Below are 72,089 nucleotides of genomic sequence, written 5' to 3' on the forward strand. Positions count from 1 at the left end.
AAAAGGCACTATAGACTATGGATTGTCATATAGTGAGTATCCTATAGTGTTAGAAGGATACACAGATGCCAGCTGGTTAACTGAGCGTGTTGATCATTCATCAACGAGTGGATGAATATTCACTCTTGGTGAGGGAGCTATGTTCTGGGCTTCTAAGAAGCAGACTTGCATGACTACTTCCACCATGGAAGCAGAGTTTATTGCATCGGCCTCTTGTTGTAAAGAGGCGGAACGGCTAAAGAATTTGCTAATAGAAATTCCTATTTGGCATAAACCTATGCAATCGATATTTGTGCATTGTGATAGTCAGGCTACACTATCAAGGGCATATAACCATGTGTACAATGATAAGTCTAGGCATTTTGGACTTAGGCACAGTCTTATCAGGCAGTTACTTATTGATGGAGTAGTAACTATAAATTATCTGAGATCAAGCCAGAACTTAGCTGATCCATTAACAAAAGGTTTCGCAAGAGATTTGGTGTTAAAGACATCAATGGGGATGGGTCTAAAGCCAATAACCTATGATCACTAATGATGAAAACTCAACTCAACGCTTGAAGAGACATCAAGTCTTGAGTTCAATGAGCTCAAGTACATCATATGGAGTGATTGCAAGCACTGTACATTATATAAATACCATCCCAAGGAAAGTGCTTGGTACCTGTAATGTGTAACAGAGGAGAATGAGCATTTGGGCTCTTAATAGGCTTGTAACAGATTTCTTAGGCTGCTATAGTTACAAGAGCACTTAAGCCTACATATGTGAGTGTGGAAGTGGTGCCACTTCCTATGAGACATGGCTAGTCTCTAGAGCACTCATGAAACCAAGATATAAACACATGGCTAATACACGTGTCGGCTTACAAGAATCACCTAAAGAGATGAATTTCTTATGTGTAAAATGTATCCGGTTGGCCATATATAATAGCTAGTTCAAAGATACGTCTACTATGCAATTCTGGTCAACTTTGAAGTGTTCTCACTAAGTAAAGGTTCAAACTAAAATATATGTGTAAGAGTTCCAAGTATGATGAGACAAGTTTTGATTTTGAAAATGATGGGGGATTGTTAGATGTTGATTTTCAAAATCATAGTTTTGGGTAAAAAATGGTGTCTTGGAAAATGTTTTTCTAAAGGTGTTTTGGAAAAAGAAAAACCTTTCTTTGGAAAAAGTTGCTTTTTACATGATAGTGTAGTAGTGTGAAGAAAAGATAGTCCCGTATTGCTTTGGAAAAAAGTGGGAGAGTGATTTATATAGCTTTTCCCTTTTCTTTTCTTTGCTTTACTACACAATGAGTTATAGCTAATGGGTGGACCCACATGCCAATGGGTGGATCCACACACACGCACGCGTGGCGTGGACAATGGGCTATAGGACGGATATGGGGGCTTTGAAATACATGTGTGACAATCCAAGAGGGGGGATGAATTGGTTAATTAGAAATTTTAGGCTTAATTAAGGGAGATTAAAAATTAATCTTCTAATTAAGCACTAATTAGTCTAACCCTTGTTCAAATATGTTTATTAATAAAAGCTAGGATTTAAACTTTCTAATCATGCACATTTACTAATCCTTCTTCAAATGGATATCATAATGCAATTAGGGTTTATAACATTTAACACAAGTGCATTTACTAACCCTTGTTCAATTAAGTCATAAACACAAGTAAGGTTAGAGATTACCAATCACCACAATGAGGACATCAAGATTTTATAGTGGTTCGGTCACAACTTGACCTACTCCACTCTTCCAAGTTTGGCTCCCTGGGTACTCAACTATGGTGAGATTTCAAGCATAATCTCGAAGCTCTTACAATAAGCTTTTCTATTCTCAAGGGCCAAAGCGAAGCCCGTCGCACGAAGCCTTGGCAAGGGAATCAAACCCTCAAACATGATTCACCTTTCTTCACGGGCCGAATCGGAGACCCTTTTCTTCACCTTTCTTTACGGGCCGAAGAGGAGACTCTCACATGAAGAACAAATAAAAAATAAAAACTCTCAATGCCTCTTAATAGGATGATTACAACATTGAAAGGATGTAGCAATGGAAGATCAAAGAGGTTTGTAGCTTTTGAATGAAAAGTTGAAGCTTAAAGAGAAATGGGATTTGATCTTTCTCTGATGTTCAAAAGCTTGTACAGATAGGTTTTAATCATGTATATATAGTGTATTTGAAAATATGACCGTTTGAGGTAAAACTGTAAATAAATGGCTTGAAAAAGTTAAGCAGAAAATGCTCCAACGGCTAGTTTGCTCGACCGCGGCAGTCGACCGGGCTACAACGGTCGCCTGCCCCTATCGGGCGCCCTATTCTATTTTCAAATTTCTTACCGTCGCGATCGACCGGCCCAATGGCGGTCGCCAGGAGAGGGCTAACTGTTTCCTCAAAACTTTGGCTCATAAAACCTATCTCGGTCGACCGACCCACGACGGTCGCCCGCCCAAACCCATGAAGGATTGATCTGTTTGAAACAGACACATATCCGCAGTCGCCCGGATTGACCATGTTGACTGGCCCGATAAATTTCGAGATGGCCTAGATTTCCAGGTTCCATCCCGCGGTCGCCCTGCTTAGCCCGGTCGACCGGTCCTGAGTGAAATTTCATTTTAACTTTAAAATCCAGGGGCTTTTGGGCTATGGTCTTTGGGCTTAAGTCCAAGGTTTTCAAACATCTTTTTGGGTGTCTGTGTGTGTATGGTTTTCAAAGATATAAAAAGTTAAGTATGAAAACCATTTGAAAACCTGTTGAAAGTGCATTTAAACATAAAATCAAGAGGACTCCAAATATATTCTAACAATAAGAACATTGAGTCTTCTTGGAATGTCTTGGCTCGTTTGCACTTCTTCGGCTTGAGTAAACATCTTGAACTTTGTCTTGGCTCTTGTGACATGTCCTCCAATCTTCAATGTATGTTGAGGTACATGAGGTGTCACGATGGCATGTTCAACTTCAAGCTCCTTCTTAACACTTGCTTAGGAACTTGTGGAATCTTCATGTTGAGCTTCTTTACTTGAACATCTTCAAATGAGAATGACTCCAATGTAGGTACAAGCTCTTTGTTCCTTTGATCCTTGATCCACAAGTTATGTGTTGTGAAGAGTTGTGTAATGGCGATTATGACATGAAATTCCTGTATACAACACAACACCTCAAGGCAACACAGCAGTCCATAAATGCTAATCAATTTAGTTTGCTAGCATCAAAACAAGAAGATAAGGTGAATGATTAATCCTTGGGCTTACATTCTCCCCCTTTTTGATGATGGCGAACAAATTGATTAGGGAGGCAGGAGATATTAAACAAATATATGAATGAGCATTAAATACAATAAATAATTTAAGCAATGGTCCCCCTCACTATATGCACAAGTGTAATATATGAATATAAAGCATGTGGTGCATATACAATTGGACTACCTAATCAATTCCAAAAATTCTTCATGTTTTGGAAACAGCAAAAAGGTAGGGATATGAAGTGAAAGTACAAGTGGGGTGTTAAGATGAAGAACAACTCATAATAGTTATTCAAAGTGTATATGATATGACAATAAAGCTCATAGAATGCTTATCAAAATATAAAACAAAGTAAACTGCATGATATGCCGATTTTTTTTTCAAAAGATATTGCAATAAAAGCACAACAATGGGGGCAATAGACTATGTAAGCATGTCACAATAGTCTATATAAGCATTAAAAAGCAACCATTTGGCTCTCCCCCTATTTATTTGTCATTGGCCCTAGGTGAAACCTGTGTGAAAGGGCATGATAAGACAGAATGGTTTAAAAGGTGAGTAATTTAAACACTTGGGCTTCATTTGCAACTTGTAAGAAGATGAGTCTCTACCTGAGCAAGAATATGCTCAGATTGATGACATAACCATTTAGGTTCACAAGTTGCAGGAATGAGGGTTTTCTTGTCATAGGGCAGAGAAGTCTCTTCCTGAGCATGAACATGCTCAGAACTATAAAATAACTTTCGAATTTCAGTTGCTTGCCCTTAGAGAATTGTATATTTGCAAGTGAAAGCTCCCCCTGACTATGTGCATCTAATTTAAATGTAATAGATCAAGGCACATAGAACCCACGATTTAATTAATCACCTTTAACCATTCAGATTACTCCATTCATAAACCAATCACACTTTGAATATGAATGGATGATTATTAGACAGAGGATATGAGTTTAAGGCAGATGGTCTAATAAACACATGGATAAGAGAATGAAATCAATGAGGTACATATCCATGGCAACCAAAAGATAATGTATACATATATACGAACTATAAAGCTCAATATATATGATCAAAATGGAAGATTAATACCACATTTCTTTTATCACTTCAAGAAATGATAAAAGTGGTGTTTGGAAATCTCTCGAAGGAAGTAAAACTGAACTTCTTTTTCTTTTTTCCGACACTCTTCTACTGATGAATGTTTAGAAGAGCTTAGATCAATGCTTAACCATTTCTTCCATATAAGGGGGCATCTTTTGACAAATCATTCCGGATGAGAGATTGGATGCTTGTTTTAATTCTTCTCTTTCAACAAAGGTTCATCTTTGAGAGGATGATCATAAAGTGCACATGCCAGCCTTTAGACAGAGTCTCCAATTTTCTTAGTCTCTGTTCATCCTTAACTGTGGAAGAATGTAGAGTTGGACAAAGGAAAATTGAGTACATCTACCATCTTATTACATCTGGCACGATGGAAGGAGACAAGTACCATAGACAAGCTGCGAAGGACATATGATTTGAGTTGAGTCCTCCGAAGCTAAAATCTTGGAAGAGATTATGGGACCTGACAAACTCAAAAATATTTTTAAATCATCCCTCTTCTAAGAGATTGTCATTGACCTTTGATAATTCTTATAATGCAAGGCCTGACAATATACAATGGCTATAGATAAGAATGTAAAAGCACAGCCATTGGAACTTATCATGAAAAAAGATGTTCTTAGGATTAAGAGCACATGATAAGAGATTATTTCATAGACAATAAGATGATCATCTCAGGCATTGTCCAATGAATAAGGGTTCTAGAGATTTTTCAAACTCTAGAACAAGATACTTATCACTGGCAGAGATAGAAACATATAAGTCTATCCAAGATAAGTATAAGGTCAAAAAGGATATGACACTAAGGCTTTAGGCCAAGGGAACTTGTCAGAAGATGAGAGATGATCTCAAATGTAAAGAATAGGACAAGACCCAACTACAACACACATGGAGCAATGTGGTTCCACATGAGTGTACTTATCATATGTGATGCACATCACACATCATATGATAAGGTGGATGGACAGACATTGAGCATGTATAGCTCTCCCTTTGTAAGTGACTCATATAATGTATGAATCCAAAGAACTGTCCAACCACATAGACATTAAGGGATTTAAAGGTGAATGATTTTCAAACCACCCTTGGGCTACTAAAGCATGATTGCTATAGGTAGTCATATGATACCAAAAGAGGTGACAACCTAGCAAACCATGCTCCCCCTAAATATGTGTAATTAATATATATATATATATATATATATATATATATATATATCACACAAGGCACATAAGGCTTATTATGGTTAAGATGCTGGCTAAAAGCCAAAGTAATTAGATGTTTTAATTAAAGATGAGTGTACACTCTCCATCTTACAGGGTAAGAGGACTAAGAGTACAAATTAAGTGATTTTTAAGTTTAAGTTTACCATCTTTACCTTGAACCAGTAGTATACAAGGGGAAAACTATATAATATATATAATATCAATTAAGCACAGTTCTATAGAACATAGACATTATAAGAGGAATTAATAGAATTCCATGTCTAAGAGAGACATCCATGGCTCATTTTTTAAGTTTAAGTTTACCATCTTTACCTTGAACCAGTAGTATACAAGGGTAAAACTATATAATATATATATATATATATATAATATCAATTAAGCACAGTTCTATAGAACATAGACATTATAAGAGGGATTAATAGAATTCCATGTCTAAGAGAGACATCCATGGCTCATTCAATGAGAGCATTCATGGATAGTCTACTATGCTTGGACACATGAATCATGGTTCAAACATCTATGCCCATATTTACAAACTACCATATAAAAATAGGGCATTTAAGCACAAAGTACAAAAGGCCCATGCAAAACCAAGATGTGTGGAAAACAAGTGTTCCCAATACTATGTGCTACATGAGAACTACTACAATGAGTTGCTGCCCAATAATGATACTAGATTCCTATGATATTTTCAATTTTACTCAATTGAGTTTCATACATTGAATCTAGACTCATTTTCAATTCTCTACACAAACAAAGATATTCATGCACGACTGTAGAGAATAATCCAAGGACTTCTAAAGAATGTCAAGTGATGAACACGTTGGACACATGCATTCCAAAATGAACTACTATGACCAGATAGTTTTATCTTAGTCATGAGAAGATATTCATTTTAAGCATTTCTGGAATACATTAATTTAACCCATCACGATTTCTTATGCATTTAATGATCATCATTAAGTACTTAAGAATGGGTCAGAAGGACAACTAGGTGCATTGTAAGAAACATACTTACTCACCTAGTGCAAATGTGATGTCTAAGAAAGAATTTGAGTGAATTTCCTTAAACATGGCTTTTAACACTCAATTTTGCTAGAAATGATATTCTTCATAAGTTGAATATACAAAGATCTAGCAAATGCTAAAATTGTCCTAAAAAGAGTTCAACACTGAAGGAATGAACTTGAAAGATCAATTTAAACTCAAGGACAAAAAGGGGTGGTTGATTCTCATTAAAGCAAACATATGGTTTTCACATTGAATTTTCTATTATGGATTTGCTTTGTGGATGCTAAGTGCACAAGTGATGTGATTTGCACTTGATAGGCTTAATCAAGAAAGATATTCAATAAAGTACAAAAAAGAAAAAAGTGATAATTTAAGCTCAGAATTAAAAAGATATATCATTAAACTCAAGAAAACTAGATACAAAATGTATTCAATGAATTTAAAGTATCTAGCATAAATGTGCATGATGTAACAGTTAAACATAGCCTCTGAACTAACCCATTCACTAATTAGATTAGAGGGATTCTTTTGGAACCCAAATCCCTTTGGTTCCATCTAAATTCGTTTGTGGGAGTGTACATTTTCTTATCCAAACAAACTTGTTAGATTTCACAATTCCAAGCTTATACTCAGAATTATGATGCTCAAGTCTACCATAATAATTATGATTGGTAGATGAGGAGCAATTAGAATCATAAGACTTAGAAGTGTGTTTATCTTTTTTTTCTTGAAGTCTTTGATTCTTATTAGAGAGTTTTTCATTTAATTGTTCTTCATTTTCACAAACATGTTTATATTTTTCAACAAGTTCAATCTTTGTGATTTCAAGGCTTTTAATTTATTTCTCAAAGGCATTGCATCTTTGAAATAAGTCAACATTTTTATTTATAAAAAATATGCTCAAATTGACTTAATTTTTCATTTCTTTTCAAACATTCATTTATTTCCAATTTTAAATTTTTAATTTGAATTTCCAAATCAGAAATTAAATGTTTGAAAAAAACTTCATTTGCAAAAGATTTTTCTAAGATCTCCTTTTGTCTAGAAATTTTATCATTTGAAAAGAGACAAATATTTTTCTCAAACGTATTTTTTAATGAAGTCCAAATATCTTTTGCATTGATGCAATTTAAAATATTGTTAAAAATGTTTGGAGTTAAACCACAACATAATAAAATCATAGCCTTTGAGTTCAAGAAAAATAATTTCATATCACCTTCAGTACATTTCCTTGGAAAACAGATTCCCACTTTAATGACATCTACAATGTCATTATCTATGGATCTGAGATAGGCTTGCATTTGTGCTTTCCAAGCTCCATTATTCGTTCCATCAAAGAATGGAGGAATTAGGGTGGATCGGCCTTTCTCAAAATGCATAGGTATTGTCACAAATCTTTTTTTTTGTAGATTTTTAAAATTAAAAATCTCTTTAAGAGCCTAAGCTCTGATACCAAATGAAATACAGATGTGACAATCCAAGAGGGGGGGTGAATTGGTTAATTAGAAATTTTAGGCTTAATTAAGGGAGATTAAAAATTAATCTTTTAATTAAGCACTAATTAGTCTAACCCTTGTTCAAATATGTTTATCAATAAAAGCTAGGATTTAGACTTTCTAATCATGCACATTTACTAACCCTTGTTCAAATGGATATCATAATATAATTAGGGTTTATAACATTTAACACAAGTGCATTTACTAACCCTTGTTCAATTAAGTCATAAACACAAGTAAGGTTAGAAATTACCAATCACCACACGTTCAAGAGAAGGAAAGGAAGAGAGAGAGAGAGAGAGACAATGCACACGACAATGAGGACGCCAAGATTTTATAGTGGTTCGGTCACAACTTGACCTACTCCACTCTTCCAAGTTTGGCTCCTTGGGTACTCCACTATGGTGAGATTTCAAGCATAATCTCGAAGCTCTTACAATAAGCTTTTCCATTCTCAAGGGCCAAAGTGAAGCCTGTCGCACGAAGACTTGGCAAGGGAATTAAACCCTCACACATGATTCACTTTTCTTCAAGGGCCGAATCGGATACCCTTTTCTTCACCTTTCTTTACGGGGCCAAAGAGGAGACCCTCACATGAAGAACAAATACAAAATAAAAACTCTCAATGCCTCTTAATAGGCTGATTACAACATTGAAAACTCACATTCACTCCAAGAATATACAAATGTAAAGCCCTATGGAGTGCCTCTTGATAAGATGTAGCAATGGAAGATCAAAGAGGTTTTTAGCTTTTGAATGAAAAGTTGAAGCTCAAAGAGAAATGGGATTTGATCTTTCTCTAATGTTCAAAAGCTTGTAGAGATAGGGTTTAATCATGTATATATAGTGTATTTGAAAATATGACCGTTTGGGGTAAAACTGTAAATAAATGGCTTCAAAAAGTCAAGCAGAAAATGCCCCAACGGCTACTTTGCTCGACCGCGGCGGTCGACCGGGCTACGGCGGTCACCTGCCCCTATCGGGCGCCCTATTCTATTTTCAAATTTCTTACCGTCGCGGTCGACCAGCCCAATGGCGGTCGCCCGGAGAGGGCTAACTGTTTGCTCAAAAATTTGACTCATAAAACCTATCTCGGTCGACCGACCCATGGCGGTCGACCGACCCACAGCGGTCGCCTGCCCAAACCCATGAAGGATTGTTCTGTTTGAAACAGACACATATCTACGGTCACCCGGATTGACTCGGTCGACCGGCCCGATAAAATTTGAGATGACCTAGATTTTTAGGTTCCATCCCGCGGTCGCCCGTCCTAGCCCGGTCGACCAGGACTGAGTGAAATTCCATTTTAACTTTAAAATCTAGGGGCTTTTAGGCTATAGTCTTTGGGCTTAAGTCCAAGGGTTTCAAACACATTTTTGGGTGTGTGTATGGTTTTCAAAGATGTAAAAAGTTAAGTATGAAAACCATTTGAAAACCTGTTGAAAGTGCATTTAAACATAAAATCAAGAGGACTCCAAATACATTCTAAAAATAAGAACATTGAGTCTTCTTGGAATGTCTTGGCTCCTTTGCACTTTCTTAGACTTCTTCGGGAGTGAACATCTTGAACTTTATCTTGGCTCTTGTGACATGTCTTCCAATCTTAAATGCATGTTGAGGTACATGAGGTGTCACCATGGCATGTTCAACTCCAAGCTCCTTCTTGACACTTGCTTAGGAACTTGTGGCATCTTCATGTTGAGCTTCTTTACTTGAGCATCTTCAAATGAGGATGACTCCAATGTAGGTGCAAGCTCTTGGTTCCTTTGATCCTTGATCGACAATCATGTGTTGTGAAGAGTTGTGTAATGACGATTATGAAATGAAATTCCTGTATACAACACAACACCTTAAGGCAACACATCATCAGTCCATAAATGCTATTCAATTTAGTTTGCTAGCATCAAAACAATAAGGTAAGGTGAATGATTAAACCTTGGGCTTACACGCTTTATTAAGCGCACGCCGCATCGTAGCGATGAGCGATTGGAGCCTTAATTTTTTCAAATTTGATCCGAGCCATTAGATCCAGATCGAGTTGGATCGGTCAAGTGGATAGAGCGAATGGTTCGGTTGGGTTGGGCCTTGAGTTCGGGCCCAACGGTCATGGTGTAACGGCTAGTGGATGATGATCGTTGGATTGTGTCCCATCTACACAACGGTCAAAAGCCCAAAGGGTGTGATCTGCATTGTTGATGGGTGATCTAGCTGTTACGGAATTGAAGTGGTGTTTACACAAGTCAACAGTCACCCCAGGATTGATCTGGACAGTATAGTCGTGATGGGACACGATCTAACGGCCAAAATTGAACCCGCTACGTAAAAGTGCACTGTAGGGGTGTATTTCTTACAGCAGAGTCACGAGAACCTCTATAAAACTAGTAGAAAACACCCATATATTACAAAATTCGGAATTCCTTTATGGCATAACCAAACTGTCGATTCCATAAGCAATTTCACTCTCTCACACTCTCTTTTACCCCCTACAAAGTCTTGATTTTACTGTTTTAGAAATCCTTTCAAGTATTCTGTTTTTCTGCAGAAACAGAACACTTGGGTCTCAAATACTTGAAAAATTCAAGGGTGGTTCAGGTTTGGTTCTGTTCAGTGTAGAACGTCATCAAGCAATTGGTTTGGATTCGGACTTCATTGTATCTTGGAGGCGAGTTCTTGGTCCCCTTTGCACACTACTGGTGGGAGCGAATACAATCTTAAAGCAAAGCATTTACACGCCTTGAAGCATCTTCTTATCTTCTTCTGATTTCTGTTCAACCACTACATCAATTTTCTCCAAGAGAAGGAAATCAAAAGACAAAAATATCCCTAGATTCCCTAAAATTAGGGGTGCAACTCGCGTTGATTTTTCAGAATTCAGGTTGAGCTTTTGCCTTTAAATCGGGTCGGGTTAGGGTTGATTCCAATTCATTTTTTTAGCAAAACCTCAAACCGACCCAACTCAAGTTACACCCCTACCTAAAATCTCTCTAAAATTCATACAACTCCTAAAAGCTCTCTCTCCAACTCTATCTTAAATTCGTCCAATTAAATCTCTAAAATTTGGCAAAATTTAAAATACAAAAAATAACTAATAAAGAAAATAAAACTAATTTAGCACTCTTGAAGAGTAGTAATCAACGTCGGCCATTGATCTGGACGTCGTCTAATATATTCCGATTTCATGGTGATCGACCTCAAAAAATATAATCCGGCATTATTTCTGGCTTGATCGATGATTTGAGTCGGATTGGTGATCCGAGGGTTTCAGGTATCCTGATCAAGGGTCTAACGTTCTTGACCGTTGATTTTCATGATCTTGTGAGATGCACCTGCATCAGGTTCGAAAAAAGCGAGCAAGCTTTTCCATTTTAAAATATTTTTTTATTTTCATATTTCCCTGCCCCTTCCTATGCTCTCCTTACTCAACACAGCCTCAAATCTCACTTTCTCTAAGGCCTCTCTACCACGAGGGCCATGTTTGGCAACCGTATTTGTTTTTTCCATGAAATTTTAGTTTATCAAGTGGTGAGGGAGCGTGGGAGATGAAGTAACTTGAGATCTCCTGACTGAGTAGATGGTAAGATATGGCTAAACGCAGCAGTGGAAAACTAAATTGTCTTTTTTGGATAGAGTTTTTCTTTTCCTAGTTTTTCAGCCTTTTCTCACCCTCTCCTCACTCATGCCAACTCAAGACTGGCCAGATTCTACCTTCGCTGGTCCTCTCTCAACACGTGACAAACTAATCTTCTATGGAAAAAAATTTCATGCAAGCCAAACATGGCCTAGGTAAACAAATATTCAATGAATTTTTTTTTTCGAGGTTTAAGTGTTCTGTGCCGTCCAATCTATTGCTTAAATGCTCAAATTCCAAATTCTAAGACCAAACGGTTATAAAAGCTAAAGGGAGTTTTTGTTACAGTCCTGAGTGGGGCCCGCCTAGGTATGTGACTGGGTGGGACCCATCTTGGTATGGTACAGGCTTAAAGAGCTTTGCCTGATGCATTTCATCAGCTCAGGAGCTTTTGGCATATTTGTAAGGTACCACCACCTCTCATGATCGAGTAGTGGAAGGGGCAACCTGGAAAAAGGGCTACTTGGAAAAAAGACCAGCGTAAAAGCCGTTACAGAGTAGGCCGCCGCAGACGTTGGATGCAGAAGCGTGGTGGAATGTTATGGGCTCCATTTTGAGCCCGCCTAGGTATGGGACTGGGTGGGACCCAATCTGGTATGGGGCAGGTTTAAAGGGCCTTGCCCAACATGTTCCATCAGATCGGGAGCTTTTAGCGTATTGGTAAGCTACACAAAACTTTTCTTATTATGTCAACTAAAAGAATGCGTCCCGAAGGCCCTGTTTAAATTGCAAGAAAAACATTTCTGAAAGAAAATTTTTTCTCGAGCGAAATAATATGATTATGGTCAATTTAGAAAATATCATCACAAATTGAAGGTCTCTGTAGAAAAAAATTGAATAGGTTTGGTTCAAATTATCTTTTTTCATGGGTTAAAAAAGAAGATGTATTTAGAAATATTCTTCCTTGCAAACTTTTTCCAGAAAGATTCTGCAATCTAAACATGGCCTAAAGTGAAGGATCAAGTAGTCCTGAAATCTGATGGTCTGGCCCAAGTCATGCTTCTTTTGATCTGATTCATAGTGAGTGCATGATCAAAACATATCATCTTTGGGAATTTAAAGATCCAAGAAAAATGCTTGAATTAGAGGGGTGCATCTACCAAAAGAAATGTGGTAACCATCTTCTTAAACTTAAATAGCATAAAATCTGAGAAGTGATATTTACACATCATTTTCCACCACTCCACCCTCTTTTGCTTGTCTTTTCCTTAAAATGGATTTCTACTCCCCTTTGTTTGACCTTTTGACAAAAGGGGAGGGAATGTTGGAAGAGGTGGTGGAAATATCATTTCTCTTTCCCATTCATGTTTTAATTATTTTAAAATAGTAATCATCCCTTTATCAACACTTTGATGTAGCTGTTAAAGACCAAAACAATTCCCAAACAGCTATTAACAGACAATTGAAAAAGAAAAATTGAAAAAGAAAAATTGGTATTGGCAATGATGGCACTCTTCTCCTCATATTATACTTTTCTAATTGAAAGCTAAAGATCTTATAATGATTTTAAGCAGGGGAGAAAATGCTCATACGGGTCAGTTTGATTCCACCCCAACTTTTCTATTTGGTGGGTCCCCTCTCAGCTGAAAAACAAACATCCATGAACCCTTTCCCTTTCAAACTCTCTCTCTACCCCCCCTCTATTTATCTTGAACCTCACTCACATTCAACAAAGAAATAGAGAGGTTTTCCTTTTAGATAGATTCTCAAGAGAGAATTTTCTTCTCAGGAAGCATAGAGAGATTTCTGTTCATGGGTAATTACAGATTTAGATTATCTGACATGATGCCAAATGCCTGGTTCTACAAGCTCAGAGACATGAACAAGTCAAGAAACCAAACCTCCCACCCTATGAAGAAAAAGCACCCTCAAAATGCAACACACCCACAATCCCCACCCAAAAAAGACCCACATCTTTCCCTCCAAACAAACTCTTACTTCACCACAGACCTCAACAGAGATCAATTCTACAATTCCCCCATAAACTTCAAAGCCTCAGACACCCATTTCCCAGACCCACCAAAAAATCCCAAAAAAAAACCCAAAAGAAAAAGCCACAAATCCTCTTCAAAATTAGTCACCTCCTCTGTCTCAGCAGGCTGCAGCTGCCGTGCCACTTTCGACTCCGTCTGGAAGTCCGATTCCCCACCGGAGTTCCCAAACTCCGGCGAGCCCTCGCTGGCCATCAATTCCCTTCTCAAAAACATTCCCTCAGATCCCATTTCTGATCAGTTCGACGCCATTTCTTCTTGGTCTAGTTCTTGCAATTGTACAGTCAGATCTTCTGCCACCGATATAATTATCGATGTCGATAACACGAAGAATTATTCTCAAAAATTCGATAAATTTGAAGGCATAGAATCCATTTCGGACCTCGAGCTGCGTCCCATTTTGACAAAGCCCGCGAAATTGAAACAAACAGAAGCCACAAAATTCAGAAGTTCTGCTAAGTTAGAAGAGAAAAATACTCATGGGTCTCTGTCTGTCAAAGTTAACAAGGAGGGGGTAATCAAGAATTTTAAAGAAGAGAAGAGTCCTGCAAGAAAATCTACTTCAAATTGTTCTCAGGGATTGAGAATACGTGGGAATTCTCCACGACTAGCGAGCAGGAAGATTCAGGCTTACAACAGGAAGAGTATGTCTGTAACGGCTTCGAGAACGCAGAGGAAAAATGTAACAGAAAGTTTTGCTATTGTAAAGTCATCATTTGATCCACAGAGAGATTTCAGAGATTCTATGGTAGAAATGATTGTGGAGAACAATATTCGGGCGTCGAAGGACTTGGAAGAGCTATTGGCATGCTATCTGTCACTGAATTCGGACATCTATCATGATGTTATCATCAAGGTTTTCGAGCAAATTTGGTTTGATTTCACCGAATATTCGGCCACGAAAAAATAAAGTAATTGTACGATCCCTCCTATATAAATATGTTATATTATCAGGGCTCAAAATTTCCTCTAGTACTCTTATTTTTTCTTGATGACAGCGCTGAATTCTCGCCCAAGAAAACCAACTGTTTTCGTGGATTTCCCATTAGGAAAGCATGAAAATTCATCAAGTTCTCAATGGAGAGGAGAAACCATTTCTCGTCAATGTTTTGAGGTCTTTTAGCTTCAAAACTGCACAATCCTTTGATTTTCAATCACTGAAATGATGTAATTTTATCAAGTTCTTGAAATAAAATAGATAATATTTCTCTTTTTCCTTGAAGAGGGGCTGAAATTCTTGGCTTTTGTTTTGTTCATCCTGAACTTAAGAGTGGATAAGAAACAAAGTTTTTTATTTAATGAGCTTGGATTCAGAAAGCAGGAAGAATGTTTAAAGTTCAGTTTTAAATGTTCTTCAAAGGCCTCTGATGGAAAAACTGACAGGGATCTGGTCATGCTGTCCATATCAAAAGAAGCAATAAATATATATTATCTCAATTCAATATAAAGAAGCAGAGTTCATTTTATGGTAAAATTTGAAATTAAAGTACATCTTAAAATTTTATGAGACATACTTTTCACAGAAGAATTCATGTGGATGAAAAAAAAGTACAAAACATCAACTCAATTTTCAGTAAATCTTCAATTCCTTTAGCTTGAGATGATATAATGACAGTACTTGAAAGCGGAAATAACCAATTTAATTAATCTAAATCTTGGGTAAGAAAATTCAACTGATCTTAGAAACTAGAGATCAGGAACTTCATATCCTATAAGAAAATTTTGTTTCCCTACCTGTTTGGATTGTCAGAAAAAATATTTTTGATAGAAATTTTTTCTTTCCACGATTTAGTTAGAAATGATATGATTGCTGTTAGTATATAGGGAAAGTATCATAAATTGAAGGTCCCTCTAAGAAAAAAATTGAATGGGTTTGGTTCAAGTTATCTTTTTCCCTGTGTAAAAAGTAGAAAAATTTAGAAATATTTTTCCTTTCCAAACTTTCCGGAAAATTCCTGGAATTCAAACAGAGTAATTGCTCTGTTTCAGTCCACAGCCGACAGATACCAAACAGGATTGCACGATTTTTTTGGAAAAGTAGGAAAGGGTAAATATTTATTAATGTTCCTACTTTTTTAAAATTATAAATTGAATCAATTCTATGTAAGTTTTACTTATAAGTACTTTCAATTTATGATAATAACCCACCAAATCAAGTATAATCATATATTTCCCTCTAAATGATGGAAAGAATAAAAAAATTCCAAGAAAAGAAATTCAGTCAGAAATGTTTTTCTTGCAATCAAAACAGGGTTTTAGTGATTTGGTGATTTGATTTTTTTGAAAAAAAAAGAAAGAAAGAAGAAACAATCTACTGTTAATAGTCAAACTGTGTGGGTACCAAGAGAAATAGAAAATAATGGCCCTACAAAAATTGATATACAAATCCAAAGATCTTAGAATATTTTCATATATTTACATATCTCTGAACAGTAAAAGAAGCATTAAAAACTCCACCCACCACAAAAAACCAAAACCTACCAAAAGTTGAAAAACAAATCTCCAATGCAAAGATATTGTGCTCAAAATCAGAAAAATAAATAAATAAATAAACAAATAAAAGCTTTGGGAACGTCAAGATCAATTAAAAGAAAACGACAAAAAAGAACAATTTGCACAATTCAAGAACCATACCAATAGAAAAAGCTTCTTGAATCAGCTTTACAAAATTTCAAGTTTCTTTTTCGTATATAGATAAATAAAGTTCAGATATAATAAAAACAAAAGGCTACTTTTAATGAATTTAGAAAATCTTCCAAACAGTAAAAGCACTTCTAGGACTTCAAAGTTCAAACATAATGCAGAGTCTAACAGAAGAAAGCTGAAACACTTTTTCCAAGAATTACAAAATCATGGAACTGCAAAAGTTAAGGCAGACTTTAATTTGAATTTGGAAGCCGGTATAGACCCATTAAAATTAGCCAGATTAGTCCCTATAAGTTAACACGACAAACAGACTTAATGAACAATGCCCAAATTTTGTGGATGTCAATACCAATTTATGGATGAGCAATCAAAGGTGGGGCCTAGTAGGAGATGGTCTAGATCAATCGGAACCGTCAATTGGGAAATTCTGCAGAAATGGGCTCCATTAAAACATCTTGACTAACCATTTGGTGGCTCTCATATTAGACAATCCATTAGCTAAAACATGCTCAAGTTGGACGATCCAAGCCATCTCAAGAAGAGTCTACCATAGGATGGGAAAAAGTATATGGTCCATCTGTTTTGGATTTTGAGAACTGATTTTGAGTCCAAAATTGATTATTGGACTCAAACAGGGTTGAAGGAAACCCTGGATATTACCGAAATATTTTCTTTAAAAATATAAAATTGAGTCATTGTGAAATGGTATTCCCATTTGAAAGACACTTGTACTTTGAAAGGGTATCTTGTTTACTCGAAAGACACTTTTGTGAATGGGTTATCGGTACTTTCATGTTTTTAAGTTTAAAAAGAGGGTTGGGTTTCTAAATTAATTACTTAAATTTTTCTATGATTCCAAATTTGTCTCCTTGTTCCTTTCCGTTCCAGGTGTGGGCACACTGGTTAGCCATTGAACGTGGGGTGCAGCCCAAGAACGGCAGTTTGGGATTGTATCCTCCGGATTTTATTTCAATTTAGCCACCTACATATGTGGGGAAATAAAAGTCTTTTAAGATAAAACTTTAGTTGGCTTTGCTTGCCCAATTCCTTGTTTTTATTCTTCATTAGCTGTTCATGTGTGATTGCAACTTTGATTCTTTGCATCTCCATAATTTGATTCTAATGTTGGAAATAAGATGGTGGAGATGGGGAAGATGAACTAGTGAGAAAAAGGAAAGGAGATGCTTCTAGGAGCGTTACAGATGTCACTCTTTAATATGATTTTGCCGCCATCAATTGTAAAATTGATGTGCATAGGGCAACCACGAACTTGCTTCGAAGATGCATTGAAGCCCGGTGAAATCAACCTATGTTTGTTGACGTATTGCACAAACGACAACAAACCCAAACCCCCTTTGGGTTTATCATGTATGTGAGATGCTAGTGTCTCTTTTGGCAGAATAACAGTACACTAGAGAGAAAATGACAAAAAGGCGGCAAAACAATCATTGAAGGCTTCAAGATAATAAAGAAATGCTTTTGGAAATTCTAAATTTGGATGTCCCAGTTTATAAATTCATGTGATTCTTGAAATGGTGAGCTTATGGTCATTTTATAGACCTGTCTCATTTTCTATTTGAATTGCACCTTTACAGGACACCTAATTAGATCGGATTGAAATCTGACTGTTAGATCATCCCCGATCGTGACTCAACCATCAAGATCGACTCTGAACGCGAATGTTGGCTACTGTAAAACCCTAGTCACCCCGCAACAATCATTGGATTGTTGGATTGGGACCAATTGCCAACCTGTTGTCCAAATCACCCCCGATTGGGATTTGATCGTTCACACTCCACTCAACGATACATACGCACGAAGCTTAAAGTTCAAAGCAAACCAACAAATGGCACTAGTACCCTACTGCCCCACTGCCAATGTCGCATGCGCGTGCACAGACGGTGCGTTACACCATCCTCATGGCCCCAACATTTGCAAAACATTTGAATTTTAAAAAAAGAGGGAAAAGTTGGGGGGAACTTATTAACCCCTCTTCACTCTTCTCACTTTTCACTATGGGACTAAACTTTTAGTACTCACATGCACTTTTCACCTCTTATAAAAACTTTTTCCAAAAGTACTTTATTTTCAAATTCTATAACATTCTACCACCATTTTTCAAAACAAAGAAAAAAAGTTAATTAACACATCAGACTTGGAATTCTTATACATAAATGAATGTATCTCTCGATTTCAACCTTCACTTAGTGAGAATATATTAAAGCTAACCAGAATAGCATAACAAACATGTCTTTGAACTAGTGTATATGAGCAACCGGATATCTTTCACACATAAGATTTTATCTCCACTGGTGAATTCTAGAAGTTAACATGTGTATTTGCCTTGTGTCTTTGTCTTGGTTTCATGAGTGTCATAGAGACTAACAAGGTCTCAAAGGAAGTGGTACCACTTCCACACTCATAAAGGTAGGCCCATCACGACTAGCCATATAACTATAATACTCTAACACAAATATATTATAATCTAATCAAGAACTCATACGCCCAGCCTCCTCCTTAACACACTACATGTACCAAGCACTTTCCCTTGGGATGACATATTTTATAATAATGTAGTACTTGTAATCACTCCATATGACATTCTTGAACTCATTGAACCCAAGGCTTGATGTCTCCTCAAGCGTTGAGTTGAGGTTCAATCATTGGTGATTATTTGCTATTTGCTTTTGAAATTCCCAATTGGGCAACTAAGAGGGGAGTGAATTGGTTGTCTTAGAAAATTTTGCCCTTTAAAAACTTTTACAAATGTTTTCGAATGTTACGTAAACAAGCTAGATTTATTAACAACAATAAGCTCTTTATCACTAGTTAGTTAGTAGGCCAATAACAAGATGTGTTCAACATGCAAACCAATCAAGAGGGACATAATCCCAATAATAAGTGCACAAATAAAGAGAGTAAGGACAAAGAAGAGTGCACAAAAATAAAGAAGATTATTGAACACAAGATTTATAATGGTTCGGTCTTAAAATAAGGCCCACTCCACTCTCTTCAAGTTTGTCTCCTTGAGGCAATACTGAAATACAAGTGTGACAACCAAAGAGGGGGGTGAATTGATCAACTAGAAATTTTAGGCTTAATTAAGGGAAGATTAAGAGTTAATCCACTAATTAAGTATTAATTAGTCTAACCCTGTTTAACTAATCATATTAATAAAATCTAGGGTTTTGACATTCTAATCACGCACATTTACTAACCTTTGTTCAAAAAGATATTATAATGTAATTAGGGTTTAAACATTTCAATCAAGTGCATTCACTAACCCTTGTTCAATCAAAAGCACAAATATAAGTTAGGTTAGAGATTACCAATCACCACACGTGCAAGAGAAGGAAGGGAAGAGAGAAGGAGACAATGAACACATGTAAGCCCAATGGTTTTTACCTTGGCATTCCCATCTTGTTTTGATGATTCCAATACACAAGTGATCATTTATCACTAATGTGTTTGATTGTCTAAGTTGTAGATCATGATAAAGTAAGATCAAGGATGCTTGGATTGAAGGCCAAGAAGCCCACATTGGACCACTAATTGGAAGGCCAAAGTCATCAAGCAAGAAGTCATGAAGACTTGTAGACATGAAGAAATTCATATTGAAGACCATTTTTTGTCTTTTAGAATGTAATTGATCCAAACCTAGATTAGGTTTTTAGAGGCATAATTAAGGTAATCTCACACACCCTAAATAAACAAGTGATTGTATTTGTGGAGTTCCAACACCTTGGAACCCTCATAGCAATCCCATCTTGGTTGAGAACTGGAAGCCCAAAACAGAATTGAAAATCTGCTCTGCATAGGCTTCTCGGAACTCCGAGAGTTTTTCTTGGAACTCCGAGAATTCTCGGAACTCCGAGAATTATTCTCGGAACTCCGAGAAATGGTCCAGTAAACTTTTTCCAACTTCTGTGTGGCTTCTCGGAACTCCGAGAACACTCCAACGGTCTGAAAAAGAGCCGTTTGGAATTTTGCTGGAATTACCGTAATGCCACTGAACGGTCATATTTTGTTTTTCCTATAAATATGGGTGTTCTAAACATACAAAAAATTAATCCTAATACTCTAAAACTTCATTTGAGTATCCAAGAGTGAATCAAACGTCAATTGTGCCTCTCATCACCATCTTTAGGATTTGGATCATAGGCTCAAATTTGTACATCCATTTTGTAACCCTTGTAAGGGATTTTTAGTTTCTTTCTTTCAACCTTCGAGTGTTGTATTCGGGCGAGTATTCGGAGAAGCGTAGCCCATTCTCCGTGGTGAGGATAGCCACCGAGGTTAAAGCTATTGGGGTGAGGATAGCCACCAAAGTTAAAGCTATTGTAATTGGCATTCGATCTTCGCCAAGGTTAAGAAGATCAAATAGTGAAGCCATCAACGGGTTTGGTTGGTGGAGTGGAGTAGGCCTCGGATTTGAGGACCGGACCACTTTAAATCTCGGGTGCACTCTTTCTATCTCTTTGCTCTTTTATTTGCATTGCACCATTAGATTTAACTTGTATGCTTGAATATTGATTCTTGATCTCTTAAACTTAAAATCGGTTTAAAGGTTTTAAATTGGTAGATTCTATTTCTTAAAACAACCATATTCTCCCTCCTCATTGTGTTGCCAATCTAGTATAACTTGGGACCCCCCTACATCGGATTTTCACTTGGTATCAGAGCCTTGGCTCTTAAAAGATTTTAAAATTTTTGTAAAAGTTATTTCAAAATCTAACTAGGGAAGATTTTATTTGGCAACTTCTAATTGTGAAATGGCACACCAAATTGGAACCGGACTTCCGGAAGGCCATTCCACAACTAGACCTCCTTTCTTCAATGGGTCAAACTATGGACATTGGAAAACAAGGATGCGCATCTATCTTCTTTCGATAGATGTGGAACTTTGGTACATTGTTGAAAATGGATACAATGTACCTTCCAAACCATTTGAAGAATGGAATGTGGTAGAGAAAAGGCAAGCTAATTTGAACTACAAAGCAATAAATTCCTTGTTTTGTGCCTTAGCTACCGAGGAGTTTAATAGAGTTGCTCTTTTTGATTCCGCCAAGACTATTTGGGATACCCTTGCGACTACCCATGAGGGAACATCACAAGTCAAGGATTCCAAAATAAACTTGTTAAAGAGCAAGTATGAAATATTTAGAATGAGTCCAAACGAGAGTATTTCGGAAATGTATACTCGTTTTTCTATTATTTCTAACGAACTAGCTAATCTTGGTAAATCTTATCCTAACGATGAGCTTGTGAGTAAGTTACTTAGGTCTCTTCTTCCCCATTGGGATCCAAAGGTGACCGCGATTCAAGAGTCAAAAAATCTCAAGACGCTAACCATAGAGGAGCTTGTAGGATCTCTCATCACCCATGAGATGCTCCTTACTAGTCGACAAGAGGAAAAGAAGCCAAAGGAGAAGGAGAGGGAGTTTAGATCCCTAGCACTCAAGGCTTCCAAGGAAGACTCATCAAGTGAAGCGGATAGTGACGAAGAAGAAGCTTTACGAAGATTCAAGAGCTTGTGGAGAAAGAAGCATAAGAAAGATAAGAAAAAGAAAGAAGAAAGTGATGTTGATGGAGCCTTAAGATGCTTCAATTGCAAGAAGATTGGACACAAAAGACCGGATTGTCCACTTCTAAAATCAACTTCCTCTAAGTACAAGGGTAAGAAGGATTGGAAGAAGCATAAGGCTCTTGCCGCCGGTTGGGATGCGTTAAGCACATCGGGCAAAAGCTCAAGTGAAGGGGAAGAAAATAAAAAAGATGATCTTTGCTTCATGACATTCACCCATGAAGTTGAGGTAAACTCTAACCCCTCATATTCTTCATCTAGTAGTAAAAGTGATAGCATACCTTATGATGAATTATGTGAAACCTTGCATACCCAAATTTCCAAAAACAAGGTTCTTAAAAAATCCATTTCAAAATTAGAAAAAGAACTTGATTTTTTGAAAAAAGATTTATCTTCTTCCATATCTCAAGAACAAGTGAATCTTGCAAATCATAAACTTGAGATTGATACCCTTAAGGGTAGTTTGGATGAGAAAACTTGCCAACTTTTAAAACTTCAAAATATGGCAAGCTCCTCCAATTCTTATGAAGATGAAAGAAATGAACTTTTAGTTCAAACATCCCATCTTCATAATGAAAATGAGAGACTTAGATTATGTTTACATGGATTTTTAAATGGAAATAAAATTATTGACATAATCCTAAGTAAAACTAGTCTTAGACCTCAACATGCTTATCATGATAGGACTAGTGTATCTAACCCTCTTGTTAGATGCCATTTTTGTGGAATGAATGGTCATTACCAATTCCAATGTGCATCCAAGAGTAGGGCTAGATGTGGGACCAAGAAATCTTGGGTTCCCAAAACCCCCATATGATGTTATTCATATTGTGTAGATTAGGGGTTTTTGAACTTAAAATTGAATATATTTCATTTGTATGGTTTTTTGATAACCCCTCTTGTCTTATAAAATTATTTTAACTAGGGGGAGTTAAAATTAAATTTTTCTTTGAAAAAGGGGGAGCTTTAAAATTGTAAATTTTAAACCCTTTGTTTTTCTTACCCCTTCTTTTTGTTGATGACAAAGGGGGAGAAGAATCTAGAGAAAAGTCTCTAGAGTAAGAAAAATGTGAAAAGAGTATATGCTTTGATTTGTAAATCTCTTGTGCTTGTCATCATAAAAAAGGGGGAGATTGTAAGCCCAATGGTTTTTACCTTGGCATTCCCATCTTGTTTTGATGATTCCAATACACAAGTGATCATTTATCACTAATGTGTTTGATTATCTAAGTTGTAGATCATGATAAAGTAAGATCAAGGATGCTTGGATTGAAGGCCAAGAAGCCCACATTGGACCACTAATTGGAAGGCCAAAGTCATCAAGCAAGAAGTCATGAAGACTTGTAGACATGAAGAAATTCATATTGAAGACCATTTTTTGTCTTTTAGAATGTAATTGATCCAAACCTAGATTAGGTTTTTAGAGGCATAATTAAGGTAATCTCACACACCCTAAATAAACAAGTGATTGTATTTGTGGAGTTCCAACACCTTGGAACCCTCATAGCAATCCCATCTTGGTTGAGAACTGGAAGCCCAAAACAGAATTGAAAATCTGCTCTGCATAGGCTTCTCGGAACTCCGAGAGTTTTTCTCGGAACTCCGAGAATTCTCGGAACTCCGAGAATTATTCTCGGAACTCCGAGAAATGGTCCAGTAGACTTTTTCCAACTTCTGTGTGGCTTCTCGGAACTCCGAGATTTTTCCTCGGAACTCCGAGATTTTTCTCGGAACTCCGAGAACACTCCAACGGTCTGAAAAAGAGCCGTTTGGAATTTTGCTGGAATTACCGTAATGCCACTGAACGGTCATATTTTGTTTTTCCTATAAATATGGGTGTTCTAAACATACAAAAAATTAATCCTAACACTCTAAAACTTCATTTGAATATCCAAGAGTGAATCAAACGTCAATTGTGCCTCTCATCACCATCTTTAGGATTTGGATCATAGGCTCAAATTTGTACATCCATTTTGTAACCCTTGTAAGGGATTTTTAGTTTCTTTCTTTCAACCTTCGAGTGTTGTATTCGGGCGAGTATTCGGAGAAGCGTAGCCCATTTTCCATGGTGAGGATAGCCACCGAGGTTAAAGCTATTGGGGTGAGGATAGCCACCAAAGTTAAAGCTATTGTAATTGGCATTCGATCTTCGCCAAGGTTAAGAAGATCAAATAGTGAAGCCATCAACGGGTTTGGTTGGTGGAGTGGAGTAGGCCTCGGATTTGAGGACCGAACCACTTTAAATCTCGGGTGCACTCTTTTTATCTCTTTGCTCTTTTATTTGCATTGCACCATTAGATTTAACTTGTATGCTTGAATATTGATTCTTGATCTCTTAAACTTAAAATCGGTTTAAAGGTTTTAAATTGGTAGATTCTATTTCTTAAAACAACCATATTCTCCCTCCTCATTGTGTTGCCAATCTAGTATAACTTGGGACCCCCCTACATCGGATTTTCAACACAAGATTTGGGAAGAGAGAAGGAGACAATGAACACAAGATTTATAGTGGTTCGGTCTATTACAAGACCTACTCCACTCTTCACGTCCTTGCGTGAGTTCCACTATCTCGATCCTCCTTCAAGGCCGGATTAATGAGCCATTACATGACCAAGCTTTTCCATTCTCAAGGGCCAAAGTGAAGCCCATCTGCACGAAGCCTTCGGCGAGGGGACACACCCTCATATGCCGTCTTCACCTGTCTTAACGGGTCGAAGAGGAGACCCTCGTCTTCACCTTTCTTAACGGGCCGAAGAGAAGACCCTTTTCTTCACAATTCTTACCGGGCCGAAGAGAAGACCCTCAATGAAGAACAAAGAAAATAAAAACTCTCATGCCTCTTGATAGGCAGATTACATCTTTAAAAGCTCACAATCACTCCAAGAAAATACAAAATGTAAAACCCTATGGAGTGCTTCTGGATAAGATGTAGAAATGAAAGATCAAAGAGGTTTTTAGCTTTTGAAATAAAATGTTGAAGCTCATAGAGAAATGGGATTTGATCTTTCTCAAAATGTTCAAAAGCTTGTAGAGATAAGTTTTCATCATGTATATATAATGTATTTGAAAAGATGACCATTTGGGGTAAAACTGTAAATAACTGGCTTGAAAAAGTCAAGCAGACAACGCCCCAACGGCTAGTTTGCTCGACCGCGACGGTCGATTGAGCCATCGCGGTAGCCCGCCCCTATCAGGCGGCCATTTTTATTTTCAAATTTCTTACCATCGCGGTCGACTGACCCCATTGCAGTCGTCCGGCGAGGTCAACTTGTCCGCTCGAAAATTCGGCTCAAAAACCTATCTGCGGTCGACCGACCCACGGCAGTCGCCCGCCCAAACCCATGACAGAATGGTTCTGTTTGAACAGAACCCATTCCGCCGTCGCCCAGCTTGACCTGGTCGACCGGCCCGCTATTTTTTCGCAAGTGCTGGAATTCCAGCCAGCTTGCTGCGGTCGCCTGGGAGACCCTCAGTCGACCGACCCTAGTTAAAATTCTATTTTTTTACTTTAAAGCTTAGGGGCTTTTAGGCCATGGTCTTTGGGCTTAAGTCATAAGTTTTCAAACACATTTTTGGGTGTGTTGATGGTTTTCAAAGATGTAAAATGTTAAGTATAAAAACCATTTGAAAACCTTTTGAAAGTGCTTAAACATAAAATCAAGAGAACTCCAAATACATTCTAAAAATGAATACCATGAGTCTTCTTGGAGTATGTCGGCTCCTTTTGCACTTTCTTGGACTCCTTCTACTTGGGTGAACATCTTGACCTTGTCTTGACTCTTGTGACTTGTCCTTCAATCTTCAATGCATGTTGAGGTAGATGAGGTGTCACCATGGCATGTTCAACTCCAAGCTCTTTCTTAACACTTGCTAGGAGCATGTGGAATCTTCATGTAGAGCTTCTTTACTTGAACATCGTCAAATGAGGATGCCTTCACTGTAGGTGAAAGCTCTTGGTTCCTTTGATCCTTACTACACAGGTCATGTGTTGAGAAGAGTTTTGTAATGGCGATTATGATATGAAAATCTTGTATACAACACAACACCTCAAACCAACACATTAGTCCCTAAATGTCAATCAATTTGGTTTGCTAGCATCAAAACAAGAAGGTAAGGTGAATGATTAACCCATGGAAATCCTTGGGCTTACATTCTCCCCTCTTTTATGATGGCAAACAAATTGATTAGAGAGGCTGGAGATATTAAACAAATAGATGAATAAGCATTAAATACTATAAATAATGAAGTCATGCCCCCCCTCACTATATGCACAAGTGTAACATGATAATGTAAATCATATGGTGCATATACAATTGGACTTCCTAATCAATTCTAAAAAATCTCCCCCTTTTGCAATAACAAAAAGGTAGGGATATAAAAGTGAAAGTGCAAGTGCAAGTGGGGTGTCAAGATGAATGATAGCTTATATAAGCTATATATATGGTATATGACATGACATTCCAGCTCATATGATGCTTATCAAAATAGAAAATAAAATAAAATGCATGATAAGCCTTTTTTATATTTTGTTGTAAAAGATTTTCAAGTTTAGTACAACTATGGGGGCGGTAAATCATGTGAGCACATCACAATGATCTATATAAACATGAGCATATAACTATTTAGCTCTCCCCCTATGTCTTTGTCATTGGCCCTAGGTGAAACCTACGTGATAGAGCATGATAGGATACTGTGATGGAAAAGGTGAATGATTTGAACACTTGGGCTCCATTAGCTACTTTTGATCATGTAAGTATTTACCTAAGCAAGGATATGCTCAGATCTATGACACAACCATTTAGGTTCACAAGTTGCTTCAAGAAGGGGTTCTCTAGACAGTGAGCAGACAAGACTCTTCCAGAGCATGGATATGCTCTGAACTTTGATATAACTTTTGGAGTTCATTTGTTGCTTGCCCCTAGAGATTCTCATATGAAAGTGAAAGCTCCCCCGGACTATGTGCATCTAATATAAATGTTAGAGTTCAAGCACATAGGCCCTTGATTCAATTAATCACCTTTAACCATTTTGAGTTGCTCCATTCAAATGAAGATTTCATTTTGAATAAGAATGGATGGTTATTAGACTTTTAGGATACCAGATGAAATGAGTACAGTCTAATAAACACATGGTCAAGAGAATGTAACCAATGAAGTACTAGAACACATCCATGGCAACCAAAAGAACATGTATATATAGATATAAACCATAAAGCTCAATATACATGAACAAAATGGAAGATTGATACCACATTTCATTTAATATATTTTGAAATGATAAAAGTGGTATTTGAAAATCTCTCGAAAGAAGTAATGTTGAACTTTGAATTCTTCTATCCGGAGCTATTCTACTGATGAATGTTTAGACGAGCTTAGATCAATGCTTGACCCTTTCTTCCATGTAAGGGCAGCATCTTTGAAAGTTCTTCCCGGAATGAGAGATAGGGTACTTGTTTTAAATCTTCTCCTTTATCAAAGGGTCATCCTTGAGAGGATGAGCATGAAGTGCACATGCCAGCCTTTAGACAAGAATCTTCAATTTTCTTAATCTTTGTGCAACCTTCACTATGGAAAAATGTAGAGTTGGACAGAGAAAATTGAGTACATCTACCATCTTATTACATCTGGCATGATGGAATGAGACAAGTACCATAGACAAGCTGCGAAGGACTGATTATTTGAAATCAATCAACTTGAGTCCTCCGAAGCTAAAATCTTGGAAGAGATGATGGGACATGAAAAGCTCAAAGAATCAATTCTCTCTCCCAAGAGATTGTCAGTGGCCTTTGATAAAACCTATAAAGCATGGCATGGCATGGCAATACACAATGGCTATAGATATAATTGTAAAAGTATAGCCATTGGATCTTATCATGATAATATATTTTTATTCAAAAATACATGATAAGAGACTACTTCATAGGCAATGGGATGATCATCTCAAGCACCATCCTATGAAGAGGAGTTCTAGAGATTTTCAAACTCTAGAACAAGATACTTATTATTGGCATAGATAGAAACATATAAGTCTATCCAAGATAAGTATAAGGCCTAAAAGGATATGTCACTCAAGCTTAGGCCAAGGGATCTTGTCAAAAAAATGAGAGATGATCTCAAATTTAAAGAAAATGACAAGACCCAGCTACAACACATATGGAGCAATGTGGCTCCACATGAGTGTACTTATTATATGTGATGCACATCAAACATCATATGATAAGATGAAAATGACAGATATAAATGTAAAGCTCCCCCTTTGTTAGAAACTCATACATGGTATGAATCCAAAGTGCTGTCCTAACACCGAGAGATTTAAAGGTAAATGATTTACAAGCCACCCTTGGGCCATTAATGCATGATTTGCTATAGGTAGTCATATGATAGCAAAAGAGATGACGACAACCTAGCAAACCATGCATTCCCTAAATATTTGCAAATAATATATAAGTATAACATACGAATGACATATGGCTTATCATGGTTAAGATGTTGGTAAAAAGCCAAAGAAATTACTGTTTTAATTAAAGGTGAGTGTACACTCTCCATCTTACTAGGTAAGAGGACTAAAAGTACTAATTTAGTGATTTTTAAATTTAAGTTTACCATCTTCACCATGTACCTAGTAGCATACAAGGAGAAATAACTATAGATTATATAGATTATCAATTAAGCTTAAATCTATAGAACTTAGACATTATAGGAGGGATCAATAGAATCCCATGTCTAAGAGAGACATATATGGCTCATGCAATGAGAGCACTCATGGATAATCTACTATGTTTAGACACAAGAATCATGGTCCAAACATCTGTGCCTACATCCACAAACCACAATATAAAAGATAGGGCATTTTAAGCACAAAGTGCAAAAGGCCCCATGAAAAACCAAATTGTGTAGGATACATGTGTTCCCATCACAATGTGTTACATGATAACCACAACAATGAGTAATTGCCCAATAATGATACTAGATTCCTATGACATTTTTAATTTTACTCAATTGAGTTTCACAGATTGAATCTAGACTCATTTTTAATTCTATACAAAATATATTCATGAAGAACAGTAGAGAATAATCCAAGGACTTCTAAAGAATGTCAAGTGATGAATATCTTGGACTCATGCATTCCAAAATGAACTACTATGCATTCCAATATAAGATTCTAGATAGCATGACATGAATGTGTAGACACCCCATTTTGTTTTGTTTTGATCAACAAATAAATTAGTGTGTTAAATCCATGTGAGAACCCCCTCTATCATTGATTTATATGTTTTAGGTCATTAATATCTTGATCTGACTTTACGGATCATCAATCGGGACAAAATAAGCTAGGGTCACTTCATAGCCCGGACCCTGATTCCATTCCGAGACCCGATTTCCGTAAATCGTTAGATCAATGGCAGATCTTGACCTGGGTCTAACCATCCAAAACCACCTAACCTCTCCTCTCATCCTAACCATCCAAACCTCACCTAACCTCACCTAACCTCTCCTCTCATCCTAACCATCCAAACCTCACCTAACCTTACCTAACCCCACCTAACCTTACCTAACCTCATCCTCTCATCCTAACCATCCAAAACCACCTAACCTCACCTAACCTCCTATCCCATTCTCCTATAAATACCCTCTCATCCCACCATCCAAGAAGAAAAGAAGAAAAAGAACCCCTCTCTTAGAAAATTCATCCCTCTCCCTCATCTCTTCAAGGGTTCGGCCATCCTTGCCGGATCGGGTGATTTTATACGTTGGGTGATATATATCAAAAGCAGTCATTATCAAGCAAGGAATCATCTTCAAGGAATTACCATCAAAGAAAAATCAAACACAAAGTGGGTTTCCAAAGAGGTAGGCATTTATTTCAATTCTATGTAGGGTCTGTTTTCATGCATATCTTTTACTTTAAAAGAAAAACCATGTTAGGAAGCATGTAGGGTCTGTTTTCCCCCTGGTTAGCCTCTGGTTAGACCCTGGTTGCACCCAGGTTCGCTGCTGGTTGCACCCAGGTTCGATGCTGGTTGCACCCTGGTTCCCTACTGATTCGCACCCTGGTTCCCTGCTGGTTGCACCCTGGTTCCCTACTGGTTCGCACCCTGGTTCCCTACTGGTTCGCACCCTGCTTCCCTGCTGGTTGCACCCTGGTTCCCTACTGGTTCGCACCCTGGTTCGATATTGGTTCGCACCCTGGTTCCCTGCTGGTTCGCACTCTGGTTAGACCCTGGTTGCACCCAGGTTCGATGCTGGTTGCACCCTGGTTCCCTTGCTGGTTCGCACCCTGGTGCACCCTGGTCCGCACCCTGGTTTGTACCCTGCTTCCTCCTGGTTAGACCATGGCTAGTCTCGGGTTTGCTCCTAACTTAGACCCGACTCACTAAACCCCATACCCATAAGCCTTAAACCCTATAACCATAGCCACACATCAACCCAAGCCATACCTTTGTCCACTCACTGAGGCACACCATTTATCCATAAATTTGGTTACATTAAATCTAACCCAGCCAGGCCACCTGCAGCTTAAGTCAAATCGCCCCAATACAATCCAACCAAGTGGGATCCCAACCCAGCTCAACTGAGTCAACTCTAGCCAACCTCCCTAGTCGAGTTGACCCAACTCTCTAGTCGAGTATGCTCAACCTCTTTAACTAATTGGACTCTCCCCTTAGTTGACTCAATCCAATTCCTTAATCAACCCATCCCAATGCAACCGAGTCGCATTCGACCAAGTTGCGGCCTTCCATGTCACAACCGAGTCATTCCCCTATTCTACTAATGCCCTTTTACACCTAATAGAACTTCCTCCCTTTTGCCTAACCAAGTCATATCCCAACACAATCTGAGTCGCATGTTTGAATCCATTTGGCCGAATCTCATAAGCCCGCCCATTTTGAATTCCCAAAATTCAAACCCTTGATGATTCCTGTATGCTCAATTCTTTGATGCAAATTCCCAATTCCAAAATCCCATTGCTAAATCAATGTTTCTGAATCTCAAGTCCAATGCTCAAATACAAACCCGATTCCTGATCCAAATACCAATCCTGTTTTCCAAAATCCAAGCAACCTCCCCAGCGGAACTACGTGTGGCTTGATCCCCATCGCGGGGTACGTAGGCAATTTGGCACTCCCAAGTTCAGTCGCACCTTTCTCTATCTTTCTCATTCCCTCACACTATTTCATCATCTCTTCCATCCCTTTTTTCACTAACCTCGAGAATTTAAATCGATTTGTCTTGTGTCTTTCAGAACCGTTGGATCACGGTTTCCGTCGTAAGGACCCTTAGAGCCCAATTTAGGAACACCGGTGTCGTGTCGTGTCCTAAGTTTTAGGGAGTCCTAGAGTTAGGAGTCCGGCCTCATCACGGACGCTTGCTATGTATAGCAACCGTGCCATAGGTCTAGTTGCACTAGTCACCCAATCTTTCCCTAGGACAAGCCTAGTAAACTAGGATGTAAGGCAAACCTGCATTAGTCTAAGGGACCATTTGCATTTAGATGAGAATCATATAGCATCTTAGATGAAATCCTAAGATAATAAAATCTTCAACTTGAATTAAATAACTTCTCCTAAAACTGTTGAAACAGTCAATCCCGTCTAGGTCGGTGTCTTAGTTGAGTTAGGCATATGTAACTTGGCTTAGGTGCACCGAACTACGTCGACTCTGATCCCAGTGAGGCTTGGGTACGTAGGCAGCTTGGATGTCTGATGGCATACCACCCGCGAGTCGGCACCACAAACAAATTGTGGTGTTTTGTATATTAATTTTCTTGTAAATGCTTAATCAAATCACTTAGGACTTTCCATGAAATTAGAATTTTAGGAGAACTTTCACTTAGATTGAATCCAGACAAATTAATAAATCAAGATACACATTTAGGATTCACATTGAAATTAGATCATAGGATGCATGTCACTTAGTTCGCACATTAACATAGAGTTGAATGAGCCATTTAAAATAAATTTAAAAGAGTTAGCTTTTGGAATCGAAGACCGATTATCGGGCAAGAATGGTGCATGTGGTGGATAACTCCCCATACCTTCCATTCTCGTAACCAGGTAGCGAGTCTAGATTTCTGGTTAATTACGGGTCCTAGATCCCACATCTAGGTGGCGACTCTGTCAGTCTCTTTCGTGTGGAATTCGGATTGCCTTAGTGATCCCAAGTTCACAGGAAAGATTAATTCAAATCAATAATAAAATGCACACGCCAATCGCGTGGATACGAGAGACCAAGAGAGAGAGAGCGGCGGCTCGCGCCCCACACCCCTCTCGCGGGATCAGGGTACCACAGTTTGGCGACTCTGCTGGGGACCACCTAACTTCATTAAAATTTCAAAAGATAATTCATTTGAATTTAATTTAACTGGCTCATAAAAACTCTATACTTGTTAGATTAGTTTGTCTTGTTTTATTTTCTCTCATCACATTTTACTCGAACTTAATTTAACAAAACCTGAAGGCATCATAGATTGCGCGAACTTATTGCACACACTTACATCACTTGCATCTAAACCCTTGCATCTCACATTCACACACGTCCTATTTTAGGAACCCGGAGTGTTATCTAGCATGGTTGACTGGGATTTCATCACCTGGTGCCTCTGTGCTAGAGAAGCATTCCACCCTTAGCCTAGTACCTTTATGGTGCGTAAACGGATCTATTGTTCACGTACTGATACGCCGGACACTGGTACAGTATATCGAACATGGATTCGCGCTAAGGGAACTCTTGGCCTTACCCCTAGATTAACCCACACATGCATGTAGTATACGAACACATGTGCATCACATGTGTGAGCCTAGTTTAGGATATCCTACCCATTTGTGTCTAGATTAGACCGTGGTCCATCTTCCAATGGTCACGATCGGTCCTTATATGCACGAACAAAGTCATGAGTCGAGATTCTCTCTCCACTCCGATAGATTAGGATTAAGGTTGATGCCTTCAGGTAACACTGATAAAATGTGAAAAAAAAAAATTCCCTTTGAGTTAGGATATAAATCCCATCATTTCCAAAGATCTCATAGGATTAGTCATTCATGATCTATCCGTTGAAAGCAATCTTATGCTATCTCATCTAATCTTTTGATCGTGCGTCTTTCGTTCTTCTGTCATACGATTCGATCGTATCTTCATGCCATCCCCTAACTGGCAGATGCAGAATCTCACAATCTTTCGATTATGCGTTCTCATGATCTGATCATGCCTGGTCCAGATATCTTGCTTGTACCCCTGGTCTGTTCCTCCTCTAGGGGCTACCTTTTTCAAGATTATTTTGCTAAGTCCTTCAGAGTTCACTCTCAGAATCCTTGAGCTAGGGGCATTTCCCTATGCGAATCAGTCATCATTGTCCAAAATTGAAAGTATCAGCCATGATGATGTTCAGAACGAACCAGCCTTCGCCGAGTCTTCAACGCCAAACAGTTGCAGCAGTTAAAGTTTTAGTCACTTACTATTTTATGTTGAGTCAGTCATCATGGTCAGTATAATTGTTGAGTCCGGTCTTACAGTTAAAGGTCAATGCCTAGTCCAGGCAAGTTATCTTCTGTTTCCCTTTCTTATTTAGAGTTGTGAATCCTGAACATGTTCAGGATAGGTTGTCAGATGTAGTATCTTTTTCTTTAAATAAAGTTTCAGTTCCAATAGTTCACTTGTGTCTATTTCTTAAGTGTGCTTCTGATCTTAAAATAAGACTCCCTCCTCAAATGAGAACAAAATTGACGAAACTCCACTTGAGTCACAACGATTACTTGAACAAGAGGAGGAGCGCCAATCTCAGCCTTTCAAAGATGAAATTGAAGTGGTAAACACTGGCACTGAAACCTTGATCCAATAAATGCCGATTGAAAATACATTACCCTCTGAAGAGTGTGAAGAATTGGTAAACCCGTTTTGAGGATAAAAAGATGGTCCCGTAAGCGTTACCATTAATGTCAAGAGAAAGACCCAGATAGAAGGTTCAAGAAAGAATGAAGTGAATATCATATGCTATGCAAGGGGCATAGAGTGGAAATAACTTTCATATTTCCAATCAATGACCTTGGTTCTCAAATTCATAACATGAAGCCAACAAATTCAAGATAAGAAGTTCAAGAGCAAGTATTGAAAAGTGGTCATCAGATATCAAGAGTTACAAATCCATAGATGGAGGATGTCAAGGAACAAGTTTCGCTCTATGAAAGCCGAAAGCACGCATTAGAATCTTGAAAGAAGAAAATCCATTATCTTACCTGGAAATGCCGTCAAACTCCGTGAAAAAAAAAAAAAAAAAGAGAAAAAAAAGAAAAAAATAATCAGTACCAGACGGACTCTAGCCAATCTGAACATCGGAAGGCCCCCTTTGGCCGAATAAATCCCAAAATCAGAACCAATGTCAAAAGAATACCGGTTTGCAAACCCTTCGAGCCTGAATAAAATTTTCTTGAAAACCCATCAAACCAGGGGCATTTCCCCAAACTACGCGAGACCTGATCCCTATACTGGGGTACGTAGGCAACTCGGTTGAACCGAGTTCGGTCGATTCAAAAAGGAAAAGAAATTCAATCATTTCAAAAAAAAAAAAAGAGGGACAAGTTCCAGTAGAAGAGAGGTCAATTATTCCAGAAAGAAAGAAAAAAAAAAGGAAAAATCAATTAACCTTCAAACAATTTATCTTCAAACTAGGGGCATTCGCCCTGAACTACACACGACCTGATTCCTACCTTGGGATATGTAGGCGACCTGTTCACAGGTTCGGTCGAAATCTTTGTTGAGCCTTAAGCCATTCTTTGAAAAGCCCTATCCTACCTATAAAAGTCCTTCTGGTGTTCAGAACTAATGAGCTAGATCCCGAGACAATAAAAAAAAAAAAAAATGATGAATAAGAAAAAGAACGGAGTTTGAAGATCTGCTAGACTGAAAACCTGAAAAGGCGGTTTAGGCAAAATTTAAGATCATTCCTCTGCTAAGTTGAAAACCCGAAACGACGGCTTAGGCAAAAGCTAAGGGGACAGCCTGCTGATTCGAAAACCTAGAAAGGCGGTTCAGGCAAAAGTTAAGGCTAGCACGGTCCGCCAAGTTAAAAACCCCGAAGAGGTGACTTGGTCACGGTAAGAGAATCAGTATAAGAAGGCAACAGCCGGTATCAAGACTGAAGATCAACTGAAGTTCAAGCAAATTCAAGTGATATCCTCAAAACTGGGGGCATTGAAGCTAAGCAATCTTAGGGGTCGTAATTAAATTCTTGAGGCATTACTGTTTCGAGGAAGAAGTCCAGTGTTTACGATTTCAAAAAAAAAAAAAAAAAAAATTCCTTGAAATGATAGATTTACCAAATAAAACGTTAACTAAGTCAGAAGCATCACTGTGTTTGTCAGTATAGTCAGTCAATCTTTGTTATTCTAAGTTCACTCCTTCAGGGCTGCTCAATCCTTTGAGTAGTGCCTTTCATCTAAGTTTTCTCTTTAGAAAGAGTCAATCGTCGTTCCTATGTCCAAATGATGTAACTGTCTTGGTGAAGGAGGCCCGGCCTAGGCAGCTCCCTGCAATTATACCTGAAAGGGTTCGAGAATCTAGTCAAACAGCTACATTTCAAAGAAGATCAACTCAGAAGAGTTCAGAAGTAGAAACATCAGAAAGCCCAGCTTCCGTAAAAAGATCATACCCCAGGAAGGCACCTTAAGCTTGGAAGAGCCCCAGATGCAATGGTGGTTGAGCCAATTTCTCAGAAAGACGAACCATTAAAATTCGGAATCTCCTTCCAGTTTGTTAAATACTATCCTGGTCAAGAAATGTTTATCTAAACACCTGTCAAGAGGCAAATCCCACTTTTTCATGATTATATCCAAGAGAGCCATTGTTCTAAATTACCAATCTCAAATGTCTTGTTCAAGGTTTCAGTTATCAAAATCCCAAGAAGACAAGACCAACAGTCTCATTGAGAAAAATCTTGTTGAAGTTTCATAAAAGTGTTCCTAATCCATTCTTGTTACTAATGGTTCTTCGTTCATAAGGTTGGTCGTCTCATCATTCGTCAAAGTCTTGGTTTCCAATATCTTTACTGGGCACGATCTATAATGTCCCCGATTTCATTAAGTTCAAATCCAAAATTCATCAAATCCAATTCTACGTCAAATTCAAATTCATGAAAACCTCTAAATTCTTCGAGCCCGTTTGTGAACGGTGCCTCTTTTCTCGAGGCCATTTGTGAATGGTCTCGTCTTCTCCTTGAGCCCGTTTGTGAACGGTGTCTCATTCTCTGAGTCCATTTGTGAATGGTCTCATCTTCTCCTTGAGCCCGTTTGTGAACGGTGCCTCATTTTCTGAGTCCATTTGTGAATGGTCTCGTGTCCTCTTTGAGCCCGTTTGTGAAGGGTGCCTCATTTCTCGAGTCCATTTGTGAATGGTCTCATCTTCTCCTTGAGCCCGTTTGCGGACGGTACCTCATTTTCCAAAAATAAAAAAATTTATCAAATCCAAATCCTTAATTAAAAAAAAAAAAAAAAAAATCCAATCCTACGTCAAATTCAAGTTCATAAAAAATATCTAAATTCTTCGAGCCCGTTTGTGAACGGGGCCTCATTTCTCGAGTCCATTTGTGAATGGTCTCGTCTTCTCCTTGAACCCGTTTGTGAACGGTGTCTCATTCTCTGAGTCCATTTGTGAATGGTCTCATCTTCTCCTTGAGCCCGTTTGTGAACGGTGCCTCATTTTCTGAGTCCATTTGTGAATGGTCTCGTGTCCTCTTTGAGCCCGTTTGTGAACGGTGCCTCATTTCTCGAGTCCATTTGTGAATGGTCTTGTCTTCTCCTTGAGCCCGTTTGTGAACGGTGCCTCATTTCTCGAATCCATTTGTGAATGGTCTCGTCTTCTCCCTGAACCCGTTTATGAACAGGTTTCTCATTCTCTGAGTCCATTTGTGAATGGTCTCATGTCCTCTTTGAGCCCGTTTGTGAACGGTGCCTCTTTTCTCGAGGCCATTTGTGAATGGTCTCATCTTCTCCTTGAGCCCGTTTGCGGACGGTACCTCATTTTCCAAAAATAAAAAAATTTATCAAATCCAAATCCTTAATTAAAAAAAAAATCCAATTCTACGTCGAATTCAAATTCATGAAAACCTCTAAATTCTTTGAGCCCGTTTGTGAACGGTGCCTCTTTTCTCGAGGCCATTTGTGAATGGTCTCGTCTTTTCCTTGAGCCCGTTTGCGGACGGTACCTCATTTCTCAAAAATAAAAAAAATTCATCAAATCCAATCCCCGATTCAAACAAATCCAATCTTACGTCAAATTCAAGTTCATAAAAAATCTCATGTCCTCTTTGAGCCCTTTTGTGAAAGGTGCATCATTTCTCGAGTCCATTTGTGAATGGTCTCGTCTTCTCCTTGAACCCGTTTGTGAACAGGTTTCTCATTCTCTGAGTCCATTTGTGAATGGTCTCATGTCCTCTTTGAGCCCGTTTGTGAACGGTGCCTCTTTTCTCGAGGCCATTTGTGAATGGTCTCATCTTCTCCTTGAGCCCGTTTGCGGACGGTACCTCATTTTCCAAAAATAAAAAAAATTATCAAATCCAAATCCTTAATTAAATAAAAAATAAAAAATCCAATCCTACGTCAAATTCAAGTTCATAAAAAATCTCTAAATTCTTCGAGCCCGTTTGTGAACGAGGGCCGCCTCATTTCTCGAGTCCATTTGTGAATGGTCTCGTCTTCTTCTTGAACCCGTTTGTGAACGGTGTCTCATTTTTTGAGTCCATTTGTGAATGGTCTCATGTCCTCCTTGAGCCCGTTTGTGAATGGTGCCTCATTTCTCTAGTCCATTGGTGAATGGTCTCGTCTTCTCCTTGAACCCGTTTGTGAACGGTGTCTCATTTTCTGAGTCCATTTGTGAATGGTCTCATGTCCTCTTTGAGCCCTCTTGTGAAAGGTGCCTCATTTCTCGAGTCCATTTGTGAATGGTCTCGTCTTCTCCTTGAACCCGTTTGTGAACGGTGCCTCATTTCTCGAATCCATTTGTGAATGGTCTCGTCTTCTCCTTGAGCCCGTTTGTGAACGGTGCCTCATTTCTCGAGTCCATTTGTGAATGGTCTCGTCTTCTCCTTGAGCCCGTTTGTGAATGGTGCCCCATTTCTCGAGTCCATTTGTGAATGGTCTTGTCTTATCCTTGAGTCCGTTTGTGAATGGTGCCTCTTTTCTCGAATCCATTTGTGAATGGTATCGTCCTCCTTGAGCCCGTTTGTGAACGGTGCCTCATTTCTCGAGTCCATTTGTGAATGGTCTTGTCTTCTCCTTGAGCCCGTTTGTGAACGGTGCCTCATTTCTCGAGTCCATTTGTGAATGGTCTTGTCTTCTCCTTGAGCCCGTTTGTGAACGGTGCCTCATTTCTCGAGTCCATCTGTGAATGGTTTTCTATCCTCCTTGAGGCCGTTTGTGAACGGTGCCTCATTATCCAAGTCCATTTGGGAATGCTTCTTATCCTCGTTGAACCCGCTTGTGAGCGGCGTCTCATCTCCTTCTAAAAACTGTTTGAGAGCGATCTTTGTCCTTTCCCTTCAGAATCCATTCGAAAATGATATCTCATTCTCTAATTGCCCGTTTGTGAACGGCGCCGCATCGAGTTTTTTTTATTATTCAAGTTCTAGGGTTTCATCTAAGGTTTTGCATTATGTTAAGGTGCGTTGTGTCTAGAGAGTCCTTTGTCGATTAAAGCTACGCAAAATGGTTCTGTCATTTTTAACTTTGGTATTCAATGACTACGTCATCTCTACCAAAGAGGGGCATCTGTAGACACCCCATTTTGTTTTGTTTTGATCAACAAATAAATTAGTGTGTTAAATCCATGTGAGAACCCCCTCTATCATTGATTTATATGTTTTAGGTCATTAATATCTTGATCTGACTTTACGGATCATCAATCGGGACAAAATAAGCTAGGGTCACTTCATAGCCCGGACCCTGATTCCATTCCGAGACCCGATTTCCGTAAATCGTTAGATCAATGGCAGATCTTGACCTGGGTCTAACCATCCAAAACCACCTAACCTCTCCTCTCATCCTAACCATCCAAACCTCACCTAACCTCACCTAACCTCTCCTCTCATCCTAACCATCCAAACCTCACCTAACCTCACCTAACCTTACCTAACCCCACCTAACCTTACCTAACCTCATCCTCTCATCCTAACCATCCAAAACCACCTAACCTCACCTAACCTCCTATCCCATTCTCCTATAAATACCCTCTCATCCCACCATCCAAGAAGAAAAGAAGAAAAAGAACCCCTCTCTTAGAAAATTCATCCCTCTCCCTCATCTCTTCAAGGGTTCGGCCATCCTTGCCGGATCGGGTGATTTTATACGTTGGGTGATATATATCAAAAGCAGTCATTATCAAGCAAGGAATCATCTTCAAGGAATTACCATCAAAGAAAAATCAAACACAAAGTGGGTTTCCAAAGAGGTAGGCATTTATTTCAATTCTATGTAGGGTCTATTTTCATGCATATCTTTTACTTTAAAAGAAAAACCATGTTAGGAAGCATGTAGGGTCTGTTTTCCCCCTGGTTAGCCTCTGGTTAGACCCTGGTTGCACCCAGGTTCGCTGCTGGTTGCACCCAGGTTCGATGCTGGTTGCACCCTGGTTCCCTACTGATTCGCACCCTGGTTCCCTGCTGGTTGCACCCTGGTTCCCTACTGGTTCGCACCCTGGTTCCCTACTGGTTCGCACCCTGCTTCCCTGCTGGTTGCACCCTGGTTCCCTACTGGTTCGCACCCTGGTTCGATATTGGTTCGCACCCTGGTTCCCTGCTGGTTCGCACTCTGGTTAGACCCTGGTTGCACCCAGGTTCGCTGCTGGTTGCACCCAGGTTCGATGCTGGTTGCACCCTGGTTCCCTTGCTGGTTCGCACCCTGGTGCACCCTGGTCCGCACCCTGGTTTGTACCCTGCTTCCTCCTGGTTAGACCATGGCTAGTCTCGGGTTTGCTCCTAACTTAGACCCGACTCACTAAACCCCATACCCATAAGCCTTAAACCCTATAACCATAGCCACACATCAACCCAAGCCATACCTTTGTCCACTCACTGAGGCACACCATTTATCCATAAATTTGGTTACATTAAATCTAACCCAGCCAGGCCACCTGCAGCTTAAGTCAAATCGCCCCAATACAATCCAACCAAGTGGGATCCCAACCCAGCTCAACTGAGTCAACTCTAGCCAACCTCCCTAGTCGAGTTGACCCAACTCTCTAGTCGAGTATGCTCAACCTCTTTAACTAATTGGACTCTCCCCTTAGTTGACTCAATCCAATTCCTTAATCAACCCATCCCAATGCAACCGAGTCGCATTCGACCAAGTTGCGGCCTTCCATGTCACAACCGAGTCATTCCCCTATTCTACTAATGCCCTTTTACACCTAATAGAACTTCCTCCCTTTTGCCTAACCAAGTCATATCCCAACACAATCTGAGTCGCATGTTTGAATCCATTTGGCCGAATCTCATAAGCCCGCCCATTTTGAATTCCCAAAATTCAAACCCTTGATGATTCCTGTATGCTCAATTCTTTGATGCAAATTCCCAATTCCAAAATCCCATTGCTAAATCAATGTTTCTGAATCTCAAGTCCAATGCTCAAATACAAACCCGATTCCTGATCCAAATACCAATCCTGTTTTCCAAAATCCAAGCAACCTCCCCAGCGGAACTACGTGTGGCTTGATCCCCATCGCGGGGTACGTAGGCAATTTGGCACTCCCAAGTTCAGTCGCACCTTTCTCTATCTTTCTCATTCCCTCACACTATTTCATCATCTCTTCCATCCCTTTTTTCACTAACCTCGAGAATTTAAATCGATTTGTCTTGTGTCTTTCAGAACCGTTGGATCACGGTTTCCGTCGTAAGGACCCTTAGAGCCCAATTTAGGAACACCGGTGTCGTGTCGTGTCCTAAGTTTTAGGGAGTCCTAGAGTTAGGAGTCCGGCCTCATCACGGACGCTTGCTATGTATAGCAACCGTGCCATAGGTCTAGTTGCACTAGTCACCCAATCTTTCCCTAGGACAAGCCTAGTAAACTAGGATGTAAGGCAAACCTGCATTAGTCTAAGGGACCATTTGCATTTAGATGAGAATCATATAGCATCTTAGATGAAATCCTAAGATAATAAAATCTTCAACTTGAATTAAATAACTTCTCCTAAAACTGTTGAAACAGTCAATCCCGTCTAGGTCGGTGTCTTAGTTGAGTTAGGCATATGTAACTTGGCTTAGGTGCACCGAACTACGTCGACTCTGATCCCAGTGAGGCTTGGGTACGTAGGCAGCTTGGATGTCTGATGGCATACCACCCGCGAGTCGGCACCACAAACAAATTGTGGTGTTTTGTATATTAATTTTCTTGTAAATGCTTAATCAAATCACTTAGGACTTTCCATGAAATTAGAATTTTAGGAGAACTTTCACTTAGATTGAATCCAGACAAATTAATAAATCAAGATACACATTTAGGATTCACATTGAAATTAGATCATAGGATGCATGTCACTTAGTTCGCACATTAACATAGAGTTGAATGAGCCATTTAAAATAAATTTAAAAGAGTTAGCTTTTGGAATCGAAGACCGATTATCGGGCAAGAATGGTGCATGTGGTGGATAACTCCCCATACCTTCCATTCTCGTAACCAGGTAGCGAGTCTAGATTTCTGGTTAATTACGGGTCCTAGATCCCACATCTAGGTGGCGACTCTGTCAGTCTCTTTCGTGTGGAATTCGGATTGCCTTAGTGATCCCAAGTTCACAGGAAGATTAATTCAAATCAATAATAAAATGCACACGCCAATCGCGTGGATACGAGAGACCAAGAGAGAGAGAGCGGCGGCTCGCGCCCCACACCCCTCTCGCGGGATCAGGGTACCACAGAATGATACTTACATTGAACACTTTGATTAAATTTCTTATTTCTAACTAAGCAGATAGGAATTGCACATTGTTTCAAAACATCCTGCATCAATCGTTGACTTTTCCATATCAACTCCCTTTAAGATTGGCCAAGTTTGTGTTCGAGTATGTGGTCTGCCCTACCAAGTCAGTCAAAACTCTTTTAAGGCTCCTAAGTTATGATCACATCATTCGAGTACTCTGATAAGTTTTGTGATAAGTAGTGGTTTTATTTTATTTTACAGCCAATGGTTTTGTGATTTTGGGTGTGAATCAGATCTACAAGTTGGATTGAGTTTATGCAATTTTTTTTAAATGGCGAGAATATATGTGGTTCCTTTCATCTCTAAATACTTACATTAATACATGGCACACATGTTTGGTTATTAAGAGTCATTGATATATTGGCTGACTGCATAGCATGGGCCTGGAGTATCCCTGCGTCTTCCCATTCATGAAATAAGCAATGGACAAAAGTTGGATGCAACTGCCTAGGTATGGCCCTCAAAAGTGACATTACCTTTTCATAGTTAGATTTAATTTTTCCATTACTTGAAGATACAGATCTCACATTTTTTCAACTATGTTTTAATTAGGAACGAACCAGCATATACGCTTGGCATTGTGGAGTTTATTAAATTTGCACTTGCTAATACAGTTTATGGGAATAAGTTCAAATGCCCATGTGTTAATTGTGCCAACATTCAATTGGTTGGTGTTAAAGATTGTTTTGATCATCTGATTGTCGATGGGATCATGAAGGGCTACACCAGATGGGTTTTTCATGGGAAGCTGGGTCATCACTGGTTGATATGACTGGTAGTGATCGCCAAATGAACGAAGAACCAATGATACAAGACGAAATGCATGATTTGTTAGAAGACATAAGGCTAAGGTTGATCCATAATCAGGACAACTTGCCAACAAGTAATGGGGAAAGGCCGGATCAAACAAGTAGAGAGGGGCCTGATGCAAATGCAAAGAAAATTTACAAATTAGTGGAGGATGCCGAGCTAGAACTATACCCAGGGTGCAAACTCTCAAAATTGTCTTCCATTGTTCAAATTTTTCATATAAAGTGTCTCAATGGATGGAGTAACAAATCTTTCACCATGTTACTTGAGTTGTTGAAAGAGGCATTTCCCATGGGAGCATCGGTGCTAGAGTCATTTTATGAAACGAAGAAGATCATTAGTGATTTGGGCCTCCACTACGATAAAATAGATGCATGCCCCAATGAATGTATGTTGTTTTGGAAGGAAGACGCGAAAGAGACTGTATGTCGTATATGTGGGGCTTCCAAGTGGAAGACATATCCATTGCATCCAGAGGATGCAATAACTCAGACATCGAGGAACGACCCAAAAATTCCTGCTAAGATTCTGCGTTACTTCCCCATAACACCAAGATTGCAGAGACTATATATGTCGAAGAAAACAACTGCTTTCATGACATGGCATGATGATAAACGAAGAAATGATGGTATATTCAGGCACCCTGCAGACTCCCCAGTGTGGCAGGATTTAAACAGTAGATATCCAAACTTTTCGTCAGATCCTCGTAATGTTAGACTTGGGTTAGCAAGTGACGGGTTCAATCCCTTTAGGACGACGAGTATTGCTCACAGCACGTGGCCTGTTGTTCTTATTCCATATAACTTGCCACCACGGTTGTGCATGAAACAACCGTACATGATGCTCTCATTGCTTATTCCCGGACCATCTGGACCTGGAAATGACTTAGACGTCTATTTACAACCTTTGATTGAAGAGTTGAAAGAACTATGGGATATTGGTTTTCAGACATTTGATGCTTCGAGGAATGAGACGTTTCAGATGCATGCAGCTGTGTTGTGGACGATTATTGACTTTCCTGCATATGCTAACCTGTCAGGATGGAGCACCAAAGGCGAACTTGCTTGCCCATGTTGTTGTAAGGACACATGTTCTAAGTGGTTGGACTATGGAAGGAAGCAATGTGTAGACACCCCCATTTTGCTACGCTTTAAAAAGCAAAAGATTCGGTAGTATCATCGAGTCTTGAATCCGTATTCAGCATTAGATTAGGATCCATGCATTTTAGGGTAGATTTCATTTCATTATGAGAGTTTTGAAGTTGATTTGAGATCCTAAAGGTCTCTAGGGGGTTCCTTTGACCTCTAGAAGATGAAAGTTCAAGTTTCCGAGCAAATGAAAAAAACCTGCTATTTTTAAAATTTTCAGGGTTTCCCTCATATTTGCCTATTTTAAACTGCAAGGGTATTTTGGTCATTCCCGATGTGTCTCATTTGACCCCCGAGTTATATTTGAGAAATCTTGAGTGATTTTTACAAATTTTTTAAAAAAACTGCTATTTTTATAAACTCATGGGGCTTCCACATTTTCTTCATCTTATGGATATTTCAATCATTTCTCATATGTCCAAAACCATCTCGAGGGTACGGCTGATGGATTAGGAGTAATTTCGTAAGATTTGGGAAACCTGCTAAATTTAGATCTCTCAAAATTTTCTCTTAGTCATGTACTTCGGGGGTATTTTAGACATTTTTAAACATATCATATTTAGTCCCTAAGTTGTGTTTAAGAAATCTTGAGTCCATTCATAAATTTTTGAAAATCTGCTATTTTTAGAATTTCTCAGGGTTTTCCCTAGTCTCGCCAAATTCTACCACCTCGGGGTAATTTGGTCTTTTCCTGTGTAATTCTTTTGATCCCCGAAATATATCTGAGAGATTATGAATGATTTTCTGAATTTTGGAAAACCTGCTAAATTTAGAATTTCTCAGGAGTTTCTCTTAATTTGGAAATTCTAAGTGTTGAGGGCATTTTGGGTATTTTCAGGGGATACCAAATGATCATGTTTAATATTGCTCACCGAAAGGACCCAATTTTAAAAGTTTTTATTTTTGAAGTTTAACCACAAAGACTTTCCATTTTTAATTTTTCCCTTTAGGGGTGAACCAATCTGAGGGTATTTTGGTCGCATTTGGATGCTTAACAGTCAAATAGGGGCATTTTGGTCCGAAAAGTTGTTTTCCAAAAAAAATTGTTTGATCATGTGTGAGAGATGAACCATAAATGTCAAATGAGTTGGGTCCATATATAGAATGTTGAATTTAGAAAGATTTGATTGAATTTTTACGGAAAAACCCGAAACCCGTATGAAATGGCCCATTGGGCTAAAGCCCGCAAAGATGGAGCTCATGTGGGTTCACCCGTATGGGTTAACCACCATGGTGGGCGGCCCACATGGTTGACCCACATGAGTTGAGCACCCAACCTTGATGATGTTACAATGGTGACATCATATTTGTTAAAAGAAAAATAAAAAGAATAAAAAATGAAAAGAAGGAAAGAAGAAAAAGATGAATGATTGCTTTAAAAAGGTTTTCTTCCAAAGAAGCAATGTAGAATAAAGAATAGCATGTCTTGATTGACAAGAAATTAAGATTAAAATCAAATCCAATTTGAAAACAAGAAAGAAAGAAAGCAATAGGGGAAAATTGGAAACAAGCCAAAAAGAGAGCTCTCACATTGGAAACTACTATTTCTCTCTTAACCCTAGTTTTTTTATATAAAAATCAAAGCAAACAATCCTAAAAAAGATTGTAAAAAATCTAAACTCGTATTTTTTCTCTCTCCTCCCAAGATATTTTTTTTTCTCTCTTGAAGTGTGATCTCTCTCTCAAGCGTTCTTCACAAAAGGAATTCTTGAATTCCTTCTTCTCCAAGGCATCACACAATCAAGAATTAATGATCTAGGTCCCGAAACACAAAAAAGTGAAAAACAAAAAAAGAACGGAGTTTGAAGATCAGCTAGACTGAAAATCTGAAAGGGCGGTCTAGGCAAAATTTAAGATCATTCCCCTGCTAAGTTGAAAACTCGAAAGGGCGGCTTAGGCAAAAGCTAAGGGGATAGCCTGCTGGATCGAAAACCTACAAAGGTGGTTCAGGCAAAAGTTAAGGCTAACACGGTCCGCCAAGTTAAAAACTCAGAAGAGGTGACTTAGTCACAGTAAAAGAATCATTATAAGAAAGCTACAGCCGGTATCAAGACTGAATATCAACAGAAGTTCAGGCAAATTCAAGTGCCATCCTCAAAACTGGAGGCAATGAAACTAAGCAATCTTAGGAGTTGTAATTAAAGCCTTGAGGCATTACTGTTTTAAGGAAAAAGTCCAGTGTTTACCAATTGAGAAACTATTCCTCGAAAGGATAGACTTACCAAACAAAATATTAACTAAGTCAGAAGCATCACTCTATCTGTCAGTATAGTCAGTCAATCTTTGTTATTCTAAGTTCACTCCTTCAGAGCTCCTCAATCCTTTGAGTTGTGCCTTTTATCTAAGTTTTTTCTTTAGAAGAGTCAATCGTCGTCCTTGTGTCCAAATGATGCAACTGTCTCGGTGAAAGAGGCTCAGTGTCGTCAGCTCCCTGCGATTGTACCTGCGCCAAGTTAATCCTGAAGGAAAGATCTCGAGCATCTAGTCAAAGAGCTTCATTTTAAAGAATATCAGCTCAGAAGTATTCCGATGTAGAAACATCGGGAGGTGCAATTTCCATAAGAGGACCATGCCCCAGAAAGGCACCTGAGGCTTGGAGGATTCCATATGTGATGATGGTTGGGCCAGTTTCTCTGAAGGATGAACCCTTAAAATTTTTAATTTTCTTCCTGGTAGTTGAATACTATCCTGGTCAAGAAATATTTATCTAAACACCTGTCAAAGGAAAAATTCCACTTCCCAATTTTCAGTATCCAAGACAGCCGTTGTTCTAGATTACCAATCCAAGGTAGTTAGATCAAGGTTTCAGTTATCAAAATCCCCAGAAGACAAGACCAACAGTCTCTTTGTGAAAAAATCTTGTTAAGGCTTCATGAAAGTGTTCCTAAACCATTCCCGTTGCTCATGCTTCTTCGTTCCTAAGGTTTATCGTCTCATCATTCGTCAAAGTCTTAGTTTCCAATATCCTTATCGGGCACGATCTATAATATCCCCGATTTCATTGAGTTCAAAAAATCTAAAATTCATCGAATCCAATCTTACGTCAAATTCAAATTCATGAAAAATCTCTAAATTCTTCGTTGTTGAATTCATCAATCGAAGCTATCTCGTTTCTTTGAGCCCGTTTGGGAACGGTGTCTCATTTTTCGAGTCCGTTTGGGAATGATCTCTTATCTTCTTCGAGCCCGTTTGTGAACGATATCTCATTCTCTAAGTCCATTTGTCAATGGTCTCATGTCCTCCTTGAGCCTTTTTGTGAACGGTGTCTCATTCCCCAAGTCCATTTGTGAATGATCTCTTATCCTCTCTGAGCCCGTTTGTGAACGGTGTCTCATTTCCCGAGTCCATTTGTGAATGGTCTCTTATCCTCTTTGAGCCCGTTTGTGAACGGTGTCTCATTTTCCGAGTCCTTTTGTGAATGGTCTCTTATCCTCTTTGAGCCCGTTTGTGAACGGTGTCTCATTTTTGAAGTCCATTTGTGAATGGTCTCTTATCCTCTTTGAGCCCGTTTGTGAACGGTGTCTCATTTTCCGAGTCCTTTTGTGAATGGTCTCATGTCTTCCTTGAGCCCGTTTGTGAACGGTGTCTCATTTCCCGAGTCCATTTGTGAATGGTCTCTTATCCTCTTTGAGCCCGTTTGTGAACGGTGTCTCATTTTCTGAGTCCTTTTGTGAATGGTCTCTTATCCTCTTTGAGCCCGTTTGTTAACGGTGTCTCATTTTCGAAGTCCATTTGTGAATGGTCTCATGTCCTCCTTGAGCCCGTTTGTGAACGGTGTCTCATTTTCTAAGTCCATTTGTGAATGGTCTCATGTCCTCCTTGAGCCCATTTGTGAAATGTGTCTCATTTTCTGAGTCCATTTGTGAATGGTCTCATATCCTCCTTGAGCGCGTTTGTGAATGGTGTCTCATTTTCTGAGTCCATTTGTGAATGGTCTCTTATTCTCTTTGAGCCCGTTTGTGAACGGTGTCTCATTTTTCGAGTCCATTTGTGAATGGCCACATATCCTCCTTGAGCCCGTTTGTCAACGGTGCCTCATTTTTCGAGTCCATTTGTGAATGGTCTCTTATTCTCCTTTAGCCCGTTTGTGAACGGTGTCTCATTTTCTGAGTCCATTTGTGAAGGGTCTCCTATCCTCTCTGAGGCCGTTTGTGAATGGTGCCTCATTGTCCGAGTCCATTTGGGAATGCCACTTATCCTCCTTGAGCCCGCTTGTGAACGGTGTCTCATTCTCTCATTGCTCGTTTGTGAACGGCGCCGCATCGGGATTTTTTATTACATTCCATTTCTAGGACTTCGTTTAGGGTCTTGCATTAGGTAGTATATGTTTGTGTCTAGGTTCCATTTTGTCTAGAGTCATTTGTTGATTAAAGCTACGCAGAATGGCTCTATCACTTTTGCTTTGGTATTCGATGACTACGTCATCTCTAATAAAGAGGGGCATCTGTAGACACCCCCTTTTTCTACGCTTTAAAAAGCAAAAGATTTGGTAGTATCATCGAGTGTTGAATCCGTATTCAACATTAGATTAGGAATCCATGCATTTTAGGGTAGATTTCATTTCATTATAGGAGTTTTGAAGTTGATTCGCGATCCTGAAGGTCTCTAGGGGGTTCCTTTGACCTCTAGAAGATGAAAGTTCAAGTTTCTGAGCAAATGAAAAAAAATCTGTTATTTTTAGAATTTTCAGGGTTTCCCTCATTTTTGCCTATTTTAAACTGCAAGGGTATTTTGGTCACTCCCGATGTGTCTCATTTGACCCCCGAGTTATATTTGAGAAATCTTGAGTGATTTTACAAATTTTGAAAAAGCTGCTATTTTTATAAACTCATGGGGCTTCCACATTTTCATCATCTTATGGATATTTCAATCATTTCTCATATGTCCAAAACCATCTCGAGGGTACGGCTGATGGATTAGGAGTAATTTCGTAAGGTTTGGGAAACCTGCTAAATTTAGATCTCTCAAGATTTTCTTTTAGTCTTGCACTTCGTGGGTATTTTAGACATTTCGAAACATATCATATTTAGTCCCTAAGTTGTGTCTAAGAAATCTTGAGTGCGTTCATAAATTTTTGAAAATCTGCTATTTTTAAAATTTCTCAGGGTTTTCCCTAGTCTCGCCAAATTCTAGCACCTCGGGGTAATTTGGTCTTTTCCTGTGTAATTCTTTTGATCCCCGAAATATGTCTGAGAGATTATGAATGATTTTCTGAATTTTGAAAAACTTGCTAAATTTAGAATTTCTCAGGAGTTTCTCTTAATTTGGAAATTCTAAGTGTTGAGGGCATTTTGGGTATTTTTAGGGGATACCAAATGATCATGGTTAATATTGCTCACCGAAAGGACCCAATTTTAAAAGTTTCTATTTTTGAAGTTTGACCACAAAGACTTTCCATTTTTAATTTTTCCCTTTAGGGGTGAACCAATCTGAGGGTATTTTGGTCGCATTTGGATGTCTAACAGTCAAATAAGGGCATTTTGGTCCGAAAAGTTGTTTTCCAAAAAAGATGGTTCGATCATGTGTGAGGGATGCACCATAAATGTCAAATGAGTTGAGTCCATATATAGAATGTTGAATTTAGAAAGATTTTATTGAATTTTTACGGAAAAACCTGAAACCCGTATGAAATGGCCCATTGGGCTAAAGCCCGCAAAGATGGGGCTCATGTGGGTTCACCCGTATGGGTTAACCACCATGGTGGGCGGCCCACATGGTTGACCCACATGAGTTAAGCACCGAACCTTGATGATGTCACAATGGTGACATCATATTTGTTAAAAGAATAAAAAATGAAAAGAAGGAAAGAAGGAAAAGAGGAATGATTGCTTAAAAAAGGTTTTCTTCCAAAAGAAGCAATGTGGAATAAAGAATAGCATGTCTTGATTGACAAGAAATTAAGATTGGAATCAAATCCAATTTGGAAACAAGAAAGAATGAAAGCAATAGGGGAAAATTGGAAACAAGCCAAAAAGAGAGCTCTCACATTGGAAACTACTATTTCTCTCTTAACCCTAGCTTTTTTATATAAAAATCAAAGCAAACAATCCTAAAAAAGATTGGAAAAAATCCAAATTCATCCTTTTTCTCTCTCCTCCAAAGAATTTTTTTTTTGTTTTCTCTCTTGAAGTGTGATCTCTCTTTCAAGTGTTCTTCACAAAAGGAATTCTTGAATTCCTTCTTCTTCTCCAAGGCGTCACACAATCAAGAATTATTGGAGTGTTTTTTCTACATTTTTTAGCGTATAAAAGGGTTGGACAAAGTGTATATCTTGGATACCAACCCTAGAGACAAGGATTGCGATCAACGGTAAGGATTTCTCATCTTTGTGAAGTAGAAAAAGTATGCTAGCGTTTTAATTTTGATGGATCAAATCAACGAGTTTTTCTTTCAAATTCCAGTATGTTATAATATAGATTATGAGTTTTCAAAATCCAAAATTTGATCCAAAAATTAATTTTTCTCAATTTAAAAATGGTTTTTCTTTTGGTTTTATTCAATATGGATTTAAATTAGATTATCAAAGCAAGTGTTTAAAAACATGGGTCTTTTTAAAAAATGATATTTTCTGGGTTTTATGTAAAATACAAAACTACTGGAAACTTAATTTCCAACCGCGGTTCAGCCGTTTTATTTTTCATTATATTTCTAAAAGAATAACACCGAAAAGGGTTATTTCTTGATGAATGGAGCCAAAAGTATATCAAATCATGTCCAAATTTAGTGAAAGTTTGTTTCCAGTACTTTTACAAGGTTTTTAGATCACCCAAAAATTTTCATAATTTTTGGAGTTTATTTAATCGGATTATTAATTATTTTAAATTTTGGCTACTTTTAATAAATGCCAAATCATTTTAAAAATTGATGAAACTTTTGAAAATTAAAGCCTAATAATAAATGGAAGTTTCCATTGAAAAATATTTTAAAACAAATATCGTTTTTACTGTTTTCTAATCGCTTCCCCGTTTTACGTGCCATAATTCTTTTTCTTATTAAATTATTATATTTTCAAAACTTTTCTTTACAAACCAGTAACTTTGGTTACTGGAATGTTAGAGAAATATTTTCAATTATTTTTGCAAAGATTTGATAAGGTTTTACAATTTATTTTAATAAACGGGTTTTAACGCCTAGGAAACAAATTGATCTCTTATATTTTAAAACCAATTTTAAGGAGGAGATTTAAGTTTTAAGTTTTGAAATTTGATAATAAATTTTATAATCTATTATATATCTACTGGAATTTTTCATTTAATTTTAGGATACCATTAGGTTTGCTTTTTAAGTAATTCTTTGGTTTCATCTGATTTTTGTGTGAATTTAAATGGGCATCAAATCGTCATAAAAATCCATGAAAGTCATACAGTAGTCTAATCTCATGATTATCTTTATACTGTAAGAGTTTAAGTTGATTTGAAATTGATATACTATAGGTTACTGGGTTAATCTATAATCTGATTTGGATTTTGAAAAATCGGGAATTGATATCAAATCTTAATGATAATTCATGAAAATTTTCAAATAAGCCAAAATCATCCATATCTTGTTACGAAAAAAGTTTCAACTGATTTGGAGTTCGAGTGCTTAGGGTTACTGTCTAATTCTAGCAATCTGGTCTTAAAGATATTAAATCACAATTTAATAGCAAATCAATAGAAAAGTCAGTAAAAATCTCCAAAAAATCTTAAGTTTTCATCATAAATGCAATCCTTAACTTTTTTGAAATAGAAACCTTAAGGTTCATAGATTCTCTTTTTAAATTGGCTATTCTCTGACAATTTAACTGCCGAGATCGCAACCGTAATCGTATACTAATTGTGATTAATCCTGCATAATTGGAGTGCGTAAATTATAGTATGATATTGGCTCCGAGGTCCACTGTCCACGAAAATCCTGAGAAATATGTCAGGCAATAAGATACTATAATTTACGTGCTAAATTATACAGTGTTGAGAGCACGATTCCCTTCCATGGTTGCGATCCGAGGCCGAAACTTGCGAACCATAGAGCCTTTTGTATTCCTTAGATGTTTAGGAATAAAAAATCCTCAAAAATTGAAAATCATTAAGTTCAACAAATCGAATTAACTCGATCCGTGTCTTAGGAGCCGTTGGATTATGGTCTCCTATCGTAGGAACCTTTAGGGCCCCTTAGGAACACTTATGTCACGTTGTGTCCTAAGTTTTAAGGAGTCCTAGAGTTAGGAGTCCAGCCTCATCACGGGCGTTTGCTATGGATAGCAACCGTGCCATAGATCTAGTTACACTAGTCACCTCACTTTTCTCATAGGACAAGCCTAGTTACCTAGGATGTAGGTTAACCTGCATTAGTCTAAAAGACGTCTTGCACTTAGATAGGACCATATAGCATCTTAGATGAAATCATAGGATAATAAAATCTTCAACTTGAATTAAATAATTTCTCTTAAAACTGTTGAAACAATCAATCCAGTCTAGATCGGTGTCCTAGATGAGTTAGGCATAAACAGCTTAGTTTAGGTGATGGCAGTGAGGCATAAACAATCAATCCAGTCTGATCCCAGTGAGGCTTGGGTACGTAGGCAGCTTGGATGCTTGATGGCATACCAATCACGAGTCGGCTCCACACATAAGTGGTGAGGTTTTGTATATTAGTTTTCTTATAAATTCTTAATTAAAATATGTAGGATTTTCCTGAAATTAGCATTTTCGGAGAACTTTCATTTAGATTGAATTCAAACAAATTAGGAAAATCAAGATACACATTTAGGAACTACATTGAAATTAGATCTTAGGATGCATGCAACATAGTTCGCACATTAATATAGAGTTAAATGAGCTATTTAAAAGAAATTCAAAAGAGTTAACTTTTGGAATTGAAGGCCGATTATCGGGCAGGAATGGTGCATGTGGTGGTAACTCCCCATACCTTCCATTCTCGTAACCAGGTAACGAGTCTAGATTTCTGATCAATTATGGGTCCTAGATCCCTCATCTAGGTTGCGACTCTGTCACTCTCTTTTGCGTGGAATTCGGATTGCCTTAGTAATCCCAAGTTCACGGAAAAGATGAATTAAATCACACTTCGCTAGGCTCGGCGGCTTACCCCTGCCCTTATAGGTACTGGTTGCACGTTTGTTTGCACCCTATGGCTTGGTTGCTGCCTGCTTGGTTGGGTAATTAAAATCAATAATAAAAAGCACACGCCATTCGCGTGGGTATGAGAAACTACGAGAGAGCGTGGCGGCTCGCGCCCTACCCTTCTCGCGGGATCGGGTCCCACAGTTTGGCGACTCTGCTGGGGACCACCTAACTTCATTAAAACTTCCAAGGATAACTCATTTGAATTTAATTTAACTGGCTCATGAAAACGCTATCTCTTATATGCTTGGTAGATTAGTTTGGTTACTTTCTCATCACATAATACTCAAACTTAATCTAACAAAACCTGAAGGCATCATAGATTGCGCAAACATATTGCACACACTTACAGCACTTGCAGACCCTTGAATCTCACATGCACACACGTCCTATTTTAGGAACCCGGAGTGTTATCTAGCATGGTTGATTGGGATTTCATCACCTGGTGCCTCTGTGCTAGAGAAGCATTCCACTCTTAGCCTAGTACCTTTATGGTACGTAAACGGATCTCTTGTTCATGTACTGATACGCCGGACACTGGTACAGTATATCGAACATGGATTCGCGCTAAGGGAACTCTTGGCCTTACTCCTAGATTAACCCACACATGCATGTAGTATAGGAACACACGTGCCTCACGTGTGTGAGCCTAGTTTAGGATATCCTACGCATTTGTGTCTAGATTAGGCTGTAGTCCATCTTCCAATGGCTACGATCGGTCCTTAGGTACACAAACAAAGTCATGAGTCGAGATTCTCTCTCCACTCCGCTAGATTAGGATTAGGGTTTGATGCCTTCAGGTAACACTGTTAAAATGTACGAAGATTAAAAAACTTTCCCTTTGGGATAAAGATTTATATCCCATGTTTCCTAAGATCTCTTAGGATTAGCCATTCCCGATCTACCCGTTGAAAGCAATCTTATGTAATCTCATCTTTTGATCATGTGTCCATCATTCGCCTCTAGTGGGATTCGATTATGTCTTCATTCGCTTTCTCAATTGGCAGGAATTGTGTCTCAATCATTTGATTGTGCAATCTTGATGATCTGATCGTACTTGTACCCTTAGTCTCTTCTTACTCTAAGGGCAACCTTTTTCAAGAATATTTTGCTAAGTCCTTCAGAGTTCACTCTCATAATCCTTGAACTAGGGGCATTCCCCTATACGAATCTGTCATCATTGTCATGTCTTGGTCCTTTAGGATTCATTCTACTGTCCCAATTACTTGCTTAAATGTGTAATCTTTTTTTCAGTCATTGAGAATGAACACTCCTTGAATGTCAAGCTTATATAACGTTCTTATTGTTTCCATGTCAGGACTGTTCACAACTGAAAATCCAGGAAAGCTTATTGGGTTTGAATCTATTCGCGGTCAGTGAGGAAGCTAATTCCCCATTTTCTTTGGAAGCGTCTCTAATCCTCTCCTTCCATACTCATGGCAGACTCTATGAAAACTTCACAGTTCTCTTACATCATGGAAGCCTTGACCCAGCTCGTCCAACAGCTGAAGGAATTGAAGGAAGAAAATTGATTCATCAAAGCTCAACTTACTGAGAAATTTGGTCCAACCACTGTTGTTTCTAAGGGCAAAGATCGGAGCCTCTCCATGGTTATGGGTTCAGAAGAACTAATTGTGAATCTCTAGAGAAATAGAAGAAGTTCTTCAGATGAAGCAACAAATGCAAACCTGGTATTGTCAGTCCCAAAGTTCTGAACATTTCGATGACAAAAATACCAAAGTTAAGGATGTTGTTACCAGGAACTCTGTCTCTCAGCACCAGTAGGATTCTGTTTGGCCCATAATTCTTGAATATGACCAAGAACCACCATCTGAGATTCCTAAAAAAGAATTCACTGACTTGCCGATTTCACGACCTGATGCTTTGAAATGGTTGCTCAAGGAAAGAATGATAACACTATTAGGACCAGAGCCTGTTCCTAATCCTCTTCCCAGTCCCAGGACCTTCCAAATGAAAGAATTTTGTGATTACCATTTATGTCATGGTCATGCTACCGATAAATGCCTCAGCTTGAAATATGATATTCAAGACCTTATAGACATGGAGCTCCTCGACCCTCAAAATCTTTTGTCAAACGACGAAACTCCATCATTTCCTGATGACCGCAAACCGTGGTTTGAGCAAATGAAGAGAAAGTCTCACGATAATCACGACCAGCAATGTACAATGATGGGTCAAAATATATTGAGCCCGGTCTCCATAGGTCAGGAAATCAAAGTGGCCACAACACATGGGGCTTATAACAGAGGCAATTTTACTTCAAAAAAAATCAAGGAGCTACAAAATCCTATGGTATTCAAATACAATCAGTTAACGGCTACACCTAAGCAAGCGCTTAAGAAGGAATTTACCCCTCTCTCATTTCCACCATCAGTCATTTTGCAGCAAGAGTTAGCTTCATGTCACATTACCCTACCCGGCATTAGGGCTCCTCCTAATCCTTTACCAGCAAATTGGAGAATGGACCAGTATTGTGAATACCATAGAGGCCCTGGCCACCTTACTGATAATTGCATTGCCTTAAAATTTAGGATCCAAAAGTTGATTGGTCAAAGAAATTAGCCTACCCGAATCATGCAGTACTGCCGTCAGCCGATCACAATGCTTAGATAACTGAGGGTTCAAAGAAGCACAGGTCTGGTTACAATGAAAAGAATCAGAAGTTGAAAGTAACATTTATGAGCCAGCCCTCGCCGAGCCTCCGAAGCTAGACAGTTGTAGCATTTAAAGTTTTAGTCATTTACTATTTTATGTTGAGTCAGTCATCATGGTCAGTACAATTGTTGAGTCCGGTCTTACAGTTCAAGGTTAATGCCCAGTCCAGGCAAGTTATCTTTTGCTCTTCTTTTTATTTAGAGTTGTGAATCCTGAGCATGTTCAGGATAGGTCGTCAGATGTAATAGCTTTCTCTTTAAATAAAAATTTCAGTCCCAATAGTTCATTTGTGTCTATTTCTTAAGTATGCTTCTGATCTTAAAGTAAGACTCCCTCCTCAAATGAGGACAATATTGATGAAACTCCACTTGAGTCACAACAATTACTTGAACAAGAGGAGGAGCGCCAATCCAGCCTTTCAAAGATGAAATTAAAGTGATAAACACTGGTACTGAAACTTTGATTCAGTGAATGCTGATTGAAAATACATTACTCTCTGAAGAATGTGAGGAATTGATAAACCTATTTCAAGAATAAAGAGATGGTCCAGTAAGCGCTACCATTAATGCCAGGAGAAAGACCCAGATAGAAGGTTCAAGAAAGAATGAAGTGAATATCATATGCTATACAAGGGGCATAGAGTGGAAACAACTTTCATATCTCCAATCAATGACCTTGGTTCTCAAATTCATAACATGAAGCCAACAAATTCAAGATAAGAAGTTCAAGAGCAAGCATTGAAAAGTGATCATCAAATATTAAGAGTTACAAATCTATAGATGGAGGATGTCAAAGAACGAGTTTCGCTCTATGAAAGTCGAAAGCACATAATATAATCTTGAAAGAAGAAGATACATTATCTCTTACTTGGAAACGCCGTCAAACTCCGAAAAAAAAAGAAATAATAATAAAGAGAACTCATCAACCTAGATCAATTCCAAACCTGAACATTGGAAGGCCTCTTTTGGCCGAACAAATCCCAGAATCATAACCCAATGACAAAACAAATACCAGTTTGCAAACCCTTTGAGCCTAAATGAAATTTTCTTGAAAACCCATCAAACTAGGGGCATCCGCCCCGAACTACGCGAGAACTGATCCCTACACTAGGGTACGTAGGCAGCTCGGTTAAACCGAGTTCGGTCGATTCAAAAAAAAAGAAAAGAAATTCAATCGTTCCAGAAAAAAAGAGGGACAAGTTCCAAAAGAAGAGAAGTCAATCATTCCAAAAAGAAAGAAAAAAAGAAAAATCAATTAACCTTCAAACAATTTATCTTCAAACTAGGGGCATTCGCCCTGAACTACGCACGACCTGATTCCTACCCTGGGATACGTAGGCAACCTGTTCATAGGTTTGGTCGAAATCTTTGTTAAACCTTAAGCCATTATTTGAAAAGCCCTATCCTATCTATAAAAGTCCTTCTGGTGTTCAGAATTAATGATCTAGGTCCCGAAACACAAAAAAGTGAAAAAGAAAAAAAAGAAAAAAAGAACGGAGTTTGAAGATCTGCTAGACTGAAAATCTGAAAGGGCGGTCTAGGCAAAATTTAAGATCATTCCCCTGCTAAGTTGAAAACCCGAAAGGGCGGCTTAGGCAAAAGCTAAGGGGATAGCCTGCTGGATCGAAAACCTACAAAGGTGATTCAGGCAAAAGTTAAGGCTAACACGATCTGCCAAATTAAAAACTCAGAAGAGGTGACTTGGACACGGTAAAAGAATCATTATAAGAAGGCTACAGCCGGTATTAAGACTGAAGATCAACAGAAGTTCAGGCAAATTCAAGTGCCATCCTCAAAACTGGGGGCATTGAAACTAAGCAATCTTAGGAGTCGTAATTAAAGCCTTGAGGCATTACTGTTTTAAGGAAAAAGTCCAGTGTTTATCAATTGAGAAACTATTCCTCGAAAGGATAGACTTACCTAACAAAATATTAACTAAGTCAGAAGCATCACTCTATCTGTCAGTATAGTCAGTCAATCTTTGTTATTCTAAGTTCACTCCTTCAGAGCTCCTCAATCCTTTGAGTAGTGCCTTTTATCTAAGTTTTCTCTTTAGAAAGAGTCAATCGTTGTCCTTCTGTCCAAATGATGCAACTGTCTCGGTGAAAGAGGCTCAGTGTCGTTAGCTCCCTGCTATTGTACCTGCACCAAGTTAATCCTGAAGGAAAGATCTCGAGCATCTAGTCAAAGAGCTTCATTTTAAAGAATATCAGCTCAGAAGTATTCCGAAGTAGAAACATCGGGAAGTGCCGTTTCCATAAGAGGACCATGCCCCAGAAAGGCACCTGAGGCTTGAAGGATTCCATATGTGATGATGGTTGGGCCAGTTTCTCTGAAGGATGAACCCTTAAAATTTTTAATTTTCTTCCTGGTAGTTGAATACTATCCTGGTCAAGAAATATTTATCTAAACACCTGTCAAAGGAAAAATTCCACTTCCCAATTTTCAGTATCCAAGAGAGCCGTTGTTCTAGATTACCAATCCCAGGTAGTTAGATCAAGGTTTCAGTTATCAAAATCCCCAGAAGACAAGACCAACGGTCTCTTTGTGAAAAATCTTGTTGAAGCTTCATGAAAGTGTTCCTAAACCATTCTCGTTGGTCATGCTTCTTCGTTCCTAAGGTTTGTCGTCTCATCATTCGTCAAAGTCTTAGTTTTCAATATCTTTATCAGACACGATCTATAATATCCCCGATTTCATTGAGTTCAAGAAATCTAAAATTCATCGAATCCAATCTTTCGTCAAATTCAAATTCAAGAAAAATCTCTAAATTCTTCGTTGTTGAATTCATCAATCAAAGCTATCTCATTTCTTTGAGCCCGTTTGGGAACGGTGTCTCATTTTTCGAGTCCGTTTGGAAATTGTCTCTTATCTTCTTCGAGCCCGTTTGTGAACGGTATCACATTTTTCGAATCCATTTGGGAATGGTCTCTTATCTTCGAGCCCGTTTGGGAACGGTGTCTCATTTTTCGAGTCCAATTGGGAATGGTCTCTTATCTTCTACCCACCCGTTTGTGAACGGTGTCTCATTTTCCGAGTCCATTTGTGAATGGTCTCTTATCCTCTTTAAGCCCGTTTCTGAACGGTGTCTCATTTTCCGAGTTCATTTGTGAATGGTCTCTTATCCTCTTTGAGCCCTTTTATGAACGGTGTCTCATTTTCGAAGTCCAATTGTGAATGGTCTCATATTCTCCTTGAGCCCGTTTGTGAACGATATCTCATTCTCTAAGGCCATTTGTGAATGGTCTCATGTCCTCCTTGAGCCCTTTTGTGAACGGTGTCTCATTCCCCGAGTCCTTTTGTGAATGGTCTCTTATCCTCTTTGAGCCCGTTTGTGAACGGTGTCTCATTTTTGAAGTCCATTTGTGAATGGTCTCTTATCCTCTTTGAGCCCGTTTGTGAACGGTGTCTCATTTTTCGAGTCCTTTTGTGAATGGTCTCATGTCTTCCTTGAGCCCGTTTGTGAACGGTGTCTCATTTCCCGAGTCCATTTGTGAATGGTCTCTTATCCTCTTTGAGACCGTTTGTGAACGGTGTCTCATTTTTTGAGTCCTTTTGTGAATGGTCTCTTATCCTCTTTGAGCCCGTTTGTGAACGGTGTCTCATTTTCCGAGTCCTTTTGTGAATGGTCTCTTATCCTCTTTGAGCCCGTTTGTAAACGGTGTCTCATTTTCGAAGTCCATTTGTGAATGGTCTCATGTCCTCCTTGAGCCTGTTTGTGAACGGTGTCTCATTTTCTAAGTCCATCTGTAAATGGTCTCGTGTCCTCCTTGAGCCCATTTGTGAACGATGTCTCATTTTCTAAGTCCATTTGTGAATGGTCTCGTGTCCTCCTTGAGCCCATTTGTGAACGGTGTCTCATTTTCCGAGTCCATTTGTGAATGGTCTCTTATTCTCTTTGAGCCCGTTTGTGAACGGTGTCTCATTTTTCGAGTCCATTTGTGAATGGCCTCATATCCTCCTTGAGCCCGTTTGTCAACGGTGCCTCATTTTCCGAGTCCATTTGTGAATGGTCTCTTATTCTCCTTTAGCCCGTTTGTGAACGGTGTCTCATTTTCTAAGTCCATTTGTGAATGGTCTCCTATCCTCTTTGAGGCCGTTTGTGAATGGTGCCTCATTGTCCGAGTCCATTTGGGAATGCCTCTTATCCTCCTTGAGCCCGCTTGTGAACGGTGTCTCATTCTCTCATTGCCCGTTTGTGAACGGCGCCGCATCGGGATTTTTTATTACATTCTAATTCTAGGACTTCGTTTAGGGTCTTGCATTAGGTAGTATATGTTTGCGTCTAGGTTCCATTTTGTCTAGAGTCATTTGTTGATTAAAGCTGCGCAAAATGACTCTGTCACTTTTGCTTTGGTATTCGATGACTACGTCATCTCTACTAAAGATGGGCATCTGTAGACACCCCATTTTTGCTACGCTTTAAAAAGCAAAAGATTCAGTAGTATCATCGAGTCTTGAATCCGTATTCAACATTAGATTAGGAATCCATGCATTTTAGGGTAGATTTCATTTCATTATAGGAGTTTTGAAGTTGATTCGTGATCCTGAAGGTCTCTAGGGGGTTCCTTTGACCTCTAGAAAATGAAAGTTCAAGTTTCCGACCAAATGAAAAAAAAACCTACTATTTTTAGAATTTTCAAGGTTTCCCTCATTTTTGCGTATTTTAAACTGCAAGGGTATTTTGGTCATTCCCGATGTGTCTTATTTGACCCCCGAGTTATATTTGAGAAATCTTGAGTGATTTTACAAAATTTGAAAAAGCTGCTATTTTTAGAAACTCATGGGGCTTCCACATTTTCATCATCTTATGGACATTTCAATCATCTCTCATATGTCCAAAACCATCTCGAAGATACGGCTGATGGATTATGAGTAATTTCGTAAGTTTTGGGAAACCTGATGGAAAACTCATGAAATGGCCCATTGGGCTAAAGCCCGCAAAGATGGAGCTCATGTGGGTTCACCCATATGGGTTAACCACCATGGTGGGCGGCCCACATGGTTGACCCACATGAGTTGAGCACCCAACCTTGATGATGTCACAATGGTGACATCATATTTGTTAAAAGAAAAATAAAAAGAATAAAAAATGTAAAGAAGGAAAAGATGAATGATTGCTTAAAAAAGGTTTTCTTCCAAAGAAGCAATGCGGAATAAAGAATAGCATGTCTTGATTGACAATAAATTAAGATTAGAATCAAATTCAATTTGGAAACAAGAAAGAAAGAAAGCAATAGGGGAAAATTGGAAACAAGCTAAAAAGAGAGCTGTCACATTGGAAACTACTATTTCTCTCTTAACCCTAGCTTTTTTATATAAAAATCAAAGCAAACAATCCTAAAAAAGATTGGAAAAAATCCAAATTCGTCATTTTCTCTCTCCTCCCAAGAAATTTTTTTTTCTCTCTTGAAGTGTGATCTGTCTCTCAAGTGTTCTTCACAAAAGTAATTCTTGAATTCTTTCTTCTTCTCCAAGGCATCACACAATCAAGAATTATTGGAGTGTTCTTTCTACCTTTTTTTAGCGTATAAAAGGGTTGGACAAAGCGTATATCTTGGATCACCAACCCTAGAGACAAGGATTGCGATCAACGGTAAGGATTCCTCATCTTTGTGAAGTAGAAAAAGTATGCTAGGGTTTTAATTTTGATGGATCAAATCAACGATTTTTTCTTTGAAATTCCAGTATGTTATAATATAAATTATGAGTTTTCAAAATCCAAAATTTGATCCAAAAATTAATTTTCCTCAATTTAAAAATGGTTTTTCTTTTGTTTTTATTCAATATGGATTTTAATTAGATTATCAAAGCAAGTGTTTGAAAATATGGTTCTTTTAAAAAAAAATGATATTTTCTGGGTTTTATATAAAATACAAAACTACTGGAAACTTAATTTCCAACCGCGGTTCAGCCGTTTTATTTTTCATTCTATTTTTCAAAGAATAACCCTGAAAAGGGTTATTTCTTTATTAATGGAGCCAAAAGTATATCAAATCATGTCCAAATTTAGTGAAAGTTTGTTTCCAGTAGTTTTACAAGGTTTGTAAATCACACAAAAATTTTCATATTTTTTGGTGTTTATTTAATCGGATTATTAATTATTTTAAATTTCGGCTATTTTTAATAAATACCAAATCATTTTAAAAATTGATGAAACTTTTGAAAATTAAAGCCTAATAATAAATGGAAGTTTCCATTGAAAAATATTTTAAAAAAAATATCGGTTTTACTGTTTTCTAATCTCTTCCCCGTTTTACGTGCCATAATTCTTTTTCTTATTAAATTAATATATTTTCAAAAATTTTCTTTACAAACCAGTAACTTTGGTTACTGGAATGTTAGAGAAATATTTTCAATTATTTTTGCAAAGATTTGATAAGGTTTTACAATTTATTTTAATAAACGGGTTTTAACGCATAGGAAACAAATTGATCTCTTATATTTAAAAACCAATTTTATGTAGGAGATTTAAGTTTTAAGTTTTAAAATTTTGATAATAAATTTTATAATCTATTATATATCTACTGGAATTTTTAATTTGATTTTAGGATACCATTAGGTTTGCTTTTTAGTAATTCTTTGGTTTCATCTGATTTTTGTGTGAATTTAAATGGGCATCAAATCGTCATAAAAATCCATGAAAGTCATACAGTAGTCTAATATCATGATTATCTTTATACTGTAAGAGTTTAAGTTGATTTGAAATTGATATACTATAGGTTACTGTGTTAATCTATAATCTGCTTTGGATTTTGAAAAATCGGGAATTGATACCAAATCTTAATGATAATTCATGAAATTTTTTCAATAAGCGAAAATCATCCATATCTTGCTACGGAAAACGTTTCAAGTGAGTTGGAGTTCGATTGCTTAGGGTTACTGTCTAATTCTAGCAATCTGGTCTTAATGATATTAAATCACAATTTAATAGCAAATCAATACAAAAGTCAGTAAAAATCTCCAAAAAATCTTAAGTTTTCATCATAAATGCAATCCTTAACTTTTTTGAAACAGAAACCTTAAGGTTCATAGATTGCCTTTGTAAATTGGCTATTCTGTGACAATTTAACTGCTGAGATCGCAACCGTAATCGTATACTAATTGCGATTAATCCTGCATAATTGGAGTGCGTAAATTATAGTATGATATTGGCTCCGAGGTCCACTGTCCACGGAAATCCTGAGAAATATGCCAGGCAATAAGATACTATAATTTACGTGCTAAATTATACAAGTGTTGAGAGCACGATTCCCTTCCATGGTTGCGATCCGAGGCCGAAACTTGCGAACCATAGAGCCTTTGGTATTCCTTAGATGATTAGGAATAAAAAATCCTCAAAAATTGAAAATCATTAAGTTCAACAAATCGAATTAACTCGATCCGTGTCTTAGGAACCCTTGGATTACGGTCTCCTATCGTAGGAACCTTTAGGGCCCCTTAGGAACACTTACGTCACGTTGTGTCCTAAGTTTTAGGAGTCCTAGAGTTAGGAGTCCAGCCTCATCACGGGCGTTTGCTATGGATAGCAACCGTGCCATAGATCTAGTTACACTAGTCACCTCACTTTTCTCATAGGACAAGCATAGTTACCTAAGATGTAGGTTAACCTGCATTAGTCTAAGGGACGTCTTGCACTTAGATAGGACCATATAGCATCTTAGATGAAGTCATAGGATAATAAAATCTTCAACTTGAATTAAATAATTTCTCTTAAAACTGTTGAAACAGTAAATCCAGTCTAGATCGGTGTCCTAGATGAGTTAGGCATAAGTAGCTTAGTTCAGGTGCACCGAACTACCTCGACTCTGATCCCAGTGAGGCTTGGGTACGTAGGCAGCTTGGATGCTTGATGGCATACCAATCACGAGTCGGCCCCACACATAAGTGGTGGGGTTTTGTATATTAGTTTTCTTATAAATTCTTAATTAAAATATGTAGGATTTCCCTCAAATTAGCATTTTAGGAGAACTTTCATTTAGATTGAATTCAAACAAATTAGGAAAATCAAAATACACATTTAGGAACTACATTGAAATTAGATCTTAGGATGCATGTCACATAGTTCGCACATTAATATAGAGTTAAATGAGCCATTTAAAAGAAATTCAAAAGAGTTAACTTTTGGAATTGAAGGCCGATTATCGGACAGGAATGGTGCCCGTGGTGGTAACTCCCCATACCTTCCATTCTCGTAACCAGGTAACGAGTCTAGATTTCTGGTCAATTATGGGTCCTAGATCCCTCATCTAGGTGGCGACTCCGTCACTCTCTTTTGCGTGGAATTCGGATTGCCTTAGTGATCCCAAGTTCACGAAAAAGATAAATTAAATCACACCTCGCTAGGCTCGACGACTTATCCCTGCCCTTATAGGTACTGGGTTGCACGTTTGTTTGCACCCTATGGCTTGGTTGCTGCCTGCTTGGTTGGGTAATTAAAATCAATAATAAAAAGCACACGCCATTCGCGTGGGTACGAGAGACTACGAGAGAGCGTGGCGGCTCGCGCCCTACCCCTCTCGCGGGATCGGGTCCCACACAATGTTACATGGGTCACCGACGATTCTTGCCCGGAAAACATAAATTCCGTTTTGATAAAATGAGTTTTGATGGCACCGAGGAAAGGAGGCCAGCTCCAAGGTCGCTGACAGGGCGTCAGGCCCTAGAACAATTAGAAAATGTTAATGTCATCCTTGGTAAGAAGAAGGATACAAAGGGAAAGAGGGCAAATACCAGTGGGAAGGAGGCCAATATCAATGGGAAGGAGGAGGTTACTGGTGGGAAGAAGAGGAAACGTTGGAAGAAACCAAATGAATCCGCAGAAATGTGTATTTCTGCTTAGAAGACCAAGGAAAAGCGTCGTAAGGAACATAATTTGAAGAAAAAAAGTATATTCTTCACTCTCCCTTACTGAGAATCGCTCCTGCTGCGCCACAATCTAGATGTGATGCACATTGAGAAGAATGTATGTGACAATGTAATTGGCACGTTATTGAATATTGAAGGAAAAAGTAAGGACGGTGTGAAAGCACGGCTAGATTTACGACAAATGAAATTAAGGAGAACGCTTCACGCAATTACTAAAACATACCTTCCCCCAGCATGCTTCACAATGTCTCCAAAGGAAAAAGATATTTTCTGCAGCATATTGAAGTACGTCAAAGTTCCAGATGGCTATTCATCTAACATATCACGACGTGTGAATCTTAAACAAAGCAAGATTTCAGGTTTGAAGAGCCATGATTGTCATGTGTTGATGCAACAATTACTACCATTGGCTATACGAAGAACATTGCCTAAGAATGTTAGCTCGGTTTTGATTGAGCTTTGCAGCTTCTTCAGGGAGTTATGTTCAAAAGTGCTTAAAGCGGGTGACCTCATAAAACTGAAAAAAAGGATCGCATTAACTCTTTGCCATATGGAGAAGATCTTTTCGCCGGCCTTCTTTGATATTATGGTTCATTTACCTATTCATTTAGCGGACGAAGCACGATTAGGTGGACCAGTACAGTACCGATGGATGTACCCCATTGAGAGGTATACATGCATTTTTTTATTCATGGTTTATTTGTTTAAGTGTTTTACATATCCGTGTTTGTGAAATTATTTTAAGAAGTGATGGTTTGTAGGTACCTTCTCACATTAAAATCATATGTACGCAATAGAAATTACGTCGAGGGATCTATAGCAGAGGGTTATCTAGCAGAAGAATGTTTGAATTTTTGTTCGAGGTATCTAGAAGGGGTCGAATCAAAGATGAACCGAGATAAAAGGAATGACGAGGACGTTCAGACCTAAATAGAAGAAGGTTTCTCAATTTTTTCAGTTTCAGGACGCCCTATAGGGAAGGTTAGTACTTTAACTCTGGAAGAAAGGATGATCGAACAGGCACATCGATATGTACTCTTCAATTGCGAGGCTATCGGCCCATTTCTTAAGTAAGTCTATTCGATTTGTGAACCTGTAATCATTGTCCCCATAGAACATTCTCTTATATTTTTCAATTCAAATGCAGTACACACATTACCAAACTTAGGAGAAACAATCCCCGTGCTCGGCCAATAGATATAGAACGCAATCACAAAAATGGATTTTCAGATTGGTTTAAAGCTCATGTAAGTATCAGATGGACCTTAAGAAGATCTTATATTGATTTTTTATCTAAATGTTATTTAAAATTTTACTAAATGACACTATGAATAGGTTGAAAGGTTGCGTGAGTCCCGAAGTGAACAAATATCAGAAAAACTGCGATGGTTGAGTGGTCGACCAAATTGCATTGTTAGGAGTTACAAAGGGTATGTTATAAATGGAATTCGGTTCCATACGAAAGATCGCGAACAACAAAGAAAAACCCAGAATAGTGGAGTGGTTGTCACGGCACGAACGTCAAGTTTTGCAAATGCAAGGGATATGAATCCCGATGTGAATGATATCACTTACCACGGTGTCTTGAAGGATGTTATCGAACTTGACTATTTCGGACAACTAAAGGCATTGCTATTCAAGTGTGACTGGTTTGATGTAACACCGGGAAGAAAATAGATGAGTTTGGTTTTAGAGTTGTAAATATGGCACGTCGTAGCTATGAAGATGAGCCTTTCATCTTCGCAGCTCAAGTATGTTCAAGAGCACCCGAATAATAAAGACTTGCACGTGATTGTTAAGACAAAGCCTAGGGACGTTTTTGACGTGATTGGGGACCTTCCAGAGGCATATATACAGTGTGAGGTAGCGGAAGAACAAAATGTGGAGGAAGTTCAAAGTTGGGAAAGGACAGATATAATTGGGACTGAGATCGACGAATCGTTGGAACAGTTGATCCAATCTAACCAAGAAGATCAAGTAAATGATACGGAGTTAGACGACAACAGTGAAGATGAGAATACCTTCGAGGATGATGATGATGGAGGCGATAATGTAAGTTTTAAAACTTACCTTGACATTTGTTTTGCTATCTATCATAGAAGTTGTTTTCCTTCATTCAAGCAAAAATTTAAGCCATATATCCTAATGGTAGCTCTTGCATTATTTAAGCAAATATTATAATTAGCTAGCTAAATGAAAGCTCCTTGGAATGTGTGGTACCCTGATCCCGCGAGAGGGGTGTGGGGCGCGAGCCGCCGCTCTCTCTCTCTTGGTCTCTCGTATCCACGCGATTGGCGTGTGCATTTTATTATTGATTTGAATTAATCTTTCCTGTGAACTTGGGATCACTAAGGCAATCCGAATTCCACACGAAAGAGACTGACAGAGTCGCCACCTAGATGTGGGATCTAGGACCCGTAATTAACCAGAAATCTAGACTCGCTACCTGGTTACGAGAATGGAAGGTATGGGGAGTTATCCACCACATGCACCATTCTTGCCCGATAATCGGTCTTCGATTCCAAAAGCTAACTCTTTTAAATTTATTTTAAATGGCTCATTCAACTCTATGTTAATGTGCGAACTAAGTGACATGCATCCTATGATCTAATTTCAATGTGAATCCTAAATGTGTATCTTGATTTATTAATTTGTCTGGATTCAATCTAAGTGAAAGTTCTCCTAAAATTCTAATTTCATGGAAAGTCCTAAGTGATTTGATTAAGCATTTACAAGAAAATTAATATACAAAACACCACAATTTGTTTGTGGTGCCGACTCGCGGGTGGTATGCCATCAGACATCCAAGCTGCCTACGTACCCAAGCCTCACTGGGATCAGAGTCGACGTAGTTCGGTGCACCTAAGCTAAGTTACATATGCCTAACTCAACTAAGACACCGACCTAGACGGGATTGACTGTTTCAACAGTTTTAAGAGAAGTTATTTAATTCAAGTTGAGGATTTTATTATCTTAGGATTTCATCTAAGATGCTATATGATTCTCATCTAAATGCAAATGGTCCCTTAGACTAATGCAGGTTTGCCTACATCCTAGTTTACTAGGCTTGTCCTAGGGAAAGATTGGGTGACTAGTGTAACTAGACCTATGGCACGGTTGCTATACATAGCAAACGTCCGTGATGAGGCTGGACTCCTAACTCTAGGACTCCCTAAAACTTAAGACTCCCTAAAACTTAGGACACGACACCAGTGTTCCTAAATTGGGCTCTAAGGGTTCCTAAAGGAATTTTGAATCCACCGGCTCTTGGGAATCTCGAATTCTTTTGGGCTTGTGGAAACTTTTAGAGTTTTCTTGAAGCTTTTATTATCTGAAGGTATTTAGTGTGTTTGGTAGCTTTTAAAGTAGTTTATTTAGAAGGTTTTAGTTTCACTTGAAATTTTTAGTGGTCTTTTGGTTAATGGCTTTTAACGGATTTTTATCAGTGGATTTTAAATGGGTGAATTTTAGTTTTGTTAATTTTAGGTTGGATGTACTTTAGATTAATGTCTTTCGATTTTGGTTTGGAAAATGACGTTAACACAACCAAGTTTTGACAATTGCACAAATTCGACAAACCATTGACCATTAAAAGATCTAACAAATGCAGCCCACTAAAACTGTCGTAACTCTTTAATAGCTTGGCCAAATTCAACGTACAAACATGCGTTGGAAAGATCTTTTATAGGGCTACAACTTTGTAGTTCTCCATTGTTTGTAAATCTGTGATTTAGAGGTTCGAATTTGTGTTGCAAACAAAAGGACAGCAACATTAAACTGGAAATGCCTAAAGGTGTGCCGCAACCATTTTGGACTTAACTTTTTAACCGCTCGCCGTCTGATCTAGCACGAATACTCGTTGGAAACGGAACGAAAATATCTACGACTTTGTAGTTAACCATTTCCCACGATTCTGTTGTTTAGAGGTCGAAAAATCTGTTTAAAGTCTAACAGCTAGCACTATGACGGGAATGATATTGGCACCCCCATGTTTTCTTTTGATAGTTCTTATTTTTTTAGTGATTAAAAGACGGTGAATATGAAAAATGGCTTGAATGGGCCTGAGATTAGATTCAAATGGGATGTTTGAAAAAGGGGTTGTTTTTATCTACTTGGCAAGGTGGGGTATGGATATTGGGTTCTTGAGATTGAGTGGGGGCTGTTGTTATCAAATTGGAGTGGGGGCTGTTGTTATCAATTGAAAGATGGAGGTTTTGTAAGCCAAATTAAATGGGTTTTGATAATTCATGTAAAATTCAAGTTTTCTTTCTTGTAAATGTTCAAAATTTTTAATGAATTGTTTTCCCAAAAGAAATCTAAATTCCCTAACAAGCCAATGATTTCAACATCCCATTGCAAATAGGTTCTAATGACCCTAACACATTAATCATATTTAGCATAAGTGAGAACATGACCAAGGCCAAACTAGTACAAAATTAAACATGACATCAACCAAAATATACGCAAAACAACACTCAATCCTACAAATATAGAAAAGAAAATAAAATTCCAAAAGACATACCTTTTTGTAGACGATATTCCATGCAAACTTATGGAGAAGAGGGATTTGGTCTAGAGAGAGGGCTTGAATTTTCTAAGAGAGGGGTTCTCTCCTCTTTTCTTTTTTTTCCTTCTTTTCTTTGGTAAGATGAGAGGGTATTTATAGGAGAATGGGATAGGAGGTTAGGTGAGGTTAGGTGAGGTTAGGTAAGGTTAGGTGAGGTTAGGTGATGTTAGGTGAGGTTAGGTGAGGTTAGGTGAGGTTTGGATGGTTATGATGGGAGGAGAGGTTAGGTGAGGTTAGGTGAGGTTTGAATGGTTAGGATGAGAGGAGAGGTTAGGTGGTTTTGGATGGTTAGACCCAGGTCATGATCTGCCATTGATCTAACGATTTACGGAAATCGGGTCTCGGAATGGAATCAGGGTCCGGGCTATGAAGTGACCCTAGCTTATTTTGTCCCGATTGATGATCCGTAAAGTCAGATCAAGATATTAATGACCTAAAACATATAAATCAATGATAGAGGGGGTTCTCACATGGATTTAACACACTAATTTATTTGTTGATTAAAACAAAACAAAATGGGGTGTCTACAGAATGCCACTTGTCTATGCTGAAATTTAGGATTTTAATAATCTGCTATGCTTATTTGAGCTATGCAAAACATCAAATTCTTTTTTCAATAGTCAAATTATGACCCATTTGTTCTACTAGTATAGTGTAAATTTTGTACTTAATGTATATGTTAGTTTTTCATGTAATGTTTATTTTCTTTAAATCACTGATGTAAACTTTCCTTTTGGGTACTACAGGTGACATAATTTTGTCTGAGTTATGAGAAAAAGAAAGAATATGCCGAACACCCATGAGTCGCAGCCTTCCGCTCACAGGCAAGAGCCCCATCATTATCATATGAGAGAGCCACAACCCTCTTCCCAGAGGCAGGCAGACACCTCCGCTCTCCCTCACGACTCCCATGCACCTTGGCCGGCATGGGAGTCACAAGAGACTCTCCCACCTTCATATGTACAGGAGACGGTACTACCCTCGGATACGCAAGAGACGCTCCCTCCTTCGCTGTCTCAGGATCCCTCCGTTCCATCCTCATCGAAGCGTGTTCGAAGCCCGACATATTGCAAATCCGTGTGGGCTTCTGATGAGATGATAAATGTCGGATTTAATGCGCTTGGACAGCCGTGTACACAAAACCCATGTAAAATGATGAATTTATTTGGCAGCATAGCGAGAATGGGTGATAAATTGCCCATTGATTGTACAGACTGGAGGAAGATGCTGCAGCAAAACAAAGAAGATGCATGGGTTATTGCGAAGGTAAGACCATTTGAATTCTACACAGAAACACACACACACACACACACACACATATAAATTTAATATATCATACGGCCGTCGTACTATTCTTACATGTAATGTAGGAAAAATGTGCCATTGATGATGAGCGTAAAAAATGGGCTATTGAACGAATCGGTAGGCAGTGGAGGGAATGGAAGAGTGAACTAAAGACCAAATACTTTGATATGAATCTCCCATGTACTGATCGTAGAGTGATTGAGTCGCAATACATGTCTCTTTGTAGACACTGGAATACGAAAGAATCAACGGTATGATTTTAAAAATTCATGTCTCATTTTTTCAATTTGATAAAAAATATAAAAATAACTTAACTATCTGTAATGGCTTAGGACCTATGCGCACAAAATAAACTCAATCGATCTAAACTTAAAGTCAAACACAGGGGTGGAACAAAGGCCATTCCAGTATATTGGGAGGAGGAGGTGGGGTTGTGACTGAGTTTTTTAATTTACTTTACTTTTGATTATGACAAGCTATCAATGATATTCTTCATTTGAGGACAGATTAAAAATAATGATGGGAATGCTGTAAGTCGAGGTGACATGTTCATTCGTCTTCACCGCAAGAAAGACAGGACTTATGATGCTGTAGAGCAAAATATTATAGTACGTTTCATAACATTGATGCTTGTTTAAAAAATGTTATAGAACTGTGTAAAAGATTTTATTCTATCCCATATTGTTTTTTTCAAGATCAGATAAAATAGATTGAGTCTCAGCATCCCGATATCAGCCCCGCTGTTGCCCCCAAATGACAGCCTCGGCATTGTACTTGGTGTGGAGAGACATGGTAGGGTATGCATGATGGGTGCCGGGGTTACCCCTACTTCCGTATTTGGCTCTACGCGCAGCATTGGGATGTCGCAGGAGAGGGCTGCATCACTTCAAAGGGCGAACGAGGAACTTACAAATGAGGTGGGATGTTTGAGAGAGAAGCATGCCCAAATGGAACAAACAATGCAACAAAATCAGGCCCATTTGGAACGCCAATTAGTAGCACTCGTAGCACAGTTCCAAGGCGTCCAAAATAGGAATATACGACATTAATTTTTTATTCAATACATAGTTCTTTTAGTTCACTATTACCTTAATATGTATCTATCTTGTTGTATGCTAGCCACCCAACAATCATACTCAATCACGATCGCATGCAACCTCCTCAAGCAGCCATAGATATATCCATGGCGATCGGGTATAACTGTTATTTAATTTTATCTTAAATGATATATTGGTTTGTGACTTTCCTGCTTAATTGTATTTTTTTATTTATGATCATTTGGATTTTTCTAAGGTTACCTTAATGAGCACTCAAAATGATGGGATTGAAGTGGCCCGTGGTTTTTGGTTGAGTGTCGATCCGACACATGAAGTCGAGGGGGTGCCATTAGGCCGTAATTTCACTATGGTTCAGATCACGATTGCATTGGAGCCGAAAGAGCCTCTGATTAGAAAAACCGATCTCTACACTGAGATTGGAGACGCTGTAGGTGGAATAATCGCTTGGCCATCGAACTGGGTAAGTTATTTTATTACGACGACATGTTTATTATAGCTTGATGCTAAATTTATTCACAAGTAGTATATTTATTTGTTATTGTAGGTGGAGTAATCGCTTAGCCATCGAACTGCGCTTTTTTGTTTATGTATAGATGCGATCATACTTTCTTGGATTAGTGCTTGTGTTTATTAAAGGAGTATTAGTATTCGTGTTCCCTCTTCA

General features: G+C 38.4%; 1 protein-coding gene and 1 long non-coding RNA gene across 2 annotated transcripts; both read left to right on the top strand.

The window, feature by feature from the left end:
* Positions 1 to 13,354: 13,354 nt before the first annotated feature.
* LOC143856258 (transcription repressor OFP4-like) lies at positions 13,355 to 14,913 on the top strand. The gene has a single exon (XM_077366424.1). It carries the CDS (start codon positions 13,453 to 13,455, stop codon positions 14,599 to 14,601), a length of 1,149 nt encoding a protein of 382 aa, XP_077222539.1. The 5' UTR covers positions 13,355 to 13,452; the 3' UTR covers positions 14,602 to 14,913.
* A 14,664-nt stretch (positions 14,914 to 29,577) lies between these two features.
* LOC143856715 (uncharacterized) lies at positions 29,578 to 33,565 on the top strand. Its single transcript, XR_013238303.1, has 2 exons — positions 29,578 to 29,771; positions 33,076 to 33,565. It is a non-coding gene; the product is annotated as an uncharacterized LOC143856715 (long non-coding RNA).
* Positions 33,566 to 72,089: the final 38,524 nt, after the last annotated feature.

The sequence above is a fragment of the Tasmannia lanceolata genome, unplaced genomic scaffold (assembly GCF_043159265.1).
Source record: "Tasmannia lanceolata isolate RefF3 unplaced genomic scaffold, GAP_Taslan_0.1 ptg000023l, whole genome shotgun sequence".
In the NCBI taxonomy this organism is placed as follows: Eukaryota; Viridiplantae; Streptophyta; class Magnoliopsida; order Canellales; family Winteraceae; genus Tasmannia; species Tasmannia lanceolata.

Bases quoted from the DNA above. Each gene is read 5' to 3' on its own strand.
- LOC143856258 (XM_077366424.1), top strand. From the start codon at position 13,453: ATGGGTAATTACAGATTTAGATTATCTGACATGATGCCAAATGCCTGG.